Source organism: Balearica regulorum, chromosome W (genome assembly GCF_011004875.1).
Source record: "Balearica regulorum gibbericeps isolate bBalReg1 chromosome W, bBalReg1.pri, whole genome shotgun sequence".
Classification (NCBI taxonomy): Eukaryota; Metazoa; Chordata; class Aves; order Gruiformes; family Gruidae; genus Balearica; species Balearica regulorum.
The window spans coordinates 27,038,997-27,111,085 of record NC_046219.1 but is presented as its reverse complement, the minus strand read 5'-3'; the positions used below and the strand labels follow the sequence as shown (position 1 = coordinate 27,111,085).

The 72,089-nt window shown below is 40.0% G+C and overlaps 2 pseudogenes; one reads left to right on the top strand and one right to left on the bottom strand.

Annotated features, from left to right (window-relative positions):
• Window positions 1-13,691: 13,691 nt before the first annotated feature.
• LOC142599323 (NADH-ubiquinone oxidoreductase chain 2-like) lies at window positions 13,692-14,261 on the bottom strand (annotated as a pseudogene).
• Window positions 14,262-26,517: 12,256 nt separating this feature from the next.
• On the top strand, window positions 26,518-59,158 carry LOC142599322 (integrin alpha-1-like; annotated as a pseudogene).
• Window positions 59,159-72,089: the final 12,931 nt, after the last annotated feature.

Sequence of the window (72,089 nt, the reverse complement as noted above, 5' to 3'; positions counted from 1 at the left end):
CTCCTGGGCCCATGAGCAGAGGGTGCCGATGGAGGTCCCAGATGAGACTGGTCAGGGTCATAGACCTAATTAATGCACTCAGGGTTCTGACATTTTTTCATAACGGTCAGCTAATTATTCATGGAATTATTACTTAATATCTATTGGCCTGTCCTTGTATGAGGCAGGTAGAGTACAGTACAGCATGGAATCACTGTTTCCTAGGATTCACTGACTGGTCTCTGTTGGATTACTCTAGCAAAAAAATAGAGGGTTTACATATTAAGCAACATATTTATTTTATTAGTTTTAGCTCCAGAGAGGAAAACTTTATAACTGGTATATGTATCACTATTAAATTTAAATATAATCAAAGCACATGATAATATAATCCATAAGAGCAAAAAATCTAGTTTATAAATAATATTTATGAATAAAATAACATTTATGAATTTGTAGTAACAGCCTTTTCCATTCCCTGAGGAGGGAAGCACACAGATATTTTTGTAAAGATATCATGAAGCAAAAGTATTTCTTTGCATATTACACACTAGAATAGCATGGACTCAGTGACAGAATTTATGAATTGTGAATTCTGAGATAGATGTGGCCAGTACACAACTGCTTTTTAAAAAAGGGGGGTTTTTTTTGTGTACTGAACAAGGGAGAAATAAATTATGCAAAACTGGATATTCCAGAATTTTATCAATAAATGGAATTCAAGGAAAAGCATTCAAAACTCTGCTATCATGGAGTTTTGCAATGGTGCCCATTACTATAGTATCTGAACTCAACCATTGTAAAGAAGTACAACTCTAGAAAAAGTATAGATGATGCTCCTAAGTGTTTCTGAATAAAGTGAATTCAGTGTGGCAAGATGACATGCATTGTTTGATTGCCTGGTTGTAGTAAGGCAATGTTCTTGGAAACATGGAAACCACTGAAATATGGGGGGTTTTTTGATGCAGCTACATTGTTCTCCAGGTTAAATGACTAACAGATATTGCATGATTCATATGAAAGACCAAAAACATCTTTCAGAAATATTCAATGCAGTGTCCTAAGTAGCTATACCTAGGAAGTACACAAAATTATGGTACTGTCTGGTGTTTGTTGATTTTTTTCCCTGAAAGTTTCTTCTAAGATACTTTTCACTTAAAAATCCAATACTACAATCATTTTTTTAAAGAAGAAATATTATATGACTGTTGTGGTTGGGTGACCTTGGCTGGATGTCAGCTGCCCACCAAGCCGCTCTATCACTCCCCTCCTCATCAGGATTGGGGGACAGGGAAAATAAGACGAAAAAAATTCCTTGTGGATCATGATCAAGGCAGTTAAATATAGCAAAAGCAACGGCCACATGCAGAAGAAAAGCAAAGGATTTATTCTCTACTTCCCATCAGCAGGCGACGTCCAGCCACTTCCCTGAAAGCTGTGCTGCAGTATGCATAGTGGTTGCTCCAGAAGGCAAAAGTTGTAAAAACGAATGCCCTCACTTCCTCCTCCTTTCTCTCATCTTCTTATTGTTGAGCAGATAGCATATGGTATGGAATATTCCTTTGGTCACTTTGGGTCAGCTGTTGTGGCTGTGTCCCCTCCTGAGATCTCCCCCCCCCGGGGGCAATGTTAGAGAGAGAGCCTTGATGCTGTACAAGCAGTACTCAGTAACAGCCGAAACACTGGTGTGTTATCAACACCTTGCTAGCTACCAACACGAGGCATAGCACTATGAGGGTGTCCCGTCCCACTTAGTGAGGGAGTGTGAAGTTAACTTTTTAATTCTCTGCGCAGTAGTCAGGAGAAATGAGAATTACTCAAGAGATTCAAACAAATCACAAATTTACTTAAAACTCAGTGGAACTTCAAGAAATAATGACTTGGCAAAAATAATAACAATACTTAAAACACAGCAGAACTGCGAAAGATAACAGCTTAGCAAAACTTATAATGATATTACCCCAATGTGCCAAAAATGAAGTTAGAGACAAAGATAGTGGTGGAGAGAAAAAGAGAGAAAGAGAGAGACAGAGACAGAAAGACAGAGAGAGAAAGAAGGAAGGAAAGAAAGAGGAAGAAAAGAAAAAAGATATCACCATCCTTGGATCCAGCGATTTTTTTCCGCTCAAAGTTGTAGTCCTCAGGTGGCGGCTGCTTGCCAAAAAGTTATATTTCCCCTTTTTATAGCCCAATGTGCTCCTTCCCCATAGGCGAGGTTTTGCCAACAATGAACAGGTGCAGTATGTGTTCAGAAATATTTGGGAATGTTCTAGAAATGAGTCGGTAGGTTGTGGGAGTTGTGGGAGTCCCACTGTCCCTCTCCCTTCAGGGTTGAAGGAGCAATAACCCCTCGCAGGCATGCATGTACTGCAGATGGTCTTTGTCCGCATGTTTCAGGAATAGGGGATGGGCTCCCAATACGGCACCCTGCCTCCACAGGATCTGCCCTTGGGCAACGCTCCCTCATTCAAGATGATTGTTTAAAACATTCACTTGTTATCGGAGTCTTACAGAGGGCTGCTATGGGGAAAATTAACTCCATCTCAACCAGACATAATACAAATTTAACTGAAAAAATGCATTGTATTTAGTAGTATACATGAATTGTTATATGTCCATCTCATCTTAAAGTTCTTTTAGATTTTTATGTTTCATCTGTAGATAGTAGTGTTTTAATATGGCATAAGACTGTAATTTTTGCTTCCATTGATGTACTTCACAGAGAAACACATGACTTTAAATGGAAGTGCAGGCTTTAGGTGTTCATATGCTGGTATTGGGGAAATTCTGTAAACTCCTGTCTGAGAGGAGATTGATTCATTACAGACGGTACATCTCTTGGTAAAGTCCCTGCAATGAAACAAATTACAGTAAATCTTGATTTTAAGAAATTCCATAAATATTTATAAATAGAATGGAATGGAATAGTTCAATTGGAAAAGCATATTATTAAGGATATTGACTGAATTCCTTTTAAAAATGAACAGGCATCGGGCATTGACCACCTCTCTAGGAAGCCTGTTCCAGTGTTTGACCAACCTCTCGGTAAAAAAATGCTTCCTAATGTCAAGTCTGAATCACCTCTGATGCAATTATGTACCATTGCCGCTTGTCCTGTCACTGGATATCACAGAGAAGAGATCAGTATCTCCTTCTCCACTTACCCTCCTCAGGAAGATGTAGAGAGCAATGAGGTCACCCCTCCGCCTCCTTTTCTGCAGAACAGACAAACCCAGTGTCCTTAGCTTCTCCTCATAGGACAGGCCTTCCAGTCCTTTCACCAGCTTTTTTTGCCTTTTTTCTGGGCACATTCAAGTACCTTAATATCCTTCTGAAATTGTGGGGTCCAGAACTGCACACAGTACTCAAGGTGAAGCTGCACCAACGCTAAATACAGTGGGATAATCACCTCTTTTGAATGGCTGGTTTTGCTGTGTTTGATACACCCCAGGATGCGGTTTGCCCTCTTGGCTTCCAGGGCACATTGCTGACTCATATTGAGCCTGCTGTCAACCAGCACCCAGAGGTCCCTTTCTGCAGGGCTGCTCTCCAGCCACTCCTCTCCCAATCTATACTTGTGTCCGGCATTACTCCATCCCAGGTACAGAATCTGGCAGTTGAACTTTTTAAATTTCATGCCACTGACGATTGCCCAATGGTCCAATCTATCTAGATCCCTCTGCAAAGCCTCCTGTCCCTCAAGAGAGTCAACAGCACCTCCTAGTTTGGTATCATCAGCAAATTTGCTAAAGGTGCATTCAGCTCCTGCATCCACATCATTGATAAATGCATTGAACAGAAATTTCCCTACAATTGAACCCTGAGGAACACCACTAGTGACCACTGACCAGACAAATGTAGCCCTGTTCACTGCAACCTTGAACTCTGCCCTATAGCCAATTCTTCACCCAGTGCACCATGAACCTGCTCATTCCACAGTTGGGTAACTTGTCCAGGAGGATGCTGTGAGAGACAGTATCAAAAGCTTTACCAAAATCTAGAAAAACTACATTCACGGCCTTCCCTTCATCCACTAGGCAGGTGACCTTATTGTAGAAGGATGTCAAATTAGTTAGGCAGGACTTTCCCTTTGTCAACCCATGTCAACTGTGCCTGATGATTGCATTCTCCTTTAAATGCTTTTCAATAGCACTGATCAATGTACCTTTTTACAATTATAGGACCTAAGAGATTAAATTAATGCTAATTGCTTAAATTTCCTAAAAATGCAGGATTGGTCTTTATTTGACAAATATGTCCACTTCATATTTTCTAGGGATTTTTTGTAGTTTAGTCTTAAATGTCCTAAAGATCAAGGCTCCCACCTTCTCACTTCGGGTATTTCCAAAGTGTAATACATTACACTGAAAGGAAAATTTTCCTCATATGCCTTTTAAATTCCCTCTTTCTATATTTCATTCAATTACCCCTCACTTATACTTCCTGTACTTTCCAAATTATTTCTTCTCTTCTGTGTTTATACCCTGCACGTACTAGTAGTAACAGTCTCACTCCACAATTATTGTTTTGTTATCCTCGAGCCATGCTTACCTCTCTTAACCTTTCCTTTTAAATAAGTTGAATCATGTCCTTATCAATCTATCATCTTCTGTGAATATTCTCTAGTTTGATAGTATCCATCTCATAATGTTTCCCAGTAGTCTTTGCATTGTATAGATGTGGAGCAGTGGGCAGGCAGGAACATCAAGAAGTACAATAAGGCCAAGTGCAAAGTCCTGCACCTGGGGAACAATAACCCCATGGACTAATATATGCTGGGGGCCACCCAGCTGGAAAGCAACTTTGTAGTAAAAGACCTGGGGGGTTCCAGTGGACAACAATCTGAACATGTCAGCTATTTGCCCTTCCTGCAAAGGCTGCAAACAGCATCCTGTGCTGCCTTAGGAGGAGTGTTGCCAGCAGGTTGAGGGAGGTGATCCTTCCCCTCTACTCAGCACTGGTGAGGCCACACCTGGAGTCCTGTGTCCAGTTCAGACCTGCCCATACAGGAGAGACATGGACATACTGGAAAGAGTTCAATGAAGGGCTACTAAGATGATGAGGGAACAGGACCATCTCTCCTATGAGGGAAGGCTCATGGGGGATCTAATGAATGTATAGAAATATGTGAAGGGAGGATGTAAAGAAGACGGAGCCAGGCTCTTTTCAGTGGTGCCCAGTGATCGGAGGCAATGGGCACAAACGGAAACACAGAAGGTTCTGTCTGAATATCAGGAAACACTTTTTCACTATGAGGGTGACTGAGCACTGGAAGAGATTGCCCAAGGACACTGTAGAGTCTCCCTCCTTGGAGATAGTCAAAAGCAATCACCTGTAGGCAGCCCTGCTAAGCAGGGGGGTAGATAAGTTAAAATGACTTCCAGAGGGCCCTTCCAACCTCAACCATTCTGTGATTCTTTGATTCTATGTATTGTAAAAGAGCTCTGATTCACAGAAAACATAATCAGCCTCAAAATTTTTATCAATCACTTTTGAAATAAGTCTTTATTTACTACATGTTAATATTTACTGCAAGTTATGTACTATTGATGTAAAGCTGAAGTCATGTTTAACCACTGGATATACATTTATCTGTGAACATTGCCAAGTTCAATTATGTATAGCTGCAGAAGACAGAATATTCAGGCTGCCTCTTGTACAGCCTGTGCATCTATCCATGAAAAGAAATTATTAGACTCATTATACTATTGACAGGGACAGAATTCCCATTATTAAAGTCCTCTGTGAAAGAGACATTCTGGTGGGTGGCCTTTAGTCACACGTTCTGATATATGCCTTATAGTACATCCTATCCTGATCCCCCAACTCTCCTCCTGCTCCCATACCTGTGAATTATAAATTAGCTTTCCAGAGCTAGTAATCTCTTTGAAGAGATATGCTTATGCTCCCAGCCAGAATAGTACATACAGATTTCTGCAATGTTCCCCTGTGCTTGGTCAGCTGAATTCCACTGGGCGAACAGCAAGTTTATTATGAAACAATTTGATAGATGCTGCATTCAGAAAGGGATAAAACTTACTAAAACATACTGTGAATTGAACATGTAGTGCCTATCTGCTAATGAAAGGATCTGATGCCTGCTGAAAATATCATGTATATATTCATAGATTTTTTTTTTTTTAGAATGACATATTCCAGCATTCTGGACAAGCCTAAGATAGGTGGGTAGGATCCCTAAACAAAAAATGTGTATTTCAAAGCATTTTTTTGGTTTTGTTTTGTAGGCTAATAGCAGTGGTTAAGTAGTAGGGAAAGTGCCTGGCCATTTTACTCTAGTTTTTGGCACCTTCTCCCCATCACAGTACTGTGCGACCAGTGACTCTAACCATGACGTGCTAAACCCATCACTATATCCACTGAAGGTGAGGCTTCTTCACCTGCAGCAACCAGTGAGTATTTCTCTAGGAAACAAAAAATGTCCATGAAATATTTAATATGATTTTAAAATGAGACCAGAGAAAGGTGCCTTTTCCTACTAATGTTACATGGAGAGCAAATGTGATCTGACTGCGAAGTTTTCGTCCTCAAATTTCAGCCAAAGTGTCATGTTACATGAATTGATGTTTGCAACACTACAGTCAAAATGAAAGGGAGAAGCCTTTCACTTGACTACTACACAAGAAAACATAAGCCATGATTGGTCATCTAAGGTGGACGTTGTTATGATGCTGAGAAATACACTCAGACAGCAAGGTTTTATACAGTGACCAGCACTGGGATTTCCAAAAAAGATATTGCATAATTTGTCCCTCAATGAGCTTTTCTACAGAAATCACACCTTTTACAATGCATACTGAATCCAAGTTATGACAATTGTATGCCAATATAGATTGTGTTATTTTAAGCAAAAATAAATGATGTGGCAAAATAAAATTTTAATTCTTTATCTTTGATATAACAAGGAGTAGCAGATGAACTGCTTTCTTTTTATTATTTCTTAAGCCCTTATAAAATCTCAAGCTCTTTGTTACTATATGATCAGGACCATGTTATATTGTATTATCTTCAATGGAATTGCAGTCTTGGAATGAAGAATATTGGTCTTACTATATATAGTGTAGATTTTTTTTATTCATATCCAGTGATGCAGAGAATTGTATTTTATCTACTTTCTGCATTTCTGTTGCCATTAATTTTTTGGACTGGAGAAGTCCAATATCACTATATTGTTTATTAGAGTGGCAAAGAGTATTAGGAGATACTTCTGATGAAAGAATTTGGAAGAAAATCTGTAGTATTCATTGTTTTCCTAAGGGGATTTAGAGCTCAGACTATATCTAACTCAAATTGAATAAGAATCACCAAAAAAATCTTACCATGCGTCAAAAATATTAATTTCTTTAGGGTCAGATACGTTAAAGTGGCTGGCTTAATCACATTCAGTGTTTCATCTGTGGGTCCAGTCCCTAACCTTTGGACTTTCATTAATCAAGACCATAATCTGTAGGTTTCTTAGATATTTACACGATCTCAAATCTTTGCTTTAGAACATGAAGCAGACATTCAAGTACATTTGAGCAGGTAGCATAAAAGATGAAAACTGTACAAGTATTTATTATAAATAAACAATAGCAACTTTTGGAATTATATTGATAGGTTTATGGAAATATTTTAGCCATTCTTTTAGAATAGCAGATCTGCTAAAAAGATTAAGTGCTACAGTGGATCTGTATTCTCTATGCTGGTTTACACTGCAATTCTTGCACCTAAAAGTGAGGTATTTTCAGCAACAATCTAATCTAAGTTATTGCTGTAATCTTTTTTCCTAGAATAGGCTATATTGGGATTTTTTTCAGGTTACCTGCCTACAGTATGGCCTCTTATAAGAAAATAGACCTTATTTGTTCATTAATAACTGTCCTACTACTTAAAGGAAAAATTTGGACTAAGTCTTCAAAACCACTTCATGATGCTTGACACCCAGTTTCTATTGAATGTCGTTGGAACTTGGGCACCTAATCGCTATATGATTCTTTGAAAATCTCACAGTAGCTATTTGAAATAAGACCTCTTCATGCATATAAAACACTGTGTAAGCAACCTCTCCCTTAAAGATTTTCTGTCTGTCACTATAGTGCATAAATAAAAAAAATCTATATGCAAAACTTATTTGACCATGCCTATTGTGTAAGTGCAATAGGATACAAATCCTACATGTTCTAGAGACTTGTGCTTTTTCAAAGTTGTGCAGTTGTGCAGCTACATGATAGAGGCTTTTGAAAATGGATTCATAACTGGAAAAAGACAATAATAAAAAAAAGGAATATATTTCTAATGATTGAGTAATTGTAAAAATAAGCCAATGTTTGGCCAACTACTTGTGACAAGTATTCAATCTAATGAGAATACAATGGCAAATTATTAATAATGCTTTCCATTCTGAAGTAAAAATCAGGATTTTTTTAAATGAGAAAGAACAGGAGGCTTTGATAATATTTAGCAATCCTAAAGCATGATTTCCTTTTGATATCTGATCTATTTTATGGCAGTTTTTCAGTAATACCCAATTACTGTGAAAAGTCAGATTTAAAAGATCTCAAAATGTGTATAATTTCATATACTTACATTTTTCTATATGCTTTTAATACTGATGAACCGATTTTTGCACATACTCCCATCTAGTTTCTCATTGGCTTCTGTGGTTATATTCATGCAGTTTTAGTAGTTCTGTTTTGTCTGCCAACAAAGACGCCAGGCTCTGATGATGCCTTTTACAGTGTGGACATCTCCACACTTGGAAGTGGACCAAGACTACCTACCTAATTTATTAAATACCACCAAAAGCTATGAGAGGGCAATGACTTTCAATGATTACAGATCTAGGTCAGAAATGAATGTTGAAAAGTGACAGGTTCCATATCTGGAGAGTATGTACCAGAGAAGGGAGTGATTTTATTACATTGCCCCTAATGAATTTTATTTCTTCGTATATAAAGCAACTGAACATATCATGTTATTTTCCACAAAAAACCCCTCCCTTCTCATGTAAACAGTAATCAGATTGCATGCTTCTAAAGAATTGTAAAGATTAATTTCATGCCACATTAGTAAGTTGAGCTGCTCATTCCAAGCTTCATTTTCCCCTAACGATTTTATTATGGCCATTCACAACAGTGAGAATTAGTGTAATCTAATGAGTCATAATTCTTGTCTCGCATAATATCACTGATTTCATTGAATATGAGACTTATACTGCAGTAATGGAAATGAGAATCAGGCCCACAATGCTTTCAAAGACAGTTCTTAATGTAATTACTTTTTAAAAAAATGAAATTTAGTAATCAGAGGAACAATTATTTAACAGCAGTCATTATTCTAGTTTCTGATTTATGCATGCAGCTTCCAGTTAGGTTTATAGGAAATGCATACACTTTCCTAATGGCTGAATCTGCTCCGAATTTACTTTTGCATTATATAGAGGAAAAACAAGGGTATATCCTATATATTCTAAATCGTAAATCTGAATCTTTCATAATTGTACTGTACTTGCACAGGGTAATAGTTATGATAAGTCATGTTTTTATCAGTCTGTTTTGTTCTTCCTTAATCAGCCTACACAGCACATCCCAAGCCAGTTGATATGTGGGACTGAGCCTAAGAGACCGATCCTTTCTACACCAGCAACAGGTGGGCAAGTTTCACATAGCTGTAATCATATAGACAGGCTTTTGCATTATTACCTTTCTATATACTGCCAGCATTATCTTGGATTAGAATGGGATCCTAAGGATTTCAGTATTTGTCATGTGAAGACCCTTTAATAATCAACAGCATAACAAAAAAAAAGCAAAATTAAGCAGTCCAAATTATTATTCTCAAGCTATTTTCCAGATGTTTAAGCCTACATTTCTGCATTTTAGTTCCATAAGATGAAGTATAAAACCAAATTCTCAGTGGAATACATTATTATTCCTGGTTTAATAGGTTTAAATTAGTTTGCTGGTTTCAGATGTGATAAGGACATATTTTTGTTCTAGTTTCTTACATCATTTATATTTCATGTAGCATTTTAAATATCACATTTCATTAATGCTGTAAATTTAATGCAAATGTTTACTGAAATGATGAAAACATATAAAGGAGATTAATGGTGGTTTATTGACAAATTAGACACCGTCAATAGCAAAGGCATGCAAAACCTAGATTGTTATTAACAATGTAATGGAAATAATTTCAGGCTATTTAAAATCTAAACTTATTTTATGACGTGTGTGTTTGTTGCTCCTAAATCTTATCAGCAGAGGATTTTGAAATCAACAGCATGTAAAACATTTCAAGGAAAAAAGTGAATATGGCAGGATGAAAAAGGCTGCTCTTGTATTTATGGTAATGGATTTTATTCCTTGGGCTTGTATTTCAATAGTTGAGATACATGCCTGTTTTATTCTTAGTAAAATCTGTGTGTTTTGTTTACTGATATAGTAAATTATCCCTACCCATTACAAAGGCAAGGTAGGAGTATATCTGTATTAAAGTTCACAAAATGTACAGTTCAGAGAAAATCATAAAGATGACAGTTTATTCAACATAGCTGTCATTTTCCCTCTTTTTAAACCAGTGAAACCTAACTGGAAAAATCTGTACACAGTTATGAAAATACCAAATAACAATTAGTGGATTTGCCAACCATTGCTTTTTTTTTAGTAAATTTTCTGGTAAAGTTAATTTTTCACCTAAGATTGTTATAATATGAAATGTGTTATAATTACTATAATATGGTTATTTCTGACAGATGTACAGTATGAGTTCATTGTATTTTAGAATGTACACAGGATTTACAAACTTTGAAAAAAAAGCACATATTTTTCTGGAAAAATAACAACCTTCTAACACTGTCAGTTTGCGGATTCACAGGAAAAATATATAAATATAAAATGTTGTACTATCACTACATGTAAAGAGACATTTTTCTATAAATTTGTTATAGTTTAACTCACTTCCCCTTCTTCCAAGTTCCTTTGAAGAATTACAGACACCATCTTACATTCCTAGAAGGTACTGGCAGCACACTTAATTTTCCTCTTAGCTGATTTTACCATAAAAGTCATAAAAAGTACATACTTGCCATCACTGCTTATTTAATGCATCTGCTACATTTTTTTTAATATAGTCTGAAATAAATTTGGAGATTTTCAGCAATGTCATAGAACCATGAGTGGGAGGGATCTCAAGGGTCATCAGGTACAGTCCGTTGGTATTACAAGTACCATGTCATATTGTCCCATGATAACACATGTGGCCAGATGATTCAGAGGAAAAAAATATATATCTTAGAATTCACAACTAGAAAATATCTTCCTTTTCAGTGCCACTATAAGAATCAAATATTTTCCCTTTTATAGTAAATTGTTCATTTGGTGACCAGTAGGAGCCATACAGTAAAAAGTAAAAATATGTCATAACTTTACTGTGAATTATGTATTCTGTTCTAAATTATGTAAGATGTATGTTTGTGTACGTGTGTTTGATGTGTGCAAGTGAATGCTTGCAGACACTCATGCCTATATATAAAATTAGGGAATAGGTTCTTCTACTGAAGATACTAAAGAAACAGACTACTTTAACAACAGGAGGAGGATTAGGATTATAGCTGGTAGGATTGTTCAGATTAGTTCTACTTCTTGTGCGTTGACAGTATTTGAAGCTAATTTTTCTGTTAGTATAAGTGCTAGAAGATAAAGGACCAAGCCACAGATCGCTAGTGCAACTATTAAGGCATGGTTGTGAAATTCGACAAGTTCTTCTATGACAGGGGATGAAGCATCTTGAAATCCAAATTGTGATTGATTGGCCACGTGAGCTGTACAGGATATTCTACTGTGATTTAGTCTTGACAAGACTACGTAATTGGTTTGCTCATGTCTCATAAGAAAGAAGCGTGAGTGGTTTCATGCAGTTAGCTTGAAATGAGCATATGAGGGTTCGATTTTTTCCTTTCTTGTACTTGAATGAAGGCTGGTTCTTCAAAGGTGTGAGTTGGAGGAGGGCAGCCATGGATTTATTCAATATTGGTGCTGTTTAGTTCTGGTTGTAAGACTTTTCTTTTTGATGAGAAGGCTTCTCAGATGATGAATATTAGTATGGTTATGGCTGGTTTAGAAATTACTGGGCTGAGAGAGGATATAGTGGGTCATAGTGTGTAGGCATCCGGGTAGTCTGAGTATCATTGTTATATACTAGCTAAGCCTAGGAAGTCTTGTAGGAAGAAGGTTAGGTTCATGCCTGTGAATATGACCCCAAAGTGGGCCTTGTCTCATGGGGGTGTAGGGTATATCCTGTGAATAGTGGGAATCTGTGGGTAAATCCTGCTAGGATGGCAAAGACGGCCCTGATTGAGAGGATGTAGTGGAAGTGGGCAACTACATAGTATGTATCATGTCAGGCAATGTCTAGTGAAGAATTTGCGACAGAGATTCCTGTTAGACCTCCAATGGTGAAGAGGAAGATGAAGCCTAGGGCTCAGAGTATAGGTGGGTCTCATTTAATCATTGCTCTGTGTAGTGTGGCAAATCACCTAAAGAATTTGATTCCAGTTGGAATGGCAATGATTATGGTAGCACATGTAAAGTATGCTTGGGTATCTACGTCTATTCCCACTGTAAATATGTGGTGGGCCCATACGATAAAGCCTAGGAATCCAAGGCATAGCATGGCTCATGCTATTTCTATATATAGCCGAATGGTTCTTTTTCACCTCTGTATTATGTTACTATGTGCGAGATGATGTCAAAGCCTGGTAGGACTAAGATGTAAATATATGGGTGGCTGAAGAATCAGAAAAGGTGTTGATATAGGACTGCGTCAGCTCCTCTGGCGAGTTCAAAGAATGGATCAAAAAAATGTTAAGTTTTCAATCTGGGAGCAGTATAGCGATACCAGCACCAAGGACTGGGAGTGATAGTAGTAGTAAAACAGTGGTGATGAGGACGGATCATACAAATGGGGGTTTAGTACTGTGAACGAGCTGGTGGTTTTATGCTGATGGCAATCACGATGAAGTTGATTACTCCCAGGATAGAAGATAAAACTGCTAGATGGAGGCAGAAAATAGCCAGGTCTGCTAAGGCTGTCCTAAGTGGAAGAGGGATGATGTCATGCTTTTACCCCAGCCAGCAGCTGAGCACCACGCAGCTCCTCACTCACTCCCCCCACCACAGCAGGATGGGGAGAGAGAATTGGAAAAGTTAAAGTGAGAAAACTCGTGCTTTGAGATAAAGACAGTTTAATAGGTAAAGCAAAAGCCGCGCACACAAGCAAAGCATTCATTCACCACTTCCCATGGGCAGGCCTGTGTTCAGCCATCTCCAGGAAAGCAGGGCTCTGTCACACATAACGGTTACTTGGGAAGACAAATGCCATCACTCCGAATGCTGCCCCCCCCAAGCTCCTTATAAACTGAGCATGACATCATATGGTATGTAATATCCCTTTGGTCATTTTGGGTCACCTGTCCTGTCTGTGTCTCCTCCCAACTTCTTGTGCACCCTCAGCCATCCTGCTGGCAGGGCAGTGCAAGAAGCAGAAAAGGCCTTGGCTCTGTGTAAGCACTGCTCAACAACAATAGGTCCATAGAACAAAAACATCTCTATATTATCAATGTTGTTTCCAGCAGAAATCCAAAACATATCCCCATACTAGCTACTATGAAAGAAAATTAACCCTCTCAGCTGAAACCAGGAGAGATGAGAAGGCTAAGATTTTCTGAATTTGTGTTTTTTTACTCCTATTCAGGCTCCTAGGGCTCCTGAGGCAATGGCTATGGTGGTTAATAGTGTTGGGTTGAGCGAGTGGGATGTTAGGAGGAGAATGGTGATTGGGGAGAATTTCATTATTGTTGACAGTAGCAGAGCAGTAATTAGGGATGAGCCTTGAAGTACTTCTGGGAATCAGAAATGGAATGGGACTAGTCCTAGTTTGATTGCAATTGCTATTATCAGTAGGCAGCAGGATGTTGGGTGGCTTAGTTGGGTAATGTCTCATTGGCATGTGGCTCAAGCATTGCTTATGCTTGAAAAGAGGACTAATGCTGAGGAGGTTGCTTGTACTGGGAAGTATTTGATTGCAGCTTCGATGGCTAATGGTGGGATTTGGAGATGACGGGAATGATAGTGAGGATATAATTTCTAGTCGTGTTCAGGCTATGATTTGGTGGTTGCTTGACATTGTAATGGTTGTTCCTAGGAGCAAGCTTAGGGAGGAGATTAATTTTGCATGTAAGTTCATTAGTAGGGGAAGGGGTTAAACAAGCATTTTCGGGGTATGGGCCCCGATAGCTTTGTTAGCTGACCCTACTAGAAAATAATATAGAAGAAGCATGGAGAAGTTTTATCTCTTCTGTCTATGTTAGAATCCTACTTTTCTAAATCTTTCTTAGGAAATGAGAGGGCTAGTATGTCTCTATGTTCACCTTATAATAGTGATCCTTTATGTTCAGGCTCATTTCCTTAAGTAAGGAGGCAGGCCTGCATAGCAGATTGGTATGCTGGTATGGCAAAGACATAGTGCTAATGTCAGTGGTAGGAAGATTTTTTCCAGAGGTGTGAGTTCATCATAGCAGAATCATGGTTAGGAAGCTAAAATTCATAAGAAGCCTGAGGAAAGGATCAGGACTTTTGTACCCAAGGCTACTGGTAATAGATCAGGGCAGACGGGAAGTTTAGTGAACTTGTGTTTACGATTAGGATATTAGTGAGTGTATTTATCAGTATATTTTTGCATTCAGCTAGGAAGAACAGGGCAAATAGTCCTGCAGCATACTCTAAGTTGAAGCCTGATACTAGCTCAGCTTCACCTTCTGTGAAGTTGAATGAAGCACAGTTTTTTTTTTGGCAAGTGTCACAGTGTACTGCATTATTGCAAGGGTCCAAGAGGAGAAGATGAGGTATAGTGGTTCTTGGGTAATGGCAGGAGTGTTTAGAATGTAGTTTCTGCTTAGTATGACTATCGATAAGAAGATAATAGGTAGCATTACTTCATAGGAGATGGTTTGTGCAACTGCTCGTTATGCACAAATTATAGCAGATTTTGAGTGTGAGGCTCACCCGATCATAGGATTGAGTACACTGCTAGACTTGATATGGCTAGAAGGAGGAGGCCTAGGTTTAGATCAGTGAGGGAGAAGGGGAGGGGGAGAGGCATGAACATTTTGATTGCTAGGAGAAGGGCTAGTATGGCAGTTATGATAGAGAAACAGGGAGGAAGTGGATGGGCAAAAAAGACTTAATGAATAGTTTTATTCCATTTACTACTGGCTGCGATAATCAAAAGGGGCCTACAACATTCGTGCCCTTTCAGGCTTGTATGTATCTTAGGATTTTTCATTGTACTAATGCCTTGGCTTGCAGCATCTCCCCTGCCGGTGGGGAGGAGATGGCAGGCAGCAGATTAGTCGTACTGCTCCTCAAAACAAAACACACACCCTTAGGTGCTACTGCTGTGCGTAGCCACTCCCTTTTCTCATCCCATGCATGCACTAACACTTGATGCACCACTGCTGGGGAGAGAGTGACCGGGCACAGAGGTAAAAAGGCAGGGGGATGTGTGCATCCAGCTGGCACCTTTTAGGATGTACTGTGCATATGCACCTCGGGGATGGTTGGGTGTTATGTACATATGCAGGTCGAGGAGCCAAGGCCAAGCCAATCAGCGATGTTGGTAGTGCTTCTGTGATAAAATATTTAAGAAGGGAGGGGAAACACAAACAACCTAGTGTCAACTTTTACAGCCTGGAAGAGAAGCAAGAAGATGTGAGAAACTCTGCAGACACCAAGGTCAGTGAAGAAGGAGGGGGAGGAAGTGCTCCAGGTGCCAGAGCAGAGATTCCCCTGCAGCCCATGGTGAAGACCATGGTGAGGCAGGCTGTTCCCGTGCAGCTCATGGAGGAAGGATGAGGGGGTGTAGAGATTCCACCTGCAGCCCGTGGAGAGAGGAGCCCAGGCCAGAGCAGGTTTGCTGGCAGGACTTGTGACCCTCGTGGGGGACCCACGCTGGAGCAGTCTGGTCCTGAAAGTCTTCACCCCATGGGAGAAACCCACGCTGGCGAAGGTCGTGAAGGACTGTGTCCTGTGAGAGGGACTCCATGTTGGAGCAGGGGAATGATGAGAGGAGTCCTCCCCCTGAGGAGGAAGGGTCGGCAGAAACACCATGTGATGAACTGACTGTAACCCCCATTCCCCATCCCCCTGTGCCGCTGAGGGCAGAGTAGGTAGAGAATTCAGGAGTGAAGTAGAGCCCGGGAAGAAGGGAGGGGTGCGGGAGAAGTTGTTTTAAGATTTGGTTTTCTTTCTCATTGCTCTACTCTGTTTTGCTTGGTAATAAATTAGATTTTTTTTTTCTAAGTTAATTCCATTTTGCCCATGATGGTAATTAGTGAACAATCTCTCCCTGTCTTTATCTCGAGCCACAAGCCTTTCGTTATATTTTTCTCTCCCCTGTCCAGCTGAGGTGGGGAGTAATAGAGCACCTCTGGTGGGCACCTGGCCTCCAGCCAGGGTTAACCCACCACAAATTTTCAAGGAAGAGATAACTTTCTTGAATAATTATCAAGATAAATATCATGTATAGTGGAAGCTGTTTGTGACTGGATAATCAAGGAAATGGTCCTTTTTATAAAAAAAACAAACCTCTGACTTTCTTGATCCACTCTTCCTTGAGACATAAATACACATTAAAGGAAGCCCTTTGACCCAACAGCAACTAGCCATCTCTATGACACTAAGGCAGCTGGTGAGGTCAGAGCCTTAGATGACTTCTATAAAATGCTGCAGCATGAGCCTGACCAGGATTTTCATGATCTAAAACATGTGCAGAAGGCCAATGAAGCCATGACCTTTGATACCTTGCTAATCAGTGAAGAGCTTTTTCTAGCACATGCCTGATGATAGCTTAAATTGGTAGATAGCATCCAGGAGAATGTGGGCACAGTGCACATTTTCTCTGGCCTTCATGTGTCTGGAGGGCAGCTTGGCCAGCTGACGGGGTGGTAGCCATCCTATGCTTTCCTGTTGCTGAGCTCTCTGACCAGGAAGATGAATCTAGCTCTGAAGAGGATTGATAACTTTGTTCCACAGTTCCTTTTCCAAGTCACGTTGAAATGACATTAAAGGTCCTCCCTTCCTAAATCCTGTGTGCAGATGTGCAGTGAGAAGTGATTTAATTGATAATATTTCTTACAGCATAGAGCTCTGCTCGGTATAGTAATAGATATCTGTTCTGTGGTAATGATTATTGGTGTATTGTGAATTGAATGTGACTTTTATTGGTTTGGGTGCTGTTTTTTGTTTGGTTTGTGGGGGTGTTTTTGTGAGTTTTTTTGTTGTTGTTTGGTTTTTTGGGGGTTTTTTAATGAAGTTCTTAAGAATGTAGAGCTAGGTACAGCTGAGGTGGTTTATGTTGATGACTATTAAACAAAAAAGTTTCTTCTTCATCAAGCCATGGTAACGTGGAGAATGATACAGGTCTGGGAGTCATTCTTTCCCTTCTCAGTTCTTCTTAAATATACGCCTGCAACTTGTTACAAAGTGGTTGACTGATAAATGTTTTAATGCTGTTGGGACTTACCATTTCTCAGTTTTGATTTGATTCTGCAGATGGTGGAAGCAGAAGAGAGACGTAACATAGCAGTAGTTGATCTTGCAGTATCTGTGTTTATCTTCCCTTTAGAGCAAGAGACCTTGCTAATTCTGTCACTATAGACTCACTATAATTTCTGATGGACCTACTACACAAGTGTCACATGAGTCACTGATGTAACTGAGGCTTGAGAAAGACTGTCTTTGGTTTTCTTTCATACCTGTCTCCTTTTACAAAAGTAGTATGGAAGTGCTTTCTGAAACACACAGCTTAATGTGTTGCTTTGGCAATCAGCATGATAAGCTAAGGAAAAATGTCTAGTCAGACATAAAAAAATATACATAAATAAATAGAAGCTGATTGAAAGAAACTTTCCAGAGGTTTTGAAGGGGAGCTCAGTGAGAAGAAACTGTAAGAGAAAGCTAGAAAAAAAAGTGTTACAAGGTTTCTCTTTTTTTTACAATGTTTCACCTTGTTTTAACTAAAGCATTTTTTTAAGGTAACCATACTAGTAAGTCAAATCAGTCAAATGGCATGTTTTTAGAATTTTTCCTCTTGAAAACCTCAGAAATCAATTATTAAAAATCTATTCATATACAGTCATGCATTATGATCTTAGTAAACAACAGATTTATGGTTGCTTAAGCACTTGCAAACCATCTACATGTGTTTTATCCAAGTCTACCTGCATAGTCATGTGCTATTTCTTTTATGAGACAAAAGTCCGATTAAGTGTTCAGAAAGAACAAAATTTATGTTAAAAATTAATGATGACAACAGTAAGACGAAACTAAATAGGTTATAAAGATTTACAATAATCGGGGTGGTGGGAGGTGAAGAGAAGGAGAGACAGTATTGAAATTGTCACTTAAAAACATTTAGGGCTTTAGGCAGTAGTATTTAGAAATTTAATGTTTTCAATTGTATTTCTAGAACACTTTTATAACTACTTTGTTCTCTAGCTTAAACTTTTATTTTGACATAAGAATTGGCAAGAAATAACTGTATGTTTGAAAGCAGAAAGTTCCTACTGCTGGAAAAATGACAGCCTTTCAGTCAGAATTAATCGGAGCAGGAGCTCGCTTTAATGTTGAATTTGTTTAGCTTGAAAAATATGATGTAGTTGCCAGCAATAGGAATCAATTTAGCAATCCTGTACCTTATGCGCTGAACAGAAGCAGAGCGCTTGCTGTTGTTACTTTAGTGGAGTATTGTGTTGCCTCATTTATGTTGGTCCAATTCTTAGTGCATATACTCGTACCGCATATCAACAGATACACCAGATATCACAGCAATACTGACCTCATGTCAGGATGGACTGAACAGGCAGGGATTAGCTGTCTGATCTGATAGTGCAAAAATGCTTAGATATGGGTTTAGTGAATAATTTACTCTCAATCTCTGTCAGTTTGATGTCTTCCAGGAGGTGTAAAGATTGCTTAAAAAATATGTTTTCAGCATTTTATTTGTAAACAGTCATCAGACTCAAGTAATTGATAGTTAAATGTGTTTCCTTTAGAAAGTATGCTTCTTCCAACGATTCTGAAGCGAGCTGCTGTGAGTTGGTCCTCTGTCGATCAGCACAGCTTAGAAAAGTCTATCTTAGACAAAGGTAACTGCAGTCGTCAAAGAGCTATAGGCAAAAGAAGAATGGGGGTACTGCAGCATCAGCACTGTTGTGCTAATTCGTAGCTGGGCTGGAAGGAAAAGCTGAAAGTTATTCATTGCCACTCTGTGCTGCTGAAACTATAGTTAAGCTGCTACTTGTGTAAAGGTGATGATAAATCTATGATAAGGTAAGATATATTTACAAAAGTTCTAGGAATATTTTTGGACATAAGTTGGTGGCATGAGGTTCTTTAGTGCCTTTTTGGGAGGTTCTTCTTTAACGCTTACAGCTCCTGTTGAGTTAAGAAGACTGAGTCGCTCTTAAATATAACCAAAACTGACCTTAGTTTGCAAATATAAATTTACCTAGGACAAGTGGTGTCCACACAGAAAATAAAATTTCCTCAGTGGTAAGCTTCCATGCTACTTTTGTGATGTTGGAAAGCAGGAGCAACAAGTTGTTGTGATGGTTCATTCACTGTCGGGGACTCTTCACCTTTCCAGTCCATTACTACCAATGATTTGTCATAAGTTGATGGTGCGCTCTGTACAAACCTCTGCCACTTGGCTCGGATATATTGGACTTCATCGGGGTCTGTGGGTAACTGCACGTTGTCTGGGTCATAATGAACCACCTCCCATGCAGCTAATTCCGTCAGGTACTGGATATCTCTCTCCATGGTGGTCCACTTGCCTGAGTGACATATAACATCTTCACTGAAAGGATACCTTTCCCCTCATACTTGCCAGGAGTCGCCTCCAGAGGCTGAGGGTCTGTGTCTTCTTCCCAATTGCCTTGTCAATGCCCCCTTCCCTAGATAGGGCTCCCAGCTGCTTGGCTTCCCTGCCCTCTAATTCCAGGCTACTGGCCTCCTTATCCCAGCATCAGAGCAGCCAGGTAATAATGTGCTCCCCTGGATGGCAGCTGAAATTTTTTCGCATAACTTGCAGCTCACCCAGGGATAGGGATTGGGTGGTTACCTCTGGTTCTGCCTCTTCCTCCTGGTCTCATGATGGTTCCTTTTCATCTTTATGCTTTACTAAGCAAACTGATTTTTTTTTGGGTGTATTTTATTTCTTCTGTTTGGGGTTGAGAGATACCAGCATGGTTTGGTCTTTTGGTTCAGCTGCATTGCCTGTCACTGGGGTTTGAGTAGCCACAATGTCTGTCACTGGGGTTGGGGTAGCCACAGTGCTTGGTGCTGTATTTTCCCTCTCTTGCCCCTGAGCGCAGTGCCTAATATTGAGCAGTGCTTGGTAGATACTGGCCAGGGCCCAGCATAGTGCGGTGAGTTGTGCTTCACTGGAATAGCCACAGCACTTTCAAATATTCTATCACTTTATCAGGGTCCTGTAGTTGTTCAGGAGTGAAATTCCAAAGCTTTGGGGGTGAGAATGTCTCTAGATACCTGCTCATATTCTCCCATGTCAGCCATGAATATTCAGCCTCGGGGCAGGTGTCTGGGTGGTATTTGTAAAACAATTTTTGTAATACCAAACAGGATTTGAAATACATTCAGGAGACCTAGCAATAGGAACATGCTGGCTTGAACATTCCACGGATAGTCAAAATTCTCAAAAGCTGTTGTAACCAGCCTGAAGGGAAAAGGTGAGCTGAAAGAGCAGCAGAAAGTATTCCTCCCTGTCTTCCCCAGAGATTGAGTGAGATTATTAATCCCTTCTGAGAGATGCCATCTGAGGTATGGGCATGACAGCAAAGCCCAAAACAAATACCAACTTAAGCTCATGACTACTGATGTTATCATATCATAAGTCAATATTACACAGTACAGCAAAATGACAATCCTTATCACCTCTCCCATAGGTAATAAAGACTGCCAAAGGGAATACATACAGCAAGTAAGGATTTACATACCATAGCAATGTGAACAAAGAAACAAAACACCATTGTGACTAGCAACTATTTAACTAATATAAGAAAACCCTATAACAAATTTGATTTAAAACACTCTGGTCAGTTCTGTTGTTATCTCAACCCTTCAAGTCCATGATGGGCACCAAAAACCTCAGTAGTGGTTTAGTCCCAGCCAGCAGCTAAGTACCACGTGGTCACTCGCTCACCCCCCCACACACCCAACCACCCCGCAGTGGGATGGGGATGAGAATCAGAAGAAAAAGGTAAAACTTGTGGGTTTCGATAAGATCAGTTTGCGGGAACTGCAAAACAAGAGGAAAATAACAACAATACGTATAAAAGAATATACAAAGCAGGTGATAACAAAACGCAATTTTCTCACCCCTGGAGCTCAATGCCCATCCCAGAGCAGCAGCTCCTCCTCCGTGGCCAGCTCCCTTTATACACTGAGAATGATTCATATGGTATGTAATACCCCTTTGGCTACTTTGTGTCACCTATCCTGGCTGTGTCCCCTCTCAGCCTCTTGTGAAAATTCACTATATCCCAGCCAAAACCCAGGCCACAGGTTCTTTATGGAACTCCTACTAATGCCAGAATACTTTCTGAACAGGACTGGGCCAGACAGATATCTTAAAATCACGGATGTACTGTATGTGCTTTGGGTGGGAAGCATGTTATTAGTGACAGTAATTCATGTAGAAAGCTTTATCTTAAACTGTCTCTCAAAACCAGGATGTTTTTCGACCTCTAGCTTTAATTTTGGGTGGGAAACATACCTTCCCCTTATCTCTTCATGGCTAGATCCAAATTTTCCTGAATTTTTTATTGATCAGTAAAAAAGAACATTTGCACTAAAAAGATCTGGGATTAATTCTGTAGTGCTTTCAAACAGCTTACCAGTAAAATCCCTGCACCAACAGTACAGCGAAAGAGGTGCTCATGCATTACTGGTACATGAGTGTCTTAATCTTTAATAATTAGTAGATATGGTTGATGATACATATTATTATGCATAAGTTTTCAATATGTTCCTATTCAATACTGATAATTCATAGTGATATACTGGCTTTTGAAGAATTTATTACTTTTTTAAATGAAAAAATCTATCTTGACTATAAAAATATATCACAAAATCATAATATAAAGACTGCATAACTGTTACTGAATTTTTTTTTTTAATTGCAATATTTCCCAAAGTGCACTGTGAAATGAGAATGGTAGAGGCGCAGATCTTGAGTATATGTGTTGTCATTTTGCCGCAGCCGGCAGCTAAGCACCACCCAGCTGCTCACTGACTCCCCCCTGGCTGGATGGAGGAGAGAATCAGAAGAGTAAAAGTGAGAAAACTCATGGATTGAGATAAAGACAGTTTAATAAGTAAAGTAAAAGCTGCGTACACAAGCAAAGCAAAACAAGGAATTCATTCACCACTTCCCATAGGCAAATGTTCAGCAATTTCCAGGAAAGCAGGGCTCCATCATGCCTAATGGTTACTTGGGAAGACAAATGTCATCACTCCGAACATTCCCTGCCCTGCCCCCCTTCCTTCCTCTTCCCCATCCCCTTATATCCTGAGCATGATATCATATGATATGGAATATCCCTTTGGTCAGTTGGGGTCAGCTGTCCTGTCTGTGTCCCCTCCCAATTTCTTGTGCACCCCCACCTACTTGGTAGCAGGGCAGTGTGAGAAGAAGAAAAGGCCTTGATTCTGTGTAAGCTCTGCTCAACAATAACGAAAATATCCGTGTATTTTCAGCACAAATACAAAACATAGCCCCATACCAGCTACTATGAAGAAAATTAACTCTGTCCCAGCCAAAACCAGCACATTGTCCACCCCTTATTCCATACCATTTATCTCATGCTCCAGTCCTACACTATCCAATGCATCCTCATAAACCACCATCACTCTTCCCATCCTTTGATATAATATGCAGATATTATTCCCTTTGTCTATGGACCACCCTTGTAAAATGCCCATAAAGCATCCACAAATGTCCACTGAGTTCATTTAGTCCATGACTTTGGGCTCCATCGCTTTTGATGGTCACTCAGGACAAGAGAGGTGGTGTGATGCGAAGAGTTACTGGGCACCAAAGCCAGCTCAGGTTGGGACACTGCTGCACTTGCAATGCTTCTTGTAGGGCTTGTTCTCCATTGGTTCAGGTGATTTCTGCTACAGTAATTCCTGTAACATGCAACTCAAATCATGGGTTACAACAATTTAAAGGTATTTCCATTACAATCTCCACCCCTGGTCCCTTTGAGTTAGACCATCAAGTTTAGCATTGCAATGAAGTCCGAGTGGAGCCTTATCTATGACCACAGCCTCTCCAGTGGTATACCTGCTGCAGCTTAGACTTATCCACAGCCACAGTTGCTTTGATGTGCACCTGTTCCAGTGTGGCCTTCTCCATGAGCCACAATGCTTTCAGAGATTTACCTGCTCCAGCATCACCTTACTCACAGTCACAGTTCCTTCAGAAGTAAACCTGTTCCAACATGGCCTTAGCCATGTCTGCAGCCCTTCCCAGGGTGTATGTGCTCTCTTGTGGACTCATCCATGGCCCCATGTTTCGAGGTGCTGCAGCATGAACTTATGCGCAGCCACAGATGCTTTGAAGTGTACTTTCTCCACTGTGGACTTATCTGTGGGCCACAGTCCCTTCAGACTGCTGTAGCACAGTCATAACCACACCCGCAGACACTTTGAGATGTACGTGCTATGGCATGGATTTATTCATGGCCACAGATGCTTTGGGGTGTCCTGCTCCCACATGGACTCATCCAGAGGTTACAGTCTCTTTGATTTGAGTTCACACTGGAGCTCAAGCCTGTCCAGGATAGTAGCAGTGCCCTGGCTTTCTGCCAGCCCACGCACACTGCCATTGGTGTTATCAAAAAGTTCCAGGCACAGCAGAGTAAGATACTAAGCAGTACAGCAAGCAGCAAAAGCTAAAAGCAGCCACTAACGACCACTAGACTCTAATATGCAGTAAGACAAGCAAGCCCCATGGCAAGCACAGGAGCGTGCCAATTAATAGTTAAACAACAATAACGTCTATAAATTTGATCTAGCACATTCCAATCAAATCCGTCGCTATCTTGAACCCTTCAAGCCCCACATTGTGTTTTAACCCTGGCCAGCAACTAAGCACCACAGAGCTGCTCACCCCCCTTGGCAGGATGAGGGAGAGAATCAGAAGAGTAAAAGTGAGAAAAGTCATGAGTTGAGATAAAGAGAAGTTAATAAGCAAAAGTCGTGCATGCAAGCAAAGGAAAACAAGAGATTCATTCACTACTTCCCATCAGCATGCAAGTGTTCAGCCATCTCCAGGAAAGCAGGGCTCCATCATACATAATGGTTGCTTGGGAAGACAAACACCATCACGCCAAATGTCCCCATCTTCATTCTTCTTCCCCCAGCGTTATATGCTGAGCATGACATTATATGGTATGGAATATCCCTTTGGTCAGTCGAGGTCAGCTATCCCAGCTGTGTCCCCTCCCCACTTCTTGTGCACCCCCAGCCATCCTGCTGGTAGGGTGATGTGAGAAGCAGAAAAGGCCTTGACTCTGTGTAAGCACTGCTCAACAATAACAAAAACATCCCCGTATTATCAAAACTATTTTCAGCACAAATCGAAAACATAGCCCCATACTATCTTCTACGAAGAATATTAACTCTATCCCAGCCAAAACCAGCACAGGTATATCACTTAAATTCAGGAAACTTCAAGACCATTTAGTATAGTGAATACAGTGTCCTGGTTTTGACTGAGTTAGAGTTAATTTTCTTTCTAGTAGGTGGTACAGTGTTGTGGTTTCGATTTAGTATGAGAATAATGTTGATATAACACCCTGATGGTTTTAGTTGTTGCTAGGTAGTTGTAATGCTTACAGTAAGTCAAGGTCTTTTTAGTTTCCCATGCCTTGACAGATGCACAAGAAACTGGGAGAGCATAGCCAGGACAGTGGACCCAAAATGGCCAAAGGCATATTGCACACCATACATCATTTTGCTCTGTATATAACTGAGACATTGTCCAGGAGGCAGTTTGGCTTGACAACTCACTGAGTATTTGCTTTGATTGGTGGGCAATTGTTTTGTGCATCACTTGTTTTGTATATTCTGTTATTATTATTTTCTGTCCTATTAAACTGCCTTTATCTCAAGCCATAAGTTTTACATTTTTTTTCTCTTTTCCATCCTCTTCCCCATCTCACTGGGGCGGGGGTACTGTGTGGTTTTTTTTTAAACTGCCTGCTGGGTTAAACCATGATACACAGTAAAAATCACAGTAGTTGTTATTATTGTAGCATTGTGAAGAAATTCCTTGTTTGTCAGCAAATGATGGAATGATATTGGAGGGTATTTGTGGTGTGTATTAGAGCACAGAGTGCATGTGTAACCTTTAGGAAAAGTTAAAATTGAAGAAATGTGCTGGAATCTGTGGCCTTTAATAGTTCATCTCAAAATGTTTTAAATATCATCAAAAGGTGAGCAAGGGGAAAAAGACATGCCACTGAAGAGCTCGAGAAGGATGTTCTGTCCATCCTATTCGGTGGTTAAAGTGAACGGACTTCTGGAGACCTTTGCGGCAATTTGACATCGTTGGATTTTGCATCTACCTTGCTGCTTTGACTAAATAAGGAACTTCGAGACTTTAGCAGGCAATCTCATTAGAAATGTTTCATTTTCTAGGGGGGAGACTGGGAGGCCAAATGACCTGGCCTGAATGCCACACATAGTATCAAGATAATAATAGCAATTATTTTTACTCTGAAATTTAACAAAAAAAAATTTGAATTAATCATAACTTTACTGAAGTTTTAAAAGAGAGACTTTGTTGATTTTTAATTATACTTTGATAACCATGAGCAGGGGAAGAAAAATACCTATTGCACATGAACAGTCATAGCAGAGTTTCTTTAAATATAACTTTTTATGGAAGAAAAAAAATGGATTATTTTTCTGGCAAATTATTTCCCATCAGACTGTCAGCCATGAAGTTTTTCTTATCACTTGCAATGAATTTTTCATGAAGAATAAAAGTAAACTCTGTTTTAATTTTTTCACTTCTTTGTATTTCCTGACTCTGGCTGTTGAAGGGAAAAAAAGGTGTGTATAATCGTGTTTTTAACTACTCTTGACCTTCTACTAATTCAACTAATTTTTGGCTCTTGTAAATTAAATACACAGCTCTGCAGCAGGGGATTCAGTGGTTGCTTTTGAAATTGATGTCAACAGGAGTCAAGGATGGAAGAGATCACTGCAAGAAATAAAAAAATAAAGAAAAGATAAATAGCCTTATTTGTATGTATAAATAGTAATTTTGGATTCTTAATGACCCTCATAGTGGGATATAATTATCACTTCAAGCTGGAATTTTCACCCTATATACATCATCTTTCTGAAATTTGCTACACATATTTTTACAGTATTTTCCCTGATGATGATCACTGAGTATTCGTGTATGGGCAATCAGTCTGAAGAAGCATCTGCTCTCATTACTGATCTCATCATAGTCCTACAAGACCATCGGAGAGCTACTTTTCCTAAGTGTGTAAATGTTCGATTTCTGAAAATAGTCTCATACACATTCTTTTGAGATAACATCTGGTTGTATTAAAATTTTATTCAGATCTTTTTCAAATAGGAAAGTTTGGGTTGCTTTTTTTCTCTAATCTAGTTGAAAAAGAAATACATCTGAAAGCTTTTCTTCATTATCTTCTTTCTTTTCTTTGTGCAACTAGTTGAAAATTTGTTAATTCTCAAATTTCTGAAAAAACTGAGAACTGTTACCCTGAATGAGGGAAGGAATATTTTGTATAGATTTCTTACATTAGAAATGCATGCAGCTAAAGGAAAAAAAATAAAAAAAATGTTATTTTACTTACTATTAAAGGTAATAATATTTACATAATGTTCTCGGAAAGTTGATTTACAAATGACCAGTGGACTTCACAAAATAGGTTTTGGATACAGAACTCCAGTTGATAACATCTCTGAATATAGCTGTGTATCTATGTGTGAGGAAGTTTTAAATCTCTTGCCAGCTGTGATAAATATGCCCCAAATGCTATTTTCAGCTTTTACCCTCAATAAGTCATAATTGAACCTTGATTTATTAAAAGTTTTGGGATTTGTGTATAGTGCTACATATTTATTTTATTTTTTTTTAAAGCTTTCTTTCACCTCGTTGGCTCTTCCAATATTGATGTGAAAAATGCAATGACATTCAGTGGACCTCTGGAAGACATGTTTGTGTACACAGTTCAACAGTATGAAAATGAGGAAGGAAAATGGTAAGCTGCTTTGTTTTTCTTAAGAGTAAAGTCCAAATTATCAGATATTCAGTGACTCACGTGCTACACTATTATTTGCAAGTACACTTCATAAGTAAGTGTCAAATTCTGTTAGTCTTAGTAATATTTCTTAAACTAATGCACAGTCCTGAAGAAACCTAGAAAGATTGGCAGACTGAAACATCCAAATTTATATCTGCATTTATTTCCTCACAGACATAAATGAGTTCACAAAGAGGGTAAATTCTCTCCTTGCTGGAGCTGAGAAAATTTTATGTTATGCCTGAGCCCTCTTTTTTTGCATTTACTGAATAAAATCATTATCTTTTCCTTGTGTTAAAGTATTGGCAGTGAAATTGCTTCTGTTTTGCCGATATTGGAGTTTTTTTCCTAAAGTTTTTTTGTCAGACGTTGTTTTAACTGAGTTTTTTTTTAACTGTTGGGAAGATTTCTCTGTGAAAAATATTTATTAATACAGTACTCTGCCTTCCCTTTTGGTTCTTCTTAACCTACATTTTCCTTCTTGTTTTCCTGAATTAGAAGTTGCATTTTGCTCTGCTTACCAATTTCTTTGCTTCTCAGTCTTTTGATAAACACCTGCTTGTGCTTTTCCCTCCTAAGAACACACTTCCCAGGCTAATCACTGGACCGGAGGACTGAAATAACGATTGAATGGTAAAAGGTTTGGGAATCCTGAGATCTCAATCATTCTTAGATGATTGCTCTGGTTTTCCAAGAGCTTTGCCAATAATTTGACATTCTTGGTTAACCCCAGGGACTCCTACTGGCAGCCTGGGATGGACATGTCTCTGCTTGACAGCCAGGTCAGACTATTCTGCAGTGCCTGAAAAATCTCCCCCACTAGTGCCAGGGTTGCACGGCTCTGATAGTCTGTCCGCCACTGCAGCTCTCTGTTCAGTAGTAGCCATAGGTGGCAAAGCTTCAGCAAGGCTTTTGACACGGTCTCTCATAACATCCTCATAGGCAAGCTTAGGAAGTGTGGGTTGGATGAGTGGAGAGTGAGGTGGATTGAGAACTGTCTAAATGGCAGAGCCCAGAGGGTTGTGATAAGCAGCACAGAGGCTAGTTGGAGGCCTGTATCTAGTGGTATGCCCCAAGGGTCAGTGCTTGGTCCGGTCCTATTCAACATATTCATCAATGACCTGGTCGAGGGGACAGAGTGTACCCTCAGCAAATTCACTGACGATACCAAGCTGGGAGTAGTGGCCGACACACCAGAAGGCTGTACTGCCATTCAGCGAAACCTGGACAGGCTAGAGAGCTGGGCTGAAAGGAACCATATGAAATTCAACAAGGGCAAGTGCAGGGTCCAGCACCTAGGGAAGAACAACCCCAGGCACCAGTACAGGTTAGGGCTTGACCTGCTGGGAAGCAGCTCTGCAGAGAAGGACCTGGGAGTCCTGGTGGACAACAAGCTCTCCATGAGCCAGCAATGTGCCCTTGTGGCCAAGAAGGCCAGTGGTATCCTGGGGTGCATTCAGAAGAGTGTGGCCAGCAGGTCGAGGGAGGTTATCCTCCCCCTCTGCTCTGCCCTGGTGAGGCCACATCTGGAATATTGTGTCCACTTTAGGGCTCCGCAGTTCAAGACAGACAGGGAACTACTGGAGAGAGTCCAGCAGAGGGCTACAAGGATGATTAGGGGACTGGAGCATCTCTCTTATGAGGAAAGGCTGAGAGAACTGGATCTGTTTAGCCTGGAGAAGAGAAGACTGAGAGGGGATCTTATCAATGCTTATAAATATCTGAAGGGTGGATGTCTAGAGGATGGAGCCAGACTCTTTTCAGTGGTGCCCAGTGACAGGACAAGAGGCAATGGGCACAAACTGGAACACAGGAAGTTCCATCCGAACATGTGGAAAAACTTCTTCACTTTGAGGGTGGGCACTGGAACAGGCTGCCCGGAGAGGTTGTGGAGTCTCCTTCTCTGGAGATATTCAAAACCCGCCTGGATGTGATCCTGTGCAACCTGCTCTAGGTGATCCTGCTGTAGCGGGGGGGTTGGACTAGATGATCTCCAGAAGTCCCTTCCAAGCGCTACCACTCTGTCATTCTGTGATTATGTGATGTTCACTGAAATCAAATTTCAGAGCCTGCTTTTGAAAATGCTAGCTCTTGATTTCTCACATTGGAGAGTGTTTAAATATACATCTGCTTAGGATCATGGCAGACTAATACTGACCTTCTTTCACCTAATTTAGACTTTCAGGAAATGGTATTCATTCTAGGAGCTGGGATTTTGCAAAGTAAGCTATATTGTTGTAAATTGTCCTGAAACCTTTGAAAAGCCGGAAAGGCAACTCTTCCAGTAGCTGAAGGAATGCTGGAATCCAAACTAGTGTGATATTGTGAACATGTCTGAAATTAAACTCCAAAGATATTAAATTTTCAAGCTTTTAATTTTCTTTCAGCATAGCGACATACAGAGCAGGAGATCTGTAGAGTGATAGCTAGAAATAAATATACAAAGCTCTATGATGGTTTGTCAATTGCTGTAACACTACATAGGTAGAGGATAAAAAAAGCCTTAACATTTTAAAAAATTGAAATGGCTTTTAATAATTAATCCTGTTAATGATATTATTTTTCTTTAAAGAGAAGAAAAATGATGTATTATAGTTTTCTGGTTCACATTACTTAAGACTGAATTCTTCTTCTGGCTGCCTGTGAACCTCTCTGGCATTTGGAGTCTCAGAACTGAAAATACTTTTTTTTCTAAAATATATTAAAATCAAGGAGATGATAGTAAATAAAACAGATATTTCCTTATGTATTACTTGTAATACTTGTCATCCACCCACTAATACTGCTTATATTTTTTAATGTTATTCTATTGTGTATTTTGGTATACAGGCACATTTACTTTCTGTGTCCTTTATTAAAGAGGAAACAGAATGGCTGCTTTTCCTTGTATCTGATTTAGAGTAATAGATACTTTTCTTGTTCTCCATCCTGTACTCTGTGCAGAGCTTGCTGCAGCTCTGCTCCCTCTGTAAGTTTTATTCGCTGACTTTCATGCCGTTTAAGAAAGAAGACAGTTCAGCTAACATTTTTCATTTGCAGGGTACTTATTGGTCCATCATTAGTTGACCAAACTGAGAAAAGAACAGGAGATGTATACAAATGCCCTGTAGGAAAGGATAACCAATCACCCTGCATAAAACCGAACTTACTGGGTATGAAAGAAAATAGAGCAGTGTCATGTGGAGGAATAATAGTGGTCAGATCTTAGGAGATTTTTAGCTAATAAATATGAATTAGAGTTGTTGCTATAGAGAAAATTTACTTAGGATTCCAGAGTTAAATGTGAAGGAAGTTGTGGTTTTTTAATATCGAAAATAATTTTCTTTTAAAGCCCTGCATTTTGCTACGGAAAACGTGCTGATCATTTTAGAATGGGCATTTGGCTGTATTATCAAAACATTATTATGAGTGGCATTAATCGACTTTGGTTGGCAGTCGTGGCCATGGAACCAGAATGGTTGTGGAGCATAGATTCATGGCCTACCCTTTTCAAAAGTCCCTGAAGTGAATGAGAGCCTTCATAATGCCATCAGTAGGCTTTTGATGAGAACATACCTAGACAGGACCAGGCTGAAGCACCTTAACACAGTATAGGTAAATAATAATAATTTTCTTGCTCGTGTTAAGAGATATACGATGTAGACAGGAAGAGACTTCCTGTTAATATGAATTTCACTAAATACACCTGTCATGGTATTTTTTATCTGCTCTTTTCCCTTGAAAACCTAAATGTCAATAACGTAACAGTAACAAACATAAAAAATGTAATTCATTTATAGCAGGACTGGGTGAAAAAAATGAATGTGTTCTAATTAAAAAAAACTGTGTGAACAGTAATCTCTTGCTTTCATTTTGGTGTTTTTTTCTTCTTTTTTTTTTTGCAATTCAAGAAAGCTATTTGAGACAACAACCCAGACAAATTTTCTAGGATAACAGCCAGTCTCAGAATTTTTTCTTGTTTGTTTCAAATGAAGAAGGAGGAGGAAGTGATAGAGGGAACTAACACTTAAGGGAAATAGCAGGACCATTAACTAGCTTAAGCCACATATCTAGTAATCTTAATGCTTACGTAAGATATTTTAACAAGAACTAGCATAAGGAAGGGTCAAGATGACCCTTCATTCTGCTTGCATTTTTGTAACCAATCACCAGATAAGGAGGTAGTAAATCAGAATGGAATGAACACGGAGGATTCTCTGCTAATTAGGAACCAGTCTGAATAAGTTTTGTGGTGAAGGTGAAAAGTGCACAGTGAGGAAGACATACGGCCTTCATCCCCAAGACCCCAGCCCACGACCACCAAGAGGCACTGCGTGTGCGCAGCTGAGAGGAGTTAAAGGCGGAGACAATGGAAATGAACTCATTGTAATAAGACCGCCTTTCCGTGGAAAGATCATGAATATGTATAGGCGCTTTTTGAATATGTAACATTCTGTTGTATAAAATTCAAAGGGAATTGCTGCAAGGTGCGCACGATTGTGGTGGGATGACCCCCCGTGCTGCCCAGCACTGAATAAACATACCTACTTTACAACTTTCCCAGTTGTGGAGTCCGATTTTCCGCACATCAGAAGGGTGCTAAAATGTTTGATGGAACCAGTGTCAGTCTGGATTTTATTTTGGTAACTGGAAGCTCTATGCTAGGGAATATATACTTTAACATTTTGTTTTCACATTCCTAAATATGTAACCTTTTAATCAATTTATTGCTGCAACTTCAGTTCCTGATATCATGGAAGTAAAAGAAAACATGACTCTTGGAACAACCTCAGTGACTAACCTGAAAGGAGGTTTTCTGGTAAGAAAGGACTTTTTGCAGGTTTTGAAAGAAGTCTGTATTTTCCTCAGGTATTGTATTGGGTCTGGCTGAGATGGAGTTAATTCTCCCCACAGCAGCCCTCATGGCGCTGTGCTGTGTATTGGTAGCTAGCAAACTGTTGATAACACACCAGTGTTTTGGCTACTACTGAGCAGTGCCAGCACACATCAAGGCTGTCTTTCCAACATTTCTTTTTCCCCAGCAGCAGGCTGGGGCGGGGCAAGATCTTGGGAGGGGACACAGCTAGGACAGCTGACCCAAAGTGACCAAAGGGATATTCCATACCATACGACATCTGCTCAGCAATAAGAAGCTGAGACATAGGGGGAGGAACAGGAACAGGAACATTCGTTGTTTTTTTACAATGTTTGTCTTCCGGAGTAAGGGGCACGCTTACTGAAGCCCTACTTCCCAGGAAGTGGCTGGACATCGCCTGATGATGGGAAGTAGAGAATAATCTTTGCTTTTTGCTTTGCTTCCGTGCGTGGCTTTTTTGCTTTAGCTCCATTAAACTGCCTTTATCTCGACCCACGAGTTTGGGGTTGTTTTTTCCATCTTCCTTTCTCCCCTCCCTGCCTTGCTGAGGAGGCGAGTGATAGAGCGGCTCTGGTGGGCACCTGGCCCCCAGCCAGGGTCAACCCATCACAGGTATCATGCCAAACACTTCACTTTTTCATCTTTTAAAGGCATGTGGACCACTTTATGCTTATAAATGTGGTCATTCGCATTACTCAACTGGAGTTTGCTCTAATGTCAGCTCCACTTGTGAAACTGTCGAGGTGATTGCTCTGTGCAAAGTATACATGCTACAGGAATTCTCATGTGTGTCTGAAAATACAAAGTGCCAAACAAGACAAATGTGTATACACAGGCATACCAGAAAGTATGAACTGCTTTCCTTAGCTGCCAGCATTTCCACGTTAAGGAAATGTTTTCATTGTCTGTATATAACATAAATTTTTGTACTTCTGGAATTTATCTCTGTATAAATAATCATTAGAGGGTTATGTAATATCCAAACAGAATTGCTAAAAATAGTTACATTTTTTACTTATGGCCAAAACACTTTTTAAATATTGATGGCATGTTAAGACCTAATACAAAACCAATTTAGTAATATAGATAAAAATCTTAAATACCTGATCCTTTGGAAAATCAGAGGAGAACATTAACATTGAAGAAGTTAGGGGTCACTGGTAAATACTCCAGTTATGTGATAGTCTAATACAATTCTTAATTTTCTGCTTACAAGAAAGTGCCTTGCTGATAAAGGGAACACCAAAACACATAAAAATATAAATCAAAACTTGATGAATAACACTTTGCATCAAACATATCAGTTCAGCCCCACTGTAGGATATATGTTTATTACTAATCACAAAAGTAATCAGACCTGTGAGATATATTTTATTCTTGTTAGTATAAATTCTTATGTAGCAATTTGTGTTGCAGATTGTAAAACCCAGTTGGATATCATCATAGTCCTTGATGGGTCCAACAGCATTTATCCATGGAAGAGTGTCACAGCCTTCCTAAACATCCTCCTGAAAAACATGGATAGAGGTCCTTAGCAAACATGGGTAATATAGTCGATATTTTATTGTTGTTTATTTGTGGAGAAAAAAAGATTTACAGAAAATAGGATGAGAGAATCATCTATGAAAGTCTTCAATTATAAGAATTTATGACAATATGGTACTAAAACAAAATAGCTGAAAACACAGTTAAGTCAGTGTCTGCTGCCAAGTAGTGATGTCAGGGAGGCTCTCCCTCCCCCACTGCTCAGGCATTCTGGAGAAACCAACTTTCTAACCTAGAGACAAGAGCTAAGTGCTTTGAGATTGTTTGAACATTGTCCTTTACCACTTTCCTTCCTTTCCACAAGCACTTCTCAGAGTCTTTTGTACTTCATACAGAAAAGGTCATTTCTGCTCCTCTCAGGCATACATACATGGTTCAGACAGTCTTTCATTATAAGCTTTTTGGAGCATTGCTCAAAATTTTGCACCACGGAGCACTGAATCTACAGCTTTTAAACATTTGAAATCGTAATTACTGTATGGCTGTTAAGCTGCATGTTATTAAGACCTGCTTGGGAAAAGCCCATGGGTTAAGGTTCTAGAATGTAAGGGGGCCCAAGAGACCCAGTCAATAGTCACACACCACTTCATCTGAGCTCAAGATCAGTGCATCCTGAAGAGTAGGAAATCCAGCAAAGGAGGCAGGAGATCTGCATGTATGAGCAAGGAGATCCTGGAAAAACTCGGAAGAAGGAAGATTACAGAATTTAGAAAAAAGGGACTGGCCACTTGGTAGGAATGTAAGGATGTAGTCAGAGTGTGTAGGGATGCAACAAGGAAATTCATGCAGCCATGGCTCACTATGCTTGTTTCATTCAGGCAATATGCAGTTTACCCCCCGCCCTCAGCTGGTCCAAATTGTAAACTCTTCCTGGACAAGCCTCAGAACAGATTTCATCGTTCCCTGCTAGTGCCTGTTACCATATCTTTCTCTCAATATGAATAATACAGTTAACTTGTGATGCTTAAGGTGGCAAAGTAGCCCTTGAGTATTGCTTTTAAGTAGGGGAAAAGGCAGATCTTTCTCTTCCCTGGTGATCTTTCAATTCTACCTGACATCAAGCCCATCAGAGTTTAATAACTAGCATATGACTACATGAAAATACTGAAACTAGTACTAAATCACCTGATACCTTTTTATTCATAGTCATTTAAGAGAAACAGGAAGATTTTTTTCATGTAACTTTCTGGGAAGGTTTATAGTTCCCAAGCCCTTCCCTGAGGCTTATGAATCTTGGACAGCTGAGATTTTCCTACGTTGTTTTTTTAAAAAGGTTCATACAAAGATCAAGTGTTTTTAATTTAAAGTTCTACCAGCTGCCTATGAATTTTTAGTTGCTTGAATAAAAGGCCAGGGTTACATGGATGGTGTTTTATTGTTTCATTAGCTCAAGTGCAAAATGGCTTAACCACATTAATCAAATATATTTACTATGAGCATGAGATCAAATCTGGTCAATTTTAGCCCAGAAATATTTCTTGGACAAGTTCTTAAAGACTTGATCTTATAATGGAAACTCACATACTTGGTAGCATTTAACAAGGATCTTAATTTCTGTAACTATTATAAATTTATTATAAAAATATTTGGTAAAGTATATTCATTGAATATTCTAGTTAATTATGTTATTCTTTACTATCATATAAGTATTTTCATTAGAGTATTCAGATACTTTTTCAGATTGAAAATAATTTATTTTTAAAACTTTTTTTTTGTTTCATAGCAACAACAGACCAGCAGGCAGCCTCATATGAAATGGACATGTCTCAAGCTGGTTTCAGTGCTCATTATTCTCAGGTAAACAAACTGTTTTAAAATAGAAGTTCTTTTTACAAATTAGATTTTTTTGGTGATGGCATAAATTTGCAATGAGTGCTTCAGAATTCTTTGTACAGTCCATTTTCCTGTTGGAAGTTTTGGAATTTCCTATAATGTAGTTATTGTTTGTAAAATATATAAAAATAATTCTTATAAACAATGAACGCTTAAGAGAATAAGTACCTTCTTCACATGAACTCTAAATTTAATGCTCCCATAGCACTTTCCTATCAGAAGAATATTCTATAATATGTTAACAAAGATGGAGAAAGATATGAGTTTGTTTCTACCAGTGACAGGACAAGGGGCAATGGTTTTAACCTGAAAGAGAGTAAGTTTAAATTGGATATAAGGAAGAAATTTTTTATGATGAAGGTGGTGAGACACTGGAACAGGTTGTCCAGAAAAGTTGTGCATGGTGCCCAGAAAAGTTGTTGATGCCCCATCCCTGGAAGTGTTCAAAGTCAGGTTGGATGGGGCTTAGAGCAAGCTCGTCTACTGAAAGGTAACCCTGCCCATGGCAAGGGGGTTGGACTAGATGATCATAAAATGTCCCTTCTAACTCAAACCGTTGTGTGAACTATAAAACTCTTCTCTACAAATATATAAATTGATATTGTATTGTATTGGTGAAATTGAGAAAAAAGATATATAAAGGATATTTCTGTAATGGATATGATCTGCATTTTTAGTAACACAACATATTCTTAGTTCTGTTAAACTTTGAATATCACAGTTTTCAAGGGGTAAATATTTATTAAACTGGGATGTAAAAAACCATGGGAATTTTTATTAGCAGAAAAATCACTCCTACATATTTTATTTATTGAAAAATCAGAAAGTATCCGTTGTGATGATCTGCTTAGTGTAAACAAATAAAATGAAAATTTAACATGAAATCAAAAGAACTGGGAAGAGTTAAGCTTTAAATATACAAAAAAGTAGTGACAGTGGAAAAGAACAAAATAGGAGAGTAATTGAACTGAGAAAACACTGAGCACGCCAAGACAAACAGATAGTCATATGATAAGCTTCAACATGGCTTTGTATACAGCTCAGAATATCACTGGTAAAAGAGAGAGTAAAAGACCTTTAATATGATTTAACATAGATACTTTATTGCAGAAATACTCTCCCGTCATTTTTACTCTCTGCACTGCATTATATGTTATGCTTCAGATGATAGTGCATCATACCTTAGAAATTAGTATTATCGTGATAGGGAGCCTGAGGAATATTTATAAGATTATCTATTTGGTAGAGCATATTCTTGAAGTTCCCAAAGAACTGACCTGCTGTCATCAGAAACTCTATTCAGAAGTGGGTCTTCGAGCATTGACAAAAATCTGATAGCTGTCTTATCTAGAAGAGTACATTTGTGCCTTTAGGCAAGAGAGGTCAACAGCCATTTCTCATTGAGAAAAATGCTGTTTTTTAATAGTCACAGAATCAACAGAGAAAAGTTCAAGTTTAGAAAGTTTGTCTGGAGAAGGCATTTAGGTGTTGTATTATCTCATTAGCTTTGCTAAATCTCTTTTGTCTTTCTGTTCCGCCTGGAATAGCAGACTGAAGTTGTAGGAGCTATATTTCATTCTACTGCTTTTTCTGAATGGCTTTTTTTATTTGTCAGTGTTTTTAACAAAGAGGAGAAGACATAATATGATTGTAGGGGCCACATTATAGTAGGAAAAGCAGGGCTAAATATTGCAAGTATACAGGAAGCATTACGCAAACATGAGCATCGTGATCAATGAATGTCTAAAGATTGTTCACATAGAGAACAGGCTTTTTTTTCTCTGCAGAAGGATTGGATCATGCTTGGATCATTTGGAGCATATGAATGGAACAGCACAGTGCTCATGGTGAAAGACACTGGTATTTCAATGTGAAATAATGACACTTTTCTTGGCAGTCTTTCAGAAAAAAATGAACACCTTGCAGCCTATAAGAAAATAAGAGAAGTAAGAGAAATAGCTGATCTTATAACACTTTTCAACAAATGCTACAAAACGTCTCTCTAATCTCATTCACAAAGATTCTTTTACAGAATAATATCTCATATTTTAGGATCTTGGGAAAATTTATAATGCATGCATATATCTACCATATGACTTTTTTGTTCTTTAAAAAAATAATCACTGCTGCAATCAAAAAACTTATAGCCCTAAGCATATCTAGACTTTCTCCAACAGAGATATCTAATCGGTTCAGAGAAGATTTCACAGATTCCCCTGGTGTTCTCAAGTTTTTCTTTGCCTTGCTAGTTAAAAATTTTTATACAATATTCAGGCTAAATGTTTGCTTAAAAATTAAGCCAATTTCTGTCACTCAATGGACAAGAACATTTTACCCCTATTTTCTTTATAATAACATTTTACATATTGGGAGGCTGTTGTTTCCCACTCGGTCTTTTCTACCAAAAAGCATGTCAGTGGCCTTGCTCTCTCCTCTAGGTATAGCTTTCTACACCTCAAAGTTCTGTTTGCTCTCTGTTATCTCATTGAAGCCACATTTTCACTTCTCCTGGTTCTGGCTAAGCTAGAGTTAATTTTCACAAGGAGCCAGGACAGGTGAGCCAATCTGGCCAGGGGGCTATTCCATACCATGTGATGTCATGCTCATCATTAAAGGGGGCTTGTCGGGGAGGAGCAGGTTTGGTGTGGCTCTGGGATGTGCTAAGCCTCTGGTCAGTGTCAGATAGGTAAATTCCTTTCTGTTATCAAGTCATTGCGAATATTTTGTTATCAGTGCTGTTGTTGATTGTTTCCCTCTCCCTTGCTATCCCAGTAAGCTGTCCTTACCCCAAACCATGAGGCTTTGCCTTTGTCTTTCCCATTCTCCTTCCTGGAGGGGTGAGCGAGCGGCTGCATTGTGCTCAGCTGCTGGCTGGGTATAAACAATGTCATCACTGATGAAGAGTCAATATTAGAATAACTTCATTTTTTCCCTTAGTACATTTTTTGTATCCTTTACAGAATTCCCTTAGTTCTTTTTAATCTGTCTGTTTTTGTAAAGTCATTTTGAGTTTAGATTCTATCTTCCAGTATAATTGCAACCCTGTCACAGTTTTGAATAATCTGCTATTTTTTTTTTTCTTCCTTCACTCAAATTGGTAAATCATTTTTAATGTTAAACAAAGCTAGTTTAAAAATGCCCCCAGAATTACACTTAGAATACTCTATCAGTTTGAAAGTGATCCAGGGACAACTGTTCTTTGAAAGTAGATTTTCAACTAGCTATTCACTAGTTATTTCATTAGTACCATTATATTCTTACACTATGTAAGAATGGCAAAGTGAACATGACTCACCAATCTGTGAACAGGTTTAATGACACAGAGACTTGGTGTCTGCTAATGCCTCTGAGACTGTAGGCAAATATGCATCCACCTCTTCTGTTTCACTCTACTATTATTCTCTAGTATAAGTAGGGCTAAACATCTAGTCGTAGAATAAGTCTTAAAAAGTCTCTGAATCAGAGCAATTATTTCTGATGCATTCTGTGTGTACTGCATCTTGAATTCTTTTGTGCTTCCTAGGATATAGTGTGAATTCAGCATTGACACCTGGAGGGGTACTGTACATAGCAGGAGAGCCACAATACAATCATACTGGCAAAGTTATCATTTATAAAATGGAAGGAAAAGAGGTACAAGTAGTTCAGAGGGTAAGTGGAGAACAAGTAAGTATGCATTGATGATTAATATATGAGAGGCATATACCTTGAATAAGACAAATAATGATTTCAAATGAGAACTCTGTATCAGAAGAGCAAATGCAACTGAGAGTTTTAAGCAATATCAGAAAGAAAGTTTAGGTAGATCCTCTGGTCTAGTAAGTAATGGAAAATGGACTTAGAGTAGTCAGAGACCCTTTGAAATTTTCTTTGTGGGGTAAACCACTGTCAGTATCAAAGCAGTTGTAGCCATTTCTGTACTTGAATTTTCTCTGCTCAGTGGAAGGGGTATGTCTCTGGCAGGAAATGGGCATGACAAGCAGGGCTCTGTGAGAGATATCAGCTGGGATAGCATGAAATACTGAATAGCTGCTTGTTATGTTAAGTAGCAGCTCATCGAGAGCTGTTCCTGCAGGAAAAAACAATATGTAATCACATAATTAAAGATGGTAGTATAATATTATGCACATGAGGGTTGAAAGACCTGCCTACTCTGGTCTCCCCAAGCTGCAGTACAAGCATCTTTCAGGAGAATTCAGGTTACCTAATTTTCATCTTTTACAGCTGATATCTGCAGCTCACATAATCAGTCAATCCTTTTAGACTCAAAGAAAGAAATTGGGCATTTTTCAAATATCTGGCATATTTGAAGCATCTTCTGTTGGATGAGATGCATCCTGCACTAGAAGGGTCTGCTTCTCATGTTGAATGTAAAGGAAATGCAGGGTGTCTAGCTTAGCTGTAAAGTGAATGTAATCAGGTAAATCCCACACCTTTTACCCAGTCTATGAATTTTGTGTAGCTCTTGTTCCTCTGCATTCAGTGATAACTTGGGAATTTTGGAGATTGTACGCACTATGTTATCTCAGAGCACTTATCCATCATCCTACCTTTTTTCCCTGCCAACCCTAAGATCATTGATTTTGCTTCTGTGTATTATTGTTGGGACTGAAGAGAAAACTAGCTTCCCCAAGACACTTCTATTCAAATGCTGTCTTAAGAGGTCCTGTTCCACTAAGCAGGTAGGAGGCACCACTTGTATCTTTCAAACTCAGGGGATTTGAAGTTGAACGGACCATTCATAAATAAAAAATATGACAACAAATACTGAAACAGAAATCAAGCTTCAAAGGCAGAACCAAAAAAATCTTCTAGGTAGCAAAGAACATTTCTGCCTAATAGCTAAATTTTGGCATTGTTGTAAGCAACTAGAAAAAAGGTCTCTGTATATGAAATGTCACTGACTCTGTCTCTGATTTATATCTTATATTTTACTGCAGATTTGGTAATACTTTGGTGGTCTATTACCACAGTCAGCATCGACAGGGACTCATTTACAGACCTTCTTATTGTTGGAGCTCCTATGTATATGGGAAATGAAAAAGAGGAGCAAGGGAAAGTATATGTTTATGGTCTGAATAAGGTAAGGATGATGTTTATTGACCAGGAACAGAACATGCTCCTTACTCTTTTCACATCTTTATTTTAAAGAAATATGATAATTTGAGATGTGGAAGATGACCTGTTGAAAACAGGGAAACATGATTTTGACAATTGAAAATATAATACAGATTATTTTCTGAAAACTTTCTTCTGAAACTTTTTCCCCCTCACCTTTTTTTCTAATGGAGTATATTATATAGATAAACACTATGTCCTGTAAACTGCAATATGACCTAGATAAAACTTATAGGGTTAATTTTCTATCACATTTTCTTTTTGGTTTCACTCCATAGGGAACAGTAGGGCTCATCCATCCTAAAATTGTATGTGCTAGTTTTATTGTGACTAGCTTACCAACCTAGAGTTAAACCTAGTACATCTAAGTGCTTTTAAGCATGTCATGACTAGATTAGTGAATATACCAGATACACCTCAGTTTCTTATTTTGATAAGTCTCTCCTTCCAATGTCTATGCATAGTTTTTCTTCTTTTTTCTTTTAGTCCAGTACCACTGTGTATTGTTATAATGGATATCAAAGTAGGTCCTGGGAATGATGACCTCCTAAAATACTACTGCAAGAAAAGGGCCTAAAGAGACTGGATCTATTTGAAAATGAACTCTATCAGTTTCTATGTGCATGTTGCTAACAACAAATTGCTCTTGGATAGAGTTGGTGAAAAAACAAAATTTCCATCTCCTACAGCAATGCAAAGATTTGAAATTTATTTTTCCTGTGCTTCCTTTTATGCATGTCCAAATAAAGGTGATGCAGGAACTGTTTGTTGCTGCTAATCTCTAACATGGAACTCGTAGGGCCAATCTCTTGCAAAGATTAGTTATGTATCATACTGTTTGTGTGGTTTTAGTCTAGGATGCACACTGGACACTGTTGACCAGAACAATTCATATGTAAGGCCATGGATTATGTGTCTACTGAGCATAGAATTCATTCTACGTAAGAGAACTGGTGTCTCTTGTTCTGGAATAACAGTATTCCCATCTGTATTTCATCAGAAACTTGGCTTGCTTCTCAAGTTAAGAGAATGCTTTTGGAAGAAATCTTTACACTATGTTAACAATCAAGTGGTTTACTTAAAAATCCAAATATTATTATGATACTATGCTTTCCTGTGAAACCTCTAACTTTAAGAAATATGCATAAGCATCTAGATGCAGAGAGGTAGCGAAAAATGTCTTTTCCCACCCACTGCTCAAAAACAATACTTGAATTATAGTTACAGAACCACGGTTTCTACAGTATACTAAATGATTATAAATAGGATGTAATTGTTTCATTTAATTCATCAGGTTGTCTTCTGTACAGGAGTTCTTAAAAACCTGTATTGCTAAAACGTTAATGGCAATACACAAAATCTAAATCTGTTCTTTCATAGAAAAATTTTGAATATCAGATGAGTCTTGAACCTATAAAGCAAACATGCTGTTCACTGTGAAAACATGACACTTGCAAAGTTTTTAAGAATGAGCCTTGTGGTGCACGATTTGGGACTTCAATTGCTGCAGTGAAGGATCTCAATCTTGATGGATATAATGACATTGTAATAGGATCTCCCTTAGAGGATGATCATCGGGGAGCTATTTATATTTATAATGGCTATGGCAACACAATTAGTAAAAAATACATGCGGGCATGAAGTAAAAGTTTACAGGTTGGGAGTTGCTGTAAGTGTATGTAGCACAAATCTTGTTTTTCCCATCTCTTTCCAATGTAGCATCAAACTGTGAATTCACCTGTCATGACAGCTTCTTTTTTAAAATGCTTTGTACTTTTAAACTCAGTCTGATTTAACTAAATTAGACTCTAATATTGTTAGAAAAGAAAGTTGCATGTTTTTATTAGAAATCTTCTGAAATGTTCTGTATAGACAGAAAAGTAGATATTTTGTAATTCTGAATATTTATAGTGTGTTCATCACCATGGTAAACCATTTAGAACTATTGTAATGAAAATTTAATATATTTAAAGAGTTTAAGCCATCTAAGTGCCAAAAAATGCATCTTGAATTCTCTTATAAAATCCTTCAATATGCACTACATAAATCTCTTAATGCTTTCCAAAGCATATTGCATCAAGTGGAGATGGGGAAAAAAAATGAAATTTTTTTGGCCAGTCTGTGCATGGAGAAATGGATTTAAAAGATGGCGGGCTGACTGATGTTACCATTGGAGGCCTTGGTGGGGCTGCCCTCTTCTTGTACAGATACTCACAGCACCTGTTAGGCTAGAAAAGAACCATTTGCTTATGATAGCTATGTAACTTGCTGTGGTGGGTTGACCCTGGCTGAGGGCCAGGTGCCCACCAGAGCCGCTCTATCACTCCCCTCTTTCATTAGACAGGGGAGAAAAGGTACAATGAAGAAAAAAAACCTTATGGGTCGAGATAAGGACAGGGAGAGATCATTCTCTAATTATCATCACGAGCAAAACAAACCGAACTTAGAGAGGGAATTCATCTTATTTATTACTAAGCAAAACAGAGTAGAGGAATGAGAAATAAAACCAAATCTTAAAAACACCTCCCCCCACCCCTCCCATCTTCCCAGGCTTAACTTCACTCCCGGCTTCAACCTCCGCCCCCCCTCAGCGGCACAGGGGGACGGGGAGTGGGGGTTACGGTCAGTTCCTCACGCGGTTTTTCTGCCGCTTCTTCATCCTCAGGGGGAGGACTCATTGTTCCCCCGCTCCAGCGTGGGGTCCCTCTCACAGGAGACAGTCCTTCACAACCTTCTCCAACGTGAGTCTCCTCCACAGGGTGCAGACCTTCGGGAGCAAACTGCTCCAGCGTGGGTCCCCCCACGGGGTCACAAGTCCTGCCAGCAAACCTGCTCTGGCGTGGGCTCCTCTCTCCATGGATCCACAGGTCCTGCCAGGAGCTTGCTCCAGCGTGGGCTTCCCACGGGGCCACAGCCTCCTTCAGGTGTCTCCACCTGCTCCGGCGTGGGGTCCTCCACGGGCTGCAGGTGGAATCGCTACACCCCCTCATCCTCCCTCCATGGGCTGCAGGGGGACAGCCTGCTTCACCATGGTCTTCACCACGGGCTGCAGAGGGGGGGTCTCTGCTCCGGCGCCTGGAGCACCTCCTCCCCCTCCTTCTTCACTGACCTTGGTGTCTGCAGATGTTCTTACATCTTCTCACTCCTCTCTCTGGCTGCAAAAGCCCTCTCTAACTGTTTTTTCTCTTTCTTAAATATGTTATCACAGAGGCGCTGATTGGCTTGGCCTTGGCCAGCGGCGGGTCCGTCTAGGAGCCGGCTGGCATTGGCTCTATCAGACACAGGGGAAGCTTCTAGCAGCTTCTCACAGAAGCCACCCCTGTAGCCCCCCCGCTACCAAAACCTTGCCACGCAAAACCAACACACTTGCACGCACTACAGTTTGGACTGTTGTGAGAATACTGGGTAAGCACTGCTTTTATCTCACACTTTTACACTGGCTGTGAATCTTTGTATTATCATATCTCTCTGGAGGAAGTAGTATAAAACTTAATGCATTATAGGCAAATTGGTAGTACATCTCATCCGGTTTATCTAACCACAGCCTAAGAGATGACACACTATCCTCCAGTTTGTGTATAACATGTTCACCTGTGCACACCCTTGAGGATGGGCCTGGATCTTTAGTCTTTTTTAAAATGGGACTGCTTCTATACAATTGCTTAAATGGTTTTGAAAATATTTCCTTTCATGTGGTATCTCTTGTGAAGCAAGTACAGTGCTATGGAGAAACCCTGTGACCAATTTCTCTTTTATTTGTTGTTTACTGGTACTATGTATAGAGTCTACAGTTAATTGTTGTCTAGACCATCATATATGTGTATTTATTTATAAGTTCAGTATTAAGAAGTTAGAAAAAGCTGCTGCTATTATTTTCAAGGTACTTTCTCTCTTTGTGTTTTTGTTAAGGTCTTGTGATGTGGCTGAAGTAAATGTTTCCATGCAATTTACACCCACAAGCATCAGTATCCAACAACAACATTGTCAGATAAATAAAAGAAAAAATATGCATAAATGCCACAATTTAAGACCAGACTAAAATCAAAGGAAAGACACATTTGAATCCAGTAAGTAGATAAGCTCTAAGCTATGGAATCTCTACATTATAAAACTGCTATGCTCACATTCATTTATTTGTCCAAAAATGGAATGTAACTCAAAATATATTTAAGATACTGGGAAAAATAAGAATGTGTAGAGGCAAATCGGTTCAAAATGTTGACGTCTACTTCCTTTGCAGGTCTGTAGTATTGGATTACTCTTGTCTCACAAAGACAAATATCTTGAATTTTGTTCACAGAAAGCCATGAGAGGAAAATGCAAAAATATACATCTGTCAAAGGGTCAGACTGTATTACACAACTTCTACATGTTGGCAAGTAAATCATTTAAAGTGGTTTTCTCATTTTGAAATTATAATAAGCCAAATGTATTGCATTAATTGTAACTTGGACAAAAAAAAAATCTGCACCCACAATTAATCTTAAGTGTACATAAAATTTGTTTACTACTTAAGTTTTATATATTTTTATATGTATATAGATATAAACTATTTACTTATATGTACAGTCTACTTACCTTCATCTCTTTCTTAAGAAAGAGAATAACACTTAGTGGAACTAAGCAGCTGATGTGGTTAATAGTTTAGGTGCATTCAAAACTCAGCAGGAGAATGTGCGCTGGAAGTCTAGTTTGCATGTTGGTGCAAATATTTTATTATGTTTAGGATAGAGAATACTCATTCACTGTGAAACAGAAAGGTAATTAACAACTGTAAATATGAAATTGCCCAGATTGTAACTAATGTGCAGAGTGAATGGAGGAGTATATTATAACCTACCCACATTTAAGAGATTTAGCAAATTCACAGTTTTATCATAGTTCGAAATTAATGATAAATCATGCCCAGTATTTGCATGAATATGCAATGCATCTACTATCAGCAGGTCTCAATTTGTCTTCACGCAAGGTGATACCACTGCAGTTCCTTTCACTGATCGCTTAAGGACAACTAAAAGAGGAAAGGCTATGAGTTGACAGTTCGGAGACATACTTAAATGAAACTGTGTTGGAAAAGCTCTGGCTATGTGACCTTTTTATGATGAGACAAGACATGCACAAAAAAAATTAGTAGGTATTTGTAAGAGTTGGCTTGTGCATTAAATGCTTTTTAATCTATTGCAAGCATTCAAATGCTTCTTGAAGCAAGGACGGTGACAGTGTGACTGAAAAATATTTTACCTCAGCATTGTTTGGGATTTTTTTTAACCTCTTCAGATATTAAAGTGAATGCCTATAACAGCAATTTTGTTTTCTTTATTTTCTAGGATAACCCTGACTTTCTGGAGTCTGTAAAAAGTTTTGATGGAGTTCAATTTTTCCAGAGAGTGGATCTGTTCTTAATAGCAAGCTGCCAAGTTCAGTATCTGAAAATGTAAGTCAGCAAGATTCTGTATAATAGCCAAAGTATTTAAGGTAAAATTCATAGCCTACACAAGAGCTCAAAGTATTGTGCACAATTTAGCTAAAGAGGGAGGGTTGTTGAGCCTGTCCAGAAGATGTTTCCTGTAAATGAGTCTTCAGGAGTGAAGAGCTCAATTCAAAGTGCTTGGGAACTAGCCTGGGGTTTTAAAGCTGTCCAGTGTACAAAAAATTTTATTGTCATTTTTTACATAGCTAAAGCAGGGGAATGTTAGTCATACGCTTTGGTGCTTGGCATCATTCATACTTTTACTATTGCCTCTTTTGCTAACCTAGATCACTGATAAGGCAATGAGTAGGAAGGTTATGTTTCACCCGTGCATTTTACAGGATAATGGCATTTTTAACTGATTAATATTAGGGAAGATTTCTTTGATTTTCAGATGGAATACCTTATATAAAATTAGCTAATGAATTAAAATGCAAGTATTTAATTTTAATAAAGTAATAAAACTGAGAATAAAAATACTATTGTTGCAGATTCCTTTGACAAAAGATTGTGGAGCCAAAAATAAATGCATTTCAGATATTGTTTTGAATGTAAAAGCAAGCATAGCTGGAGACAGGTAACTACACTGGCGTTTAATCTATCACTGGACATCTGTACAAAACTTCTATGTAAATTATAAATATAAAATATAGTCTAATAAGAAAATGCTTTGGCATAATTTCCAAATCAGAAACACTATAGTCTGGACAGTGAAAGAAGTTTGTCTTTATTTTCAGAACAGATTCAAATTTAAGATGACCTACATTCTTTATTTTACAGCTCTTCTCCATTCATTGTAAAGTTGTGCAATAAGTTCACCATCCAGTTTTCTGTCAAGAACAAAAAAGACAGTGCCTATAATACCAGAGTTTTGATTCAGTATTCTCCAAATATTATTTTTGCTGGCATTGAGGTAGGAATTTTTCACATTATCACATTTATCATAACGTATATTCCTGGGGAGATCAGAGGAAGCCTTTCTATTAAGCCTGAATTTCACTACTCTGGCATAATTTCAGTTGATTTGCAAGCGATTCTGTGGGAGTGCTGTCCTTGCTTATTTCTCTAAAAGACTATATTTATTTTTACTTGAGTGGACTATGGTGCAGCCTCCATTAATGACAGATGCAAGTTTTACAGTAAGTGCCTGCATCTCAGATGAATGTCAGCATCATCAATCATCTGTACAGCTGTAGAGCCAGAAATGTCTCATTATTCATGAGTATGGCTCCTGAGCCTCTAAAATTCTCCTTTTGCATGTGTATAGAAAAAGCACTGTCATCGTAGGGCAGCATAGATCAGTGCCTGCCTCATCCCTGACTCACATAGCATTTCCAAAACAGCTGTTCTTCTGCCTGCCTCAGTAGATATGCTATGAATTCACCTCTGTTCAGGTGGGAAACATTTTAGACATTTGTTTTGAGTCAAAAGTCCTGATGTTGTACATTAGGAGAAGTCAGGGAGACATAGCACTGTTGCTGACCCTGTGGCCATAATGTATGGAGTATGAATGTCACTTTTGTTGCTAAGTTAGAAACACATTAACAAAATTACATGTAAAAACTGTGTACTTATACATATGTTGATCTGCTAGACCTCGTGGCTAATTTGCATGATGTGCACTTTGTATATAATTCCACTTCTACTGGAAAGGAATTGTAGCCAAAAAGATAGGCCTGTAACAAAGGCCTGCTTGTATTATACATAATAAGAAAATGTAGCCAAGAAGAAAGGCCTGTAATGAAGGCCTACTTGTATTATATGTGATAAGAAACTATTCATTATTACTTTAGGTAGAAGGCTAATGATTCTTAGAATGAGCACCTGCTACACATCATGAGAAAAAGGAGGAGCTACAAGACACTTCAAGGCCCTTATGTACATACTTTGCAGAAAGGGAGGACATTAATTGCCTCCAGCAACATCCTTATCTTTCTGAGGCATATAGCAAACAATTACCAACACTGAAATACTGAGAAACTAGGGGAAAGGTAATTTGGGCCAGGGTCCCCATGACCACCGACCCATAAGCCCCCTACCCAAATTATACCACCTACTCAAAAGATAGAGGCGGAGAAAGGAACTGAGCATGCGTTCTAGTTTGCATACTAGGCGAAGAAATATGAACCAATTATTGTAATGGGGAGTGTACCACTTTGTAATCTTTGTAACATTTGTGTATAAATATGACAAGAGAACCAGCCTTAGGTGTGCCTGATTAGAGGAACTATCCTCCTGACACCCAGCACTGCAATAAAGGAAATGTCTGCTTCTTAATGCTAAATTGGTGTTAAGGTGTTTTCTTTCATTCCCGAATTTCGGTGACAGAATCATGGGAACTAACTGATGGAGATGTCTATAGGTGGATATTGCTTTGCAGAAGTTGTGGCTTCCTATTTTTGTTCCAGTTAAATAAAGGCTTTGACTCTTGCGATGTTTCGATGATGAAAAGTTGACATGGTTTAGGCCCAGCCGGAAGCTGAGTGCCACGCAGCTGCTCACTCCTTCCCCAGCATGATGGGGAGGAGAAATGTAACAAAAGGCTTGGGTCAAGATAAGGACAGGGAGAGATCACTAATTATCATCATGAGCAAAACAAACTGAACTTAGAAAAAGGGATTCATCTAATTTATTACTAAACAGAATAGAGCAATGAAAAGAAAAAATAACATCAAGCCTTAAAACACCTCCCCCCACCCCTCCCACCTTTCCGGGCTCAACCTCCTCCCCTCTCAGTGGCACGGGGGGGGGGGGAATGGGGGCTGCGGTCAGTGCAGCGCACGTTGTTTCTGCTGCTTCTTTGTCCTCGGGGGGAGGACTCCTCTCATCGTTCCCCTGCTCCAAAATGGAGTCTGTCCCACGCGCTACAGTCCTTCCCGAACTGCTCCAGCATGGTCTCTTCCATGGGGTGCAGACCTTCAGGAGAAAACTGTTCCAGCATGGGTCTCCCACGGGGTCACAAGTCCTGCCAGCAAAACCTGCCCTGGCGTGGGCTCCCCTCTCCACGGCTCTACCGGTCTGGCCAGGGCTTCCCACGGGCCATAGCCTCCCTCAGGTGCCTCCACCTGCTCCAGCGTGGGGCCCTCCACAGGCTGCAGGGGAACAGCCTGCTTCACCATGGTCTTCACCACAGGCTGCAGGGGGATCTCTGCTCCGGTGTCTGGAGCACCTCCTCCCCCCGCCCCCCCCCCGCACTGACCTTAGTGTTACATCTTCACACTTCCCCCTTCTTAAATACGTTATCACAGAGGCGCTGATTGGCTTGGCCTTGGCCAGGGGCGGGCCCATCTTGGAGCTGGCTGGCATTGGCTCTATCAGACACTGTGGAAGCTTCTAGAAGCTCCTCACGGGAGCCACCCCTGTAGCCCATGTCCCCACCTGCTACCAAAACCTTGCTGCACAAACCCAACACAAAAGTGATAATGGTATATATGTTTGATAAGCCCTTCATGTTTAGTCAAGATTCAAAAAGAGTTTGCACAGGGTCATGACTTCACTTTTTTTCCTTTAGGATATACAGAAAGATAGTTGTGAATCTAATCACATCACCTGTAAATAAGATATCATTTCTAAAACTGCAGAAGAGGTAAAAAGTTCCCCTGCATACAACTTCTTGCTCTATGTCATTCTAAGGCCAGGGCAGTCCCTGTAGCCTCTGAAATTATTTTGTCTAGTATTTGCCCCAAAACCTGTCCATTTATGTTTCCCAAGCTATCCTTGATATGAACTGCACAGAGCCAAATAGGAAAACATCAGGTGTTCAGTACCTGGGCCGTCAAGGAGAATTGTGTTAGAGAACATTTAGGCAATCTCGACATCAACAAATTGATGGGATGCATCCAAAAGTGCTCAGGGAGCTGGCAGATGTTATTGCTAAGCTGCTCTCAATCATCTCTGAAAGGTCATGGAGAACAGGAGAGGTGCCTGAGGACTGGAGGAAAGCCAATGTCACTCCAGTCTTCAAAAAGAGCAAGAATGAGGACCCAGGAAACTACAGGCCAGTCAGCCTCACCTCCATCCCTGGAAAAGTGATGGAACAGCTCATTCTGGGGGTCATCTACAAGCATGTGGAGGAAAAGAAGGTTATCAGGAGTGGTCAACACGGATTCACCAAGGGGAAATCATGCCTGACCAATCTGATAGCCTTCTATGATTGCAGGACCAGCTGTGTGGATGAAGGGAAAGCAGTGGATGTTGCCTACCTTGACTTCAGCAAGGCTTTTGACACTGTCTCCCATAACATACTCCTTAGCAAGCTTAGAAAGTGTGGGCTGGATGAGTGGACAGTGAGGTGGATTGAGAACTGGCTGAATGCCAGAGCCCAGAGGGTTGTGATAAGCAGCGCAGAGTCTAGTTGGAGGCCTGTATCTAGTGGTATGCCCCAAGCGTCAGTGCTTGGTCCGGTCTCATTCAACATATTCATCAATGACCTGGTCTAGGGGACAGAGTGTACCCTCAGCAAATTTGCTAATGATACTAAACTGGGAGGAGTGGCTGACACACTGGAAGGCTGCGCTGCCATTCAGCAAGATCTTGGCAGACTAGAGAACTGGGTAAACAGGAACCATATGAAATCCAACAAGGGCAAGTGTAGGGTCCTGCACCTAGGGAAGAACAACCCCAGGCACCAGTACAGGTTAGGAGTTGACCTGCTGGGAAGCAGCTCTGCAGAGAAGGACCTGGGAGTCCTGGTGGACAACAAGCTCTCCATGAGCCAGCAGTGTGCCCTTGTGGCCAAGAAGGCCAATGGTATCCTGGGGTGCATTCAGAAGAGTGTGGCCAGCAGGTCGAGGGAGGTTATCCTCCCCCTCTGCTCTGCCCTGGTGAGGCCACATCTGGACTATTGTGTCCAGTTCTGGGCTCCGCAGTTCAAGACAGACAGGGAACTACTGGAGAGAGTCCAGCAGAGGGCTATAAAGATGATTAGGGGACTGGAGCATCTCTCTTATGAGGAAAGGCTGAGAGAACTGGGTCTGTTTAGCCTGGAAAAGAGAAGACTGAGAGGGGATCTTCTCAATGCTTATAAATATCTAAAGGGCAGGTGTCCAGAGGAAGGGGCCAGACTCTTCTCTATGGTGCTCAGTGACAGGGCAAGGGGCACAAACTGGACCACAGAAAGTTCCATCTGAATATGAGGAAAAAGCCTCTTCACTCTGAGGGTGACCGAGAAGTGGAACAGGTTGCCCAGAGAGGTTGTGGAGTTTCCTTCTCTGGAGATATTCAAAACCCATCTGGATGCAGTCCTGTGCAACATGTTCTAGGTGATCCTGCTCTAGCAGGGAGGCTGGATTAGATGATCTCTAGATGTCCCTTCCAACCCCTACTGATTTGTGAATCTGTGTAAATTTCTTTTAATATGAAGAAATATCTAAGATAATCTTCTCTGTGTCACTTAGTAAGGAAGATTTGTACGCATTAAAGAAAAAATAAAAATCTAAGATCAAAAATCATGTAAAGTAACAAAGAGTAAAATGTTTTATATCATTCTATGATATAAAATTACCCTTAAGTGTCAGTATATGAACAGGCACATGTTTGGGACAGTGTTCCCAAATTTTGTGTAGTGCAAAATTGTGACAGATTTGCCATATTTCTAATGAGTAGGGAATTTCTGTGAGACATAGTAATCATTTATTTACATTGTAAACATTTCTGTTAAGCATTCTAGGTGTTTTAGTATATGTTAATTGAGATTCACAGAATCATAGAATGGTTTGGGTTGGAAGGGACCTCAAAGATCATCTAGTTCCAACCCCCCTGCTGCAGGCAGGGACACCCTCCACTAGACCACGTTGCCCCAAAGCCTCATCCAACCTGGCCTTAAACACTTCCAGGGAGGGGGAATCCACAACCTCTCTGGGCAACCTCTTCCAGTGCCTCACCACTCTCACAGTAAAGAATTTCTTTCTAACATCGAATCTAAATGGACCCTCCTTCAGCTTAAACCCATTACCCCTTGTCCTGTCACTACACTCCCTCATAAACAGTCCCTCTCCAGCTTTCCTGGAGGCCCCCTTCAGATACTGGAAGGCCCCAATTAGATCTCCCTGGAGCCTTCTCTTCTCCAGGCTGAACAATCCCAACTCTCTCAGCCTGTCCTCATAGGAGAGGTGCTCCAGCCCTCTGATCAGCTTCGTGGCCCTCCTCTGGACTCGCTCCAACAGCTTCATGTCTTTCTTATGTTGGGGGACCCAGCGCTGGATGCAGTACTCCAGGTGGGGTCTCACAACAGCGGAGTAGAGGGGCAGGATCACCTCCCTCGACCTGCTGGTCACACCTCTTTTGATGCAGCCCAGGACACGGTTGGCTTTCTGGGCTGCAAGTGCACACTGCCGGCTCATGTTGAGCTTTTCATCAAGCAATACCCCCAAGTCCTTCTCCTCGGGGCTGCTTTCAATCCATTCTCTGCCCAGCCCTTAGATGTGTTGGGATTCTCCTGACCCACGTGCAGGACCTTGCACTCGGCCTTGTCGAACTTCATGCGGTTCGCACGGGCCCACCTCTCCAGCCTGTCAAGGTCCCTCTGGATGGCATCCCTTCCCTCCAGCGTGTCGACCACACCACACAGCTTTGCATTGTCGGCAAACTTGCTGAGGGTGCACTCGATCCAGCTGTCCGTGTCGCTGACAGAGATGTTGAACAGTGCCGGTCCCAGTACTGACCCCTGAGGAACACCACTCGTCACCATTCTCCACTTGGACATTGAGCCGTTGACCACAACTCTTTGAGTGCGACCATCCAGCCAATTCCCTATCCACCGAGTGGTCCATCCATCGGATCCATGTCTCTCCAATTCAGAGACAAGGATGTCATGCAGGACAGCGTCAAATGCCTTGCACAAGTCCAGGTAGATGGTCAGTTGCCCTTCCCTTGTCCACGGACGCTGTAACCCCATCATAGAAGGTCACCAAGTTTGTCAGGCACGATTTGCCCCTAGTGAAGCCATGATGGCTGTCACCAATCACCTCCTTATTTTCCATGTGCCTGAGCATAGATTCCAGGAGGGTCTGCTCCATAATCTTGCCAGGCATGGAGGTGAGACTGACAGGCCTGTAGTTCCCTGGGTCTTCCTTTTTTCTCTTCTTAAAAATGGGGGTTATGTTTCCCCTTTTCCAGTCAGTGGGAACTTCACCGGACTGCCAGGACTTCTCAAATATGATGGAGAGTGGCTTGGCCACTTCATCTGCCAGTTCCCTCAGGACTTGCAGAGGCATCTCATCAGGTCCCATGGACTTGTGCACCTTCAGGTTCCTTAGATATTCTCGAACCTGATCTTCTCCTACAGTGGGCGGTTCTTCATTCTCCTTGGCAGTGTGGGTAGAGCACTGGCAGGTGAAGACTGAGGGGAAAAAAGTCATTGAGTACCTCAGCCTTCTCCATATCCTGGGTAACCAGGTCACCCGTTTCATTCCAGACGAGGCCTTTTTTTTTTCCCCTCATCCTCCTTTTCTCACTAACATATCTATAGAAGGTTTTCTTGTTGTCCTTGACATCCCTGGCCAGATTTAATTCTCTCAGGGCTTTGGCTTTCCTAACCTGCTCCCTGGCTGCTCGGACAGTTTCTCTGTATTCCTCCCAGGCTACCTGCCCTTGTTTCCACCCTCTGTAGGCTTCCTAGTTTTGTTTGACTTTGCCCAGGAGCTCCTTGTTCATCCACGGGGGCCTCCAGGCATTTTTTGCCTGACTTCCTCTTTGTTGGGATGCATCGTTCCTGAGCTTGGAGGAGGTGACACTTGAATATTAGCCAGCTGTCTTGGGTCCCTCTTCCCTCCAGGCCTTTGTCCCATGGTATTCTACCAAGCAGGTCCCTGAAAAGGCCAAAGTCTGCTCTCCTGAAGTCCAGGGTAGTCAGCTTGCTGCATGCCCTCCTTGCTGCCCTGAGAATCTTGAATTCCACCATTTCATGGTTACTGCAGCCAAGGCTGCCCATGAGCTTCACATCCCCTACCAGCCCCTCCTTATTGGTGAGAATAAGGTCCAGCATGGCACCTCTCCTTGTGGGCTCCTCTATCACATGGAGGAGAAAGTTATCATCAATGCATTCCAGGAACTTCCTGGATTGCTTGTGCCCTGCTGTGTTGTCCCTCCAAAAGATATTGGGATGAATGAAGTCCCCCTTGAGGACCAGGGCTTGTGAGTGTGAGGCTGCTCCTATCTACCTATAGAAGGCCTCATCCGCTCAGTCTCCCTGGTCAGGTGCCCTCTAGCAGACCACCCCCACTATGATGTCCCCTCTCCCAGCCCTCCCTTTAATCCTGACCCATAGGCTCTCAGTTGGCTCCTCCTCCATCCCCAGGTGGAGCTCCATGCACTCCAGCTGGTCATTGACATAGAGGGTGACACCCCCTCCTTGTCTCCCCTGCCTGTCCTTCTTAAAGAGCCTGTACCCTTCCATCCCAACGCTTCAGTCATAGGAGCTATCCCACCACGTCTCCATAACGCCAGTGAGATCATAGCCCTGCAGGTGTGCGCATGTCTCCAACGCCTCTTGTTTTGTCCGCATGCTCCACGCATTCATGTAGAGGCATTTCAGTTTTGCCCCCAATGAGGCTGAATTACTGGCTGAAATTCCTTTGATGTATTTTTCCCAGTGTTTCCCTGTTGGTTCCCATTACCTCAGGAGCCCCACCTCATCTCTAGACTTCAAGCGTGCCCAGCATGTCTCTGAGGAAAAGGCTGAGGGCCCTCGCTGGCACCCCATCCCTCCAACCTTGGCATGTCATCCAACAGCTTGTTGCAGGCAAGCCTGATATTATCCCCCTCCTCCTTCGAGCCTAATTTAAAGCTCTATTGATGAGCCCCACTAGCTCCTGGGCAAAGACCCTTTTTTCCCCTTTGAAAAAGGGGAATCCCATCAGACACCAGAAAGCCTGGTGCTGTGTAAGCCATCCCATTGTTGAAAAATCCAAAATTGTGGTGATGATACCAGCCATGGAGCCACGTATTAATAGACTGGGTCCATCTGTTCTCTCCAATGTCTCTGCCCACAACTGGATTCCAGCAGTCTTATCTAGGCAGCTCATCTCCACTGCAATTTCTTGGCTTTGATGGTTCTCATTGGAGAAAAAAATGGTTTTGATAACTTGCTTGCAAGAGCAGTTGGATCGTATTAAGAATTATTTAGCTATGTATTGCTGATATACTATATAATAAGTTTTACTGAGGCTCCTCAGGTCTGAAAATTGGAGGCTCCTGTTTAAGACGTGATAACTTTAGATTTCCTTCTTGGTTGGTGCAAATTCAAAAAGTAGTGGATTCCACCACAGAAAAGGGTTAAAATATGACTAAGGAATCCATAGACAAAAGCAACAAAATTTTGCTCATTTTTCATTAGGTCAAGCCTTATTAGTGTGCTTTTATTTCCTTTTTTTTTCTTTTAAAATATGCACTGTATTTCTGCAAACAGATTTCCTTCAAAATATCATTCCAGTTCAATGTATGATATCTCCTGGAAAATGCTACTATTCATATATATGCAACAAGGTTAGTTGCAATCATTGTTTGTTTTACTTGGGGGGGGGTTTTCTTAGTAAGCTCTACAGCTTTGTGTTTCATAGTAAAACAAGGATGACTTTTCTAAATTCAGAAGTGGTTAAGCAATCTGTAGAGCTGGCAGCTTTTTGTATGTACTCAGTCTAGCAGTGGACTGAGTGGACTAAATAGACTTTGTCTCTGGAACCTGAGAATCATAAATGAGTCATAATTCCCAGTAGTTTTGCCCTTAGAAATAGATTTATTCTTTTACAAATTTGCCTCATACTTTAGCATGAATCACAGTTTATGTTAAACAAAAAGATCTGTCCCTCAAAGAGCGAGAGCACTGCAGAAGTTTTCTGTGATAGACCTGGATGGGTAAAAGGAATGCACTCACTGTTCGCTGTTGCTGCATAATACAGGTATGGTATGAGAGTAGAGGCCCTTATTTGGTCCATTTTCATTCAGTCAACTGCAGTCTGTAATTTTAATAAAGATGCATCTCTGAGCTGTGACTGGCACAGGACTTACCTTTTTAGTTACTGGAAATAGTCTTTTGGATTTATTTTTAGGAGATAGTAATTAATTGGAAATGAGTACTGTGTTTCATACCCAGAGGAGCAGGTATTTCAGTTTCTTCAGGTCCTTTCCCACCTAGAAGTCCTGCTGTATGTTTAGATGAATATCACAGTCTGATGTGAGTGGCATATGTTGTTTTATTTTAGTGACAGTGAAGAATCACCTGAGACCTTGAGTGACTCTTAACAGAGGACACATTACAATTCCAGTAAAACATGAAGTAGGATTAATATTTGCAAGGTATTGATGCTTCTCTGTACTTCTATTTGCTAGCAGAGTAAAGAGCAGATGTTCAAAGAGAATATAGTATTGTTTTGTTGTTTTGCTGTGCTCCATCTACAAATGACAGCTTCTAGTCTTATGAATAGGAAGCATATGCTGCATTGAAAAGAGCAGTTATATGAAAAAATGGAGCAGTCACTGTCCCTATCTTGCTGTAGCTCCTTTTTATCTATTTATATTTGATCTGCAGTTTGAAAATACAACAGCTTTTGTTGATTCTTGTATTTTGCTCTATTCATTTAAAGGCATTTCAGATACATAAGGCGGCAAACACTTCCTGATGGCCACGAATTTGTATCACTATAATACTGTATGGTGTACAGTTTGATTTCCAGCTTCAATCTTTAGCCTTAATTTTAGATTCTCAGGGTGGTTTTTTTATCAGTTCAGACATAAACTTTAATACAGGTCTTGTAGTATACTTTATTTTCAGAAATAGCTAGAATTCAGTTAAATTCCATCCCTGAAAACCATTATAAATATTATCAGTACATTGCATGGTGTGCAGATGTAAATAATTAAGTCAAATTCATTTTGGATGCATTTCATGGCTCAAATTCAGCCATGTTCCCACAGGGAACAAATTTTAATGTAGAACATGGTGGTTTTATTCTCTTTTTACTTTGTTCTCTCTTTTATAGGACACTTCCTGTTTTACATGACAATACTCTTAGGACAAGGAACTACACAGCTAGAATAAGAACAGTGTTATCAGGCATTGATATATTATTTTTGGGAACAATATTTGCTCATTTAGTAGTCTTATCTGAACAAAACATTTGAAATGTACATAATAAAAAGTAGAACACTACTCAGAAAATGGATGAGTTGTACTTTAGTGCAAGTAGCAGTGCACTCTTAGTTGTAAGACTAGTTCTGGAGGATTAATGAAATAATGAAAAGACATATTAACTGCTGCAGTTTTTATGAAGTTTTTGTGCTTATTGTTCTTTGGTTTTTTTTTAACCCGCAGTGTTTTCAAGGAGCACCATGTTATAACTGCAGCAAATTATACCATCCCTATTGCTATTAACACAATAGAGCAGATTTGGGATGAAGTTACTCTGCGTTATAGGGTAAGAAACTGCTTAGGAATAAGGAAAACATCCCTGTGTTATCAATATTGTTTCCAACACAAACCCAAAACGTAGCCCCATACTAGCTGCTGTGAAGAAAATTAACTCTATCCCATCCGAAGCCAGCACAAAAACTGTACGTGGAACTGAACTTGTTATTTTTTTTAATTTAGTAACACAGCACCTCTGTGATAACATATTTAAGAAGGAAAATAAACAAGTTAGGGAGAGCTTTTGCAGCCAGAGAGAGGAGTGAGAAGATGTAAGAAACTCTGCAGACACCAAGGTCAGTGCAGAAGGAGGGGGAGGAGGTGCTCCAGGCGCCGGAGCAGAGTTTCCCCTGCAGCCTGTGGTGAAGACCATGGTGAAGCAGGCTGTCCCCCTGCAGCCCATGGAGGAAGGATGAGGTGGTGTAGAGATTCCACCTGCAGCCAGTGGAGGACCCCACGCCGGAGCAGGTGGAGGCACCTGAAGGAGGCTGTGGCCCCGTGGGAAGCCCACACTGGAGCAAGTTCCTGGCAGGACCCATGGAGAGAGGAGCCCACGCCAGAGCAGGTTTGCTGGCAGGACTTGTGACCCCATGGGGGACCCACGCTGGAGCAGTTTGCTCCTGAAGGTCTGCACCCCATGGAAGACACCCACGCTGGAGCAGTTCGTGAAGGACTGTAGCCCGTGGGAAGGACTCACGTTGGAGAAGTTCGTGGAGGACTGTTGCCTGTGAGAGGGACCCCATGCTGGAGCAGGGGAAAAGTCTGAGGAGTCCTCCCCCTGAGGAGGAAGGATCGGCAGAAACACCATGTGATCAACTGACCGTAACCCCCATTCCCCGTCCCCCTGTGCCGCTGAGGGGGGTGGAGGTTGAAGCCGGGAGTGTAGTTGAGCCCGGGAAGGTGGGAGGGGTGGGGGGAGATGTTTTAAGATTTGGTTTTATTTCTCATTCCTCTACTCTGTTTTGCCTACTAATAAATTAGATGGATTTTTCTCTCTCTAAGTTCAGTCTGTTTTGCTCATGACGATAAATAGTGAGTGATCTCTCCCTGTCCTTATCTTGACCCACAAGCTTTTTGTTGTGCTTTTTCCTCCCCTTTCTAGTTAAGCAGGGGGAGTGATAGAGCGACTCTGGTGAGCACCTGGCCTCCAGCCAGGGTCAACCCACCACACAGATTTTTCCATGCAATTGGTAGAAATATAATTGATGACCCCATTTTGAAATGATTAGCCTCTCACATATAGATGGAAGAGTTGCGAAGTCTAATCTTGCTGACATAGTTATGTTGGCATGTCAGCGGAGGAAAAAAAACCAAAAAAAAACCACCCCATCATACTACTTCCTCAACACAGAAGTACAAGTTGAGTTTCTGGTGTGAATGAAACCAAGCCATGAGAGGAGTATTTTGCCATGCTTATCTTATATCCTTCACAGACGGGATAAAGGTCCAGGCTAAGCAAATTTTTCCAAAGTGTTGAACATACTTCTGCTGCCCTCCCAGCTAGTAAATGATATTGGGAAGTAAAGATACCTAAATTTTTCACACACACACCCTGCCCTGCTTGAAAGATTCAGGTATCCAACAATTTGAAATGGTTAAGAAACACCACAGAGAAGCGATAGCTGTGTTGGAAGAAAAACACTTCTTGCTGTTTTAGTCTGTGCCTCCTTTAGGAGCTCTAATGATGCCTTTTGCTGTGTACCTGTAGTGACAGAGCTTCCTCAAGGCTAAGCGAGCCTGCAAAAACCAGGATTATTCTACCACAGGATGAATATCTCAACTCATTTTATATACTGCAGTGTCATTTTTATGTAAAAAGTCCCAGTAATAAATATCAATTTAGTCTTGATGTCACAGCAAATCTATGATATGTATACATACCAGTTTACATGATTTAAATGAGTAATGTGAAAAAAAAAAATCTCTTACTATTAGCTCATGCTGGTGATTTTTAAACAGGACTATGACACACAGAGCTCTGCATCTATTAAGTATGCCCTGGTTCCATCTGACATATCTCAAGTGAATATTTCATTAAGAGTATGGAAACCTACCATCATAAATGTAAATCCCATTTGAATTCAGAATACTCTTGGGTTTGAGAAACTTAAGCCACTGTTTGTAATGTCTATTGAAATTATATCTTCAATTTTCTTAACTTTCCATAGTCCTCTAGTATTTGAAATAATTTATCTTGTTATTTTTAATTTGCCTCAAAATTAACTTATATACATTTTATTATCCTTAAAGTAGGTACTTATAACTTTTAGCAGGAATTTCAAAACACATTAAAAAACCCACCCCTTCTTCTGTATTTATGGTCCCTTTTTTACTAATTACTTATGCATCCACAAATTATCTTATCTTTATAAGCACCTTATCACTATTTATAAATATCTAAAGTGTGGATGTCTAGAGGAAGGGGCCAGACTCTTCAGTGGTGCCCAGTGACAGGACAAGGGGCAATAGGCACAAACTGGAACACAGGAAGTTCCATCTCCATATGAGGAAAAACTTCTTCACTGTGAGGGTGACAGAGCACTGGAACAGGCTGCCCAGAGAGGTTGTGGAACCTCCTTCTCTGGAGATATTCAAAACCCACCTGGATGCAATCCTGTGCAACCTGTTCTAGGTGATCCTGCTCTAGCAGGGAGGTTGGACTAGATGATCTCCAGAGGTCCCTTCCAACCCCTACCAGTCTGTGAATCTGTAAATTCTAATTCAGCAGCTGTAAGGAGGGGGTATATAGAAATATATAATTTAAAAATAAGTTTTAATATGGAAAAATTTCTCAGGTCTAGAAAGGGTTTTTTTATCAAAAAGAGTAGAGGAGAGAGAGTACACCTCAGAGCACACCTCAATATTGTCTGATGGTTATGACAAACACCAGGCTGTTGTCTATTTTCCTCACTTGATGAAGTTTTGATACTGACTTCCTGTTTTGTGTCTTTGTTTTTCCCTGGAAAATAATGGGACAGAAGGAGGAGATATAGCAGAATTTTAGAAAGCCCAAATCTGTCCCTGTGGCCAAAGTAGTATTCCAGGACTGAGTAGTATTTCTTTGAAATCTCTGCTTTCTTTCAAAGCTGTATTGCTGTCTTGCAAAGTGATTTGTGTGCTGAAAGTGACACACATGAGCAGCTTCACTGACTGAAATTTTTCAGCATCTCTCCCAAAACTTTAGCATTAAGTTTTGCTTTCACCCTTCTAATTTCTACAAAGCTTTCTGCTTCAAAATACCTAATTATAAATCATAGGCATTTCTCTCTTCTTCCAGGCAAATAGTCACAGCTTAACCCTTGTTGTGAAAGCATTACTTAGGAGTCAAAAGTCATCACTGATTTTTAAGAAATAACCATCAAAAACTTGAGGTAAGAACATGATAATTCATGCATTTACTCTTGATAGGATTTATTCTGCTACTGAATCATTCATTATCATTCATTACTAGTGAACTGATTTACTAGTGAGCTGTTTTATTCAGAGTAGGATAAGTACATTATGAGTTATTTCATATTACAGTAGAAAATGTCAGAATTAGCCAGCTGATGATACTGAAATCCTGTTACCCACCAACGTACCTGGGTGAGAAGTACTGTCTAAAGTATTTCTGCCTGTTGCTGTATAAATGCTTCCCACATCTATGTAAATTAAAAGCATAATTAATACTCTTCTTTTAATGAATCGATAGTATTTTAAAAAATTTCCTGGGTCTTTTAGAAGTACATTGTGTTTTCTTTATTATTTCTTTATTTATTATTTATTTCCACTTCATTACCCAGGACCTATATTTGAAACAGGATCTTTTATTTTTCATAAATACCCTGTAATTTTCTTACACGCTACATCTGAAACAACATCGCATTAATGACCTCCTATTAAAATCCGGAGTTGTTTATTCATAGACTATTAATAAGAACTTGTATATAACATTGTAGCAGTGGTATCAGATATAAAGAGAACTGTAGAAAGAAATTTTCTTAGATTTGTTATTTATCCTTTAATAGTTTTTATTCCAAGAGGTTTATGATGGGTAATGCATTGCTTTTCTGTGATAACTTGTACATGCAGGGGCTTGTTTACTACAATGTATATTTTTAAGCACAAGTCTTATTATGTGTTATTACTGTTAATATCCCCAACATTTAGAGCAAAGTAAGTTTCAGTATGAATTAGATCTTGTCCAAAATACAAACATCATAGATCAAGTATTAGCTGGTACTGCATCCAGGCATTTCTTTTAAGTGATAGGTTGAAATTAAATCCAGGAGGGAAAACACAGCTGAGATGCTTGCAATTAATGAGAGCTGCCTTTACAAACCAAAGAATTTCAGAATTCTTTTAAAAGACATAATTTCAAGCTGAATGCTTAGTGTTCAGTACTCTAATGCTTTTTTGAACTATAAATTTGTCTCTTTAATAAGTTAAGTTAAAATAACTCAAACTCATATATGGTCACTTTAATTTGAATGTGAATATTCCTTATTTATTTTAGTTTACACTAGATAAGCCTGGTTTAAAATTAAGTTAGTATCAACACAGCCTTTTATGCTTAATTGATTTAGAAGCTTGTTAAACACTGCCACCTTTCAGGGATGCAGGCACTGAGTGATGAAGAATATGCTAAAGAAACTCTCTACCATACAGTTCAACTACTCATGGTTTTGGTACTGAATCCTTTATAAAGTTATTACTGACTTATAGCAGGGCCAATCCTCATGAAATGAATGCACCTGCAAGATATTATGTAAATACAAAGTTTTGTGTTGGAGATTATTTTTTCTGTTCCCTCCTATACTTAGAATGAAGTGGTACTCTGGAAAATCAGTGCATACTGATAAAAATTGTGCTACTCTGTTGATGTTTTAGAGGGGTAATTTATTTATTGCTTACATTCTGACACTTTGCAGGCCATGATTAAGATTTCCAAGGACTTAATGGGTACAGTCCCCTTATGGCTTATCTTCCTGAGTATCTTCGTTGGACTCTTGATTTTTGCACTCCTTCTGTTTGCTTTGTGGAAGGTAAGCTGCATATTCTTGTCTTCATAAATATAAACAAGTATGCTTAACTTCTCTGCTGTGTTCTTCTCATAACTAGAACCTCACAGACATTAATAGTATCTAATGAGTGAAATCTTATAGAAATGAAAAAAAATATCTAATAATACTACACTTTTCTGAAGTGTAACATGCAATGCTAACCAATTGAAACCTGTACTGCCAGTATGTTATGAGAAGAAAAATAAAAAGAGATTTTAGTACTATTAAAGAGGTTTTTTTGTTTATTAGCTTTGGCTGTGGCCTTTGATAACCAGTTTTTCTCAGTGCAAGAGGTGCTAGGCCTGTGGTGTAAGTATTGCCACAAGTGGGCACTCTTCTCCAAGCTAAATATTCAGTTTATACTTGTGTTAGAAGGTTATAGTTTAGAATTTCAACATGCATGATCTCTTGAAAAATTTGACAAGTACAAAATAAAGTATTATTTATTCAACTGAGTACTAACTATTATTAAGCATTTTAGCCTTTGGCATTATGTGAGCATAACAATGATTCAGCAATCGCTCTCTATATATTAACTGTACTCCTTTTGTCTACTTTCATGACACATCTCTCTGTTTTTCCTGGAACAGAAAAATTAATGTTGTATTTCACTGATAAAATATTAAATTACTTTTTACTGTACAGAAAATATTAAAATAGTAGTAAGAATTAGCTTATGAATGTTACCAATATGGGTTGTATGCTTAGTCACTTTTTTCTCTTCTACAGGCTGGATTTTTCAAGAGATCACAAAAGAAGAAAATGGAGAAATGAAGAAAAAAGCCTATGCAGAAAACTTTTTTCAGGTCTGCCTCAAAAATGTTACTGTAAAATTGTAAATGAGTTCAAAGATTCTAACGTTTTTTAATATGGAAAATGTGTAATCATATTTTTATATACGTATGTATGTGGAATCATTTTTCTTTTCAAATCATGCAACAAGTCAGCTTGTATGTAGCAATCCCAGTCTTTTTTATCCCTTTTCAATTTTCAAAAGGAAAAAGCATCATTTTCAAAATTTCCTCTTTATGTCAGTTCTGTGAAAGCAGACTCAGTTCATGAAGTAGAACATGCAAACTTTGAGAATGCATCAAATACTGTAATGACAACTCAGAAGATAGAAACACCTGCAGAATTTTGGGTGAAACTTACTGAAATACCTTGAACTTCTCTTTCTGCTTCTTTTAGTGCATCCAGCTGATCCCAGGATACTCCAAGAAATAGATTTTCATGGTCAAGAGGACCATAAAGGATTGATCCATTAAATCATATGTTTAAACTTGAAACAGATTTTGGCAGGTCTAAAAGTGTATGCACAAGTCATTTAAGCCTATCTGATTGCACACTGTACTCAAATAAGCAGGGGCACAATTGTATCTACAAATTGAAATGTCCATATTTATGCAGAAAATGTTTAGAAATACCCTGAAAGTTTGACTCTTGCTGTATATCTTGGAGTAGCCAGGAGAGTGCTTCTTAAACTGTTACTGTAAATTTATTGTGTAGCTATTTAATCCAATGAGTTTAAAGTGTACAAAATTATAATTAACAAAAGAGCACAGATAGAAAACTTAACACTGGCAAACTGCTTCTAGTATTACAAGCCACATCTCATATTTGTTACTTATGAGTTTAAGAAGTGATGAAGAATTTGCATAACAAATAAGCACTTAAATTATGTTTATTTTGTGTCAGATTAAAAGTTTATATGAAGATACACTGAAATATAGCTAGCAAAAGATTTCTTTAAACTTAGTTAGAATATTCGGGTTTCTTTCTTTCTCTCTCTCTCTCTTGTTTTCCTTCTACAATGATCTCTTCCCAGGGTTGTCGAGCTGTGTGTTGCCCTTAAGAGCTTCCTATATTACTTGCAGCCACACAAAATTAACAGAAGAAAATGGAGGCCTACAGGCAAAGTGCAATGTTGGCTCAGCATGAGATGACTCAGTATTGACTGCAAATAGATCAGAAAATGTTGAGGAGTAATAGCTTAAAAAGCAGTAATATATTTTATAAAGACTTTTTTCTTTTTTTTTCCTTTAAGAAGGGACCAAAGATTGGATTGAACATGCTGCAAGTACAATTCTTGAAATGTGTCACAAGGTGCTTTATTGTTTGAAAGATGCTGTCACTCTTAAGTCCCTTCTATTTAGTTCCTAAATTTGAGAGAGTGGTTATTGGGAAAGGCTGAGACTTATTTGAATGCAGCAAGTAGGATTAAGTTTGAAGGTGTTTGCAATTTCTCCTTGTGTGTGTGGGAAAGGTGGTTATTTCATAACAAAATTCTGCTGAATGTAGCATGACTCAGAGGAGAGGGGAAAGCCCTCCATAGGAACATTGTGAGTGGCTGTGCTTTGCAGAGACTGGGAGAGCCACTGAGTCAGCAGACTTGCTTGCTGTACTCATCTGCACGCCTGAAAGTGAACCTAAGCTGAAGGGGTACAAGATAAGTTTCTCTGGTTCTGAGCATAGAAGAAAAACTAGAATGGAAGAAAAAAAAAGAAAAAAACCATAGAGGAGTTGTGGATAGGATCCTTGCTTCATTCATCATGTGAATTAAATAGTCCTCAAAGGAAGGCAAAAATCCATTTGTTGAACAATGAAGATAAATTAATATTTGCAGAGGTGTTCTCAGTCCCATGTGAGATGCAGGTTTTAATTTAAGAAAGTATGATTTTGCCAATTTGAAAGATTTAAATGGCACTTGTCACTGTAGCATCTGAATGCCTCAGAATTATGAACGTTTTATCCTTACAGTATCTCTGTAAAGGCATAGCAGTGCTATTATCCTATTACGGTTTTGTAAAGGAATATAATCATGAAAGAATTGTGACTCACCTATGTACACATAGAAAGTCTGTAGTAGCAGAAGAAATGCTTATATTTATTATTATTCAGCCAGTTTATTAACCATGAGGTCATTTTTCCTGGCTTCATAAAATTAGTCACTCTAAGTTGTACAAGCCACACATCATTTTTATCTAGCATACTTTTTTTAAGTATTTCACTTTTTTGTTATGATAATGTGTTAACCAGAGATTTTTGCTTTTCTGATGACATTTGATGTCTTATTTTAAAGCATCAGCCTAACTGAAAAAAGTCAGTAAACAGTCTATTGCCCTAGATAAAGACTACACACAAATACATAAGTATTTTATCAATGCAAAGTATGTTCCAAAGTGTTCCATTCTTTTTAGACTCGCTTTGCACTGTAAAAGCAGTAATAAGCTTCATATAACCAGACTGCTTTCCTCTTTATGTTGTCATGCTTTCTCCCTTTTCATATTTGTCCTATTATCAGATTTTCAATTATAATATCTACTTAAAATATAACTATGTAAAGGGAATACCATGATAGCACATTACTCTTACACAGGCTAAATTAGTAAAAATCACTATTTTTTTTATCCATACAGTCTTTCCACACAACACTGCAAGAGCAATATTTTACTGGCTTTGCACTATATACAGCAGAAAACCCTACTGAAAGCAATATTGCAAACATCAGGAACATCTCATTGAAATTTGACAGGCACAAAAAATATCAGAACAGCATGTAATCTGCATTGTTGCTATAAAAAGACACATTAGGGTTGTAATATGATTCTAATAACTAGCAAGCTAAACATTTTTTTCATTCAAATAAAAGCCTGTAAAAAAGGAATAAATAATTTGGGAATATAACCAGAGCTTAAGCGATGGAGAGAGTGTGGCTCAGTTCCTAACTTCAGCACTGAAGTAGCTAATATTAGAGGGAGTGGACAAGCTATAGCGTAGAACTTCTCTGCAAAGGAGCAAGAGCTTTAAACCATCACTCCTGCTTCAATTTGAGGCTGTCCTAGAGGTTGTCGATCCCCTACACAATTTTAGAAGACTCGGAAAATAGCATCTATATTGGAGCAATTTCCCTGGGCTGCTGCTTGTGTTCTTTTGCTTGTATGGTGTCACTCTAGGTCTGTATTTTGAGCCTGTTCTGCAGACAAAACCCACCTATCCTGGCCCCTTACCTGAGCCTGTTAGTACATCATGATGTCCCACTTCTGCAGAGCTTGAGTCAGGGAATCCATCTTCAACAGCAGCCAAGGGTTTTCATCTTCTCACTTGGCACCAGATAGGCTGGAGTTAGGGACACTTTAATGAATTTCACATTCTAATGGTGAATTCACAGTCTAATTGTTTTAATTTCTTAGATTAACTATTGTATAAATGATGATCCTATTAAAAAAAAAGCAGAGCAAGAGAATCAGAATGTACCATTGTTAATTATACCACTTAAAAGGAATAAGAGGGAATTTCCATCCTTTTTAAGAAAGAGAAATCACAACACTCTGTAGAGAATTTTCTTTTTCCTGTAAAATTATTCTATGTGGTTTATTGATTTTAAAAAAATATAAATTAAGAGTCTAGTGAACCTCCTGTGTAGTTTGTTTGCTTTTTCAGTGATACAAGATGAATATAAAATAATCTCAGTACCTAAAAACAAATCCATCTGCCTCTCAATAGAAAGCTATTGTAGAAATAAGTGTTCTTTTAGAACATACCATCAAGGAAAGCTTGAATGCGGTGAAGCTTTAAGAACTACATTACTGTTAATTGTATGGATTCTGTACTTATAGCCACATTGGAAAGGTTTTCAAAGGATGATATGACTTCCTGACACAGGTTTGTTTTCATGACATTATATACATAAAAGTTGAAGACATACTTACTCATTTAACCATTCTTCTTATCCAGTAATTTTTCCATTCAACTTACACCTGTGACCCAAATAGTCTGTTGTCTTGCATAATTGTAAATGATTCACATCTCCTTCCTTAATAGCCCACTAAACATTTGTATTAAAACTTCATAGAAGACAAAGATTACACCTTTTATATCATGGTTAATGTTTAAAAAATATTACAAACAATGTAAATAGAATAAAATCATTCAGTTGGAAGGTACCTACAATGATCATCTAGTCCAACTGCCGTACCTCTTCAGAGCTGACCAAAAATTAAAGCATGTTATTAAGAGCATTGTCCAAATGCCTCTTAAACACTGACAGGCTTGGGGCACTGACCACCTCTCTAGGAAGCCTGTTCCGGTGTTTGACCACCCTCTTGGTAAAGAAATGCTTCTTAACGTCCAATCTAAACCTCCCCTGACACAGCTTCCCATGCCTCCTGTCACAGGGTACCAGGGAGAAGAGATCAGCACCTCCCTCTCCACTTATCCTCCTCAGGAAGCTGTAGAGAACAATGAGGTCACCCCTCAGCCTCCTTTTCTCCAAAATAGAGAAACCCAGTGTCCTTAGCCACTCCTCATAGGACAGGCCTTCCAGCCCTTTCACCAGTTTTGTTGCCCTCCTCTGGATGCATTCAAGGGCCTTAATATCCTTCTTAAACTGTGGGGCCCAGAACTGCACAGAGTACTCAAGGTGAGGCCACACCAATGCTAAATACACCAGGATAATCACCTCTTTTAACCGGCTGGTTATACTGTGTTTGATGCACCCCAGGATGCAGTTTTCTCCCTTACTTTGAACTCTGTCATGAATATCAATTTCATATTTATTTTTCAGAGAAGAGCCTCACTTTAAAGGATATGAATATTATTCCTGCAGGACTGCTGTTCAGATCAAAACACTGGTATACTTGTATTTGCCTGTAGTGAAAAGGAGCATTAAACTACGGCTTCTGTGGTTTCTCCCTAAAATCCTGACTTCACTATTCAGTCCTGTTTAGTCCCTCCAAGGTTCATATCATCTGGTTACAAAATCAAGTGCATGCTGACCCAGCTGGACTTTCAAACATTTTGCCATGGTCTATGTTGAGTCTTTGTCATTCCTATTAGCCCTTTTCCGTTATTTTTTTAACATTTTTTGTGGAAAACAGATTATTTGGTTTAAGATTTTTACTCTGGGCTAGATTGTGTAACAAGTTCAGTTGCTCTTGATCACCGTGTAAGAAAATCAGCTTCCCAAAGTGGATTTGGATGATTCTCAGAGGGTTTGAGATGCATGGGGAGGTAAAGGAGGCAACTCCACACATTTTAAATTGATTTGCCTTTTGTCAGAATTAACCCATCTGTAACTTTGTGTGTGTGGGGTATATGTGTTTTCAGTCACACTAACCCCCTGACTACCTCATTAAGCCCTTGTACAAATGCTAGTGCCACCACAAGAGGTGGAGTCGGGAATGCATGGCCAGGGCAAAAAGGACACTGAGTCCAGACTTACCTTGGTTTAAAAGCTCAGCCAAAGAGCTAGACAGAAAGAATATGTCACCTATTGCAGATGTGATTGTGTTGGTTTTGCGTGGCAAGGTTTTGGTAGCGGGGGGGCTACAGGGGTGGCTTCTGTGAGAAGCTGCTAGAAGCTTCCCCTGTGTCTGATAGAGCCAATGCCAGCTGGCTCCAAGACGGACCCGCCGCTGGCCAAGGCCAAGCCAATCAGCGCCTCTGTGATAACATATTTAAGAAAGAGAAAAACAGTTAGAGAGAGCTTTTTGCAGCCAGAGAGAGGAGTGAGAAGATGTAAGAACATCTGCAGACACCAAGGTCAGTGCAGAAGGAGGGGGAGGAGGTGCTCCAGGCGCCGGAGCAAGATTCCCCTGCAGCCCATGGTGAAGACCATGGTGAAGCAGGCTGTCCCCCTGCAGCCCATGGAGGGAGGATGAGGGGGTGTAGCGATTCCACCTGCAGCCCGTGGAGGACCCCACGCCGGAGCAGGTGGAGACACCTGAAGGAGGCTGTGGCCCCGTGGGAAGCCCGCGCTGGAGCAAGCTCCTGGCAGGACCTGTGGATCCGTGGAGAGAGGAGCCCACGCCAGAGCAGGTTTGCTGGCAGGACTTGTGACCCCGTGGGGGACCCACGCTGGAGCAGTTTGCTCCTGAAGGTCTGCACCCCGTGGAGGAGACTCACGTTGGAGAAGGCCGTGAAGGACTGTCTCCCGTGAGAGGGACCCCACGCTGGAGCGGGGGAACGATGAGTCCTCCCCCTGAGGATGAAGAAGCGGCAGAAACACCGCGTGAGGAACTGACCGTAACCCCCACTCCCCGTCCCCCTGTGCCGCTGAGGGGGGCGGAGGTTGAAGCCGGGAGTGAAGTTGAGCCCGGGAAGATGGGAGGGGTGGGGGGAGGTGTTTTTAAGATTTGGTTTTATTTCTCATTCCTCTACTCTGTTTTGCTTAGTAATAAATAAGATGAATTCCCTCTCTAAGTTCCATCTGTTTTGCTCGCGATGATAATTAGAGAATGATCTCTCCCTGTCCTTATCTCGACCCATAAGGTTTTTTTTTTCATTGTACCTTTTCTCCCCTGTCTAATGAAGGAGGGGAGTGATAGAGCGGCTCTGGTGGGCACCTGGCCCTCAGCCAGGGTCAACCCACCACAGTGATCCATTAACTGCTGTACCTTGTGACTTTTCAACTGTGAACACTAAGTTCATGAGCTAATGTGGGGCTCAGTTTGCCTCATACGGCATGTGCATGTGTGTTTGCCTGGGGAGGGGGCTTGCCGTAATACTTTACACATTAATCTACATATTACATACTACTTCAGGTATCTGATACACCAGTCCCCCTGAACTAAATGATTGTTTTTTGCCTTCAACAGCATAGGTATTTCTGAAACCTACATAGAGGGAGTCTTCCTGCATGAATTAGCTGTCCATCATTTACATGCAGAGGTTTTCAAAGGGAAGCAAGACCATAGGATATTTTCAACTGTCACTAATCTTCTGCCCTCTATGCAGATTCCCAAGAGGGGAATCTCACTTGAAAGCAATTATCTTGCTAATAATACAATATTAAGAATACAGAAATATATCTATTAAAGTCAAATCAACTAAGATATTCTCAATAATGGCTTGGAATTAAATCATAAAAGGAGCTAAATACTAAAAATAAGCAATTCTTATACATACTAAGTCATCTCTCTTCCTGATTATTCATTATAATTAAATCAATTTAATAGAACACTATAAATTAGCCCTATAGCAGAAAGACATAAAACAAACAATATTGGGTCAGACCAAAGGTCTATGCAGGACCAAGTCCCTTCCCTGATGTCACTCAAAGCAGATACCAAAGGAAAAGCATAAGACATGTCCTGCTTTCGTCAGGGATAGAGTTAATTTTCTTTCTGTCAGCTAGTGTAGGGCTGTGCTTTGGATTTAGGATGAGAATAATGTTGATAACACATTGATTGTTTTAGTTGTTGCCAAGCAGTCAAGGACTTTTCAGCTTCTCATATTGCCCTGCCAATGTGAAGGCGGAGGGCACCCAAGAAGCTGGGAGGGGACACAGCCAAGACAACTGACGAAATATGTATTCCATACCATATGATATCTTGTTCCGTTTATAACTGGGAGGTGGGCTGAGAGGCTGGGCACCTGCAGGCCTTGCAAGGCAGCCAGGGGTCTTGCATAGCACCAACTTTGGCTGGTGAGAAATTGTGCTGTTCATCATTTGTTCTGTATTTTTTTTTGTCCTATTAAACTGGTTTTATCTCAACCTACGAGTTTTCTCACTTTAACTCTTCCAGTATTCGCTCCCATCCCACCGGGGGTGAGTGAGCGAGTGGCTGCGTGGTGCTTAGCTGCCGGCTGGGGTAACACCACGACAGTCCTTTTGGTGCCCAATGTGGGGCTCGAAGGGTTGACATAACGACAGATCTGACCAGAGCACGTTAAATTAGTTGCAAGCATACATTATACTAGTTTAATAGTTGCTGGACACAATGTTGTATTATTTTTTGATGTGGTTGTGTTATGTAAGACCTTACTGGTATTATGTACGGCTCAAAAAGAGCTGGCAATGCATGCTTGCAGCCCAGAAAGCCAACCATATCCTGGGCTGCATCAAAAACAGCATGATCAAAAGGTAGAGGGAGGTGATCCTGCCCCTCTACTCCGCTTTTGTGAGACCCCCACCTGGAGTACTGCATCCAGCTCTGGGGGCCCCAGTACAAGAGAGACATGGAGCTGTTGGAGAGAGTCCAGAGGAGGGCCACGAAGCTGATCAGAGGGCTGGAGCACCTCTCCTGTGAGGACAGGCTGAGAGAGTTGGGGCTGTTCAGCCTGGAGAAAAGGCGGCTCCGGGGAGATCTAATTGTGTCCTTCCAGTACCTGAAGGGGGCCTCCAGGAAAGATGGTGAGGGACTGTTTATGAGGGAGTGTAGTGACAGGACAAGGGGTAATGGGTTTAAGCTGAAGGAGGGTCCATTTAGATTCGATGTTAGAAAGAAATTCTTTACTGTGAGAGTGGTGAGGCACTGGAAGAGGTTGCCCAGAGAGGTTGTGGAGGCCCCATCCCTGGAAGTGTTTAAGGCCAGGTTGGATGAGGCTTTGGGCAACGTGGTCTAGTGGAGGGTGTCCCTGCCTGCAGCAGGGGGGTTGGAACTAGATGATCTTTGAGGTCCCTTCCAACACAA